The sequence below is a fragment of the Triticum aestivum genome, chromosome 6B, assembly GCF_018294505.1.
Source record: "Triticum aestivum cultivar Chinese Spring chromosome 6B, IWGSC CS RefSeq v2.1, whole genome shotgun sequence".
In the NCBI taxonomy this organism is placed as follows: Eukaryota; Viridiplantae; Streptophyta; class Magnoliopsida; order Poales; family Poaceae; genus Triticum; species Triticum aestivum.
In genome coordinates this window covers 431,308,139-431,380,227 of record NC_057810.1, presented here as the reverse complement: position 1 = coordinate 431,380,227, position 72,089 = coordinate 431,308,139, and the positions used below count along the sequence as shown (strand labels likewise).

General features: G+C 47.3%; 1 protein-coding gene across 49 annotated transcripts; it reads right to left on the bottom strand.

The window, feature by feature from the left end:
• Positions 1-33,929: 33,929 nt before the first annotated feature.
• Positions 33,930-69,586, bottom strand: LOC123137353 (uncharacterized). 49 transcript variants are annotated; one of them, XR_006468128.1, is made up of 17 exons: positions 69,197-69,586; positions 68,090-68,256; positions 67,919-67,989; positions 67,561-67,840; positions 66,295-66,368; positions 66,016-66,209; positions 65,903-65,919; positions 65,770-65,820; positions 39,272-40,340; positions 38,960-39,067; positions 38,837-38,872; positions 38,310-38,536; positions 36,224-37,341; positions 35,340-35,555; positions 34,795-34,927; positions 34,268-34,690; positions 33,930-34,179 (listed from the first exon to the last, which is right to left on the bottom strand). XR_006468128.1 is itself a non-coding variant. In XM_044557069.1 (10 exons), the coding sequence occupies exons 1-9, from the start codon at positions 69,406-69,408 to the stop codon at positions 47,377-47,379; spliced, it is 1,338 nt and encodes a 445-aa protein (XP_044413004.1). In that variant the 5' UTR covers positions 69,409-69,586; the 3' UTR covers positions 46,595-46,959; position 47,376. The 49 variants fall into 49 exon arrangements, 1 of the variants encoding a protein (XP_044413004.1); XR_006468133.1 differs by having other exon boundaries at positions 34,268-34,476; XR_006468130.1 differs by having other exon boundaries at positions 34,795-34,895.
• Positions 69,587-72,089: the final 2,503 nt, after the last annotated feature.

Here is a 72,089-nt window from a genome sequence, read left to right as displayed (position 1 = left end):
TAATGGAGACAAGAGACAATGCTCAAGACAAATCAAGTGAGAGGCACGAACATATATGTCATCAACCCAAGAAAGCTTGTAAGAGTGGAACATGGGTGATGCAACATAGCAAGCAATCACAGCGATCAAGTCAAGCAAGCTAGTAGTGCGAAGATGCAACATACTAGAGGGAATCATGGCAAGCATGTCATGTGTGCAAATAGTGTGCATGAATAATGGACATGACATATCACAAGCATGAAAGCAAGATATGAGAAAAATATCGTCAATGTATTGGCAAGAGGCCATATGTAAATAGCAATGGGGCATCATGACTCTCCCAACACAACACTCAACAATAGCATGAAGCACATGGTAAACATGGCAATAGCAACAAGGATCTCCACCAAGCATGCAAATACACATAGGAGTAGCATAATGGTGAATCATGGGTAGATGCAAGCAAGGGTCACAATTGCATGGCAAAGGCATAGGAGCAAGCATAACATGCAAAGTGAACACAATAGTATGGGCATAAGGTGACAAGTGGTAAATAGCCCATAGCCGTGTGAGAGCCAAGTAGAAGAGATGCGCGTAGTCCTTGCACAAAGGGAACAGTGGTAAGGATAGTCCACGGGATCCCAAAGCGTCGCTGCTCTCAAGAGCTGGTTTCGTCAACTCTTGGGATTGAGAGGTTGACAAGTATATGTGAGTACCTACACAAAACAAAGGCAAAGGAAAAATTGTGTGTGCATGGTATATGTACACATCATCCATCATGATGCGCACGTGCATGTGTCGATGAGCACAAAATATCCAATGCTCAAATAAATGAGATGCGTGATATAGAAACATGTCATCCATCATGAGAGGCTTGTTGTTATGTATGGCATAATGGAGACTCAAAGGATGTAATGCATCATGAGAAATAGCTAGAGCATTGTTATTCATGGAATGCATATGGTGCACGCAATTATGGGAATCATGCAAAGTATGGAATGCATCAAAATCTCCTAATATGTATGAGGAAACTATGGGGATATCCTCATGAGCATTAATGGAAACATCACATCGAGAATATTGACAACATCCAAAACAATGCATATTTGGTTCTATGTGATCATGGCATGACATAGTAGATGAATTGCGCAAATCATGTAAAGGAAGCATGGCAATATCATCACATGAAAAACAAAAGCCAATGACCATCATCTCGTCATCTATGCCATAAGTGCAAATGGGATTGATTTTAATGGGGCATGCATAGTTACTATGTTGAGATTGTAATGATGCAATATGGGAGATCTCACTCATAGCATATGACAAGTTTAAAGAATTATCAAACATGAAGTGACCAATAGAATTTTCACATGATATCCTATGGAGCATAGCATCACAACTAGGTAACTCAACATGCTCATCATCACATTCATCATAAATTGGTAAGTCATGACATGAAGAAGTCTCACTAGCATGAAGCATGGCAATAGGTGTGTCAACATCATGGGAGCAATCGATGTCAAGAGAGTCCACTAGTGGGACAAGAGAAGCACCATCACCTATGTTACCTTTGGAGCGTCGCTCATGTGTTGTAGGTGAGGTGTTGAAGATCCACTCATTGTCATCTTCATCTTGATGGAACCATGTGGGGGGTGCATCATCGTCCACCATGGCCATCGGTTTTCCCATTGGAGGGTTGGACTCGTTGAGGGTAGGCATGTCGTCATGTAGGAGACCTAGCACCAAAGAAGAAAACACACTAGGAGTAGAGGTTAAGTCATTAGAAATCATAGTGGCCTCACATGCCGTGTCAACTACCTCACTCGCTAAGTGTTGTGGCTCACTCACTCCCTCAAGGATGCTCTCACTCATATGGTTGGTGGAGTCACTCAAATGGCGCTCAACCTCACATAGGATGTGTGGCATGCTCTCATGTGTGGGGCTAGTGGTGGTCACACTCATCCTCTCATAGGAAATGCTCTCAATGTCACGTATGGTGGAGTCACTCATGTCACTCATGGGGTGGTGGCTCTCCTCACATGAGAAATGGGGCATCTCGACATATGTGGGTGTTGGAGAGATGTAGGTGCAAATGTCTCCATGCACGGTCGCATAGCTTGACTCGGAGTATGAGTCCAATGTGGGCGCTGTCTTCATGGTGTTGAAGAGGTTCACGCTCATCGCCGTGGTCGAAGGGGATGGCCCTTGCTCGACCGTCTTGTCACCGTCTTGGTGTGGGAGGCCCATATGATGTGGCACCTCGTAGCTCATCTCCATGACCGAAGGGAATTTCCCATGCTCGGCCATCTTCCTTGAGGGGCTTCCGAAGATGAAAGTGTCGTCCTCACTTGTAGGTGGTCGCCTTGGACTTGATGAAGTCGTTGTAGGCGTACTCGTGGGAAGTAGGCGAAGATGCCATACGTCCAAAGGCGAAGATGCCTTGATAGCACTTGGCGAAGATGCCGAAGTGGTGGTGGTAGCCATAGCTCCGTCTTGGTGGTGCTCGTCTCACGGTCTTCTTTTGTGCTCATGAAGCTTCGACTTGGCGTGAAGTAGGGCTTGTTGGGACTTGTGCATTTGTGCTTGTGGAGCATCTTCATGATGATGGTGTCATTGTCGTACTTGAGCTCGATGGCGTTCATCGTCGTCGTGCACATGATGCTTGGAGGTGACTTGCACTTCATGATGATATGGATCACGAACGTGATGGTGGTCGCCATGTAGATGTGGACGAGGACGATTTGCACTTGCATCGTTTTTGCACTCCGAAGACTTGTGGCTTGAATGTCGCCGCCTTGAGGATGATGAAGGGGAAGAAGACTTGATCAAGGCTCTAATCTCCTCCGTCCTTGCATCTTGCTCCTCTTTATGTGCGAAAAGCTTCTTGTCGATGTAGTCCCTTTTCCTTGCTTCGGATTGAAAAATGTCGATGGAGATGTTCTCGATGCGCTCTCGCAATCTTGATTGTGCGCCTTGCATTTGTCATTGTAGATCAAAGATGGACACTTTACTGATGTAGTTGTTCAAGCCGTCGTTGTTGTCGAGGACCGAAGATGAAATGCCTTGCCTATCCATCACAAAACTCGGGCAAATATGAGTGGGAGAAAGAGAATAACTAGACCAAATGTACCTTGACCGATGTTGAAGATGGATCAATGATCACTCAAATGTGTAACAAGGAAATAGCACAATTGGTACCAATTCTTGTCGGTTCTCACACCTACAAAAGTAAGGCTTATGGTGGAGCTCGGTGAGGATAGTGGCACAAAAAATTGATGCAAAATGTTAGCAAGAGTCAATAATGTTGAAAGAGATTCACAAATTTGCAAGCGAAACAAGTGGACCAATAGCAATAAGTGGCACATGGAAACACACACACGGATAGATAAATGGTGTCATGCAACAAAGGAATGAGCACAAAATGTGGAATCCACGGAAAACGCTCGTGTTGCACAACTCAAGAGAGACACTAGCACGATTGCTCTATAGGCGGATACGACACTTGTGCACAACCTATGATATGCAAAATGTAGCAACTTTCTATCCCAAGTATGCTATGTATGTATGGTTCCCGGTGTTGCTCTCAAGATGATCCAAGATGATCGGATACGACAATCTTATGTGCAATTTGGTATGATGCTATGGCACTTGCTTACAAGCTCTTTGCTCTTTCTCTTTTTCTTTAAAGCTTTATTTCTTTTTCTTTTTTTGTATGGCCACTTTGCACAATGCACAAACGAAGATAACAATTGTGTATATGCGGGAATAAACTTGTGACACACGATATGATACCAAGATGATACCAATATGATATGTTATGTATGCAATGGAAAGGACGATCACTAATGTGCACAGGTAACATTGCCGGCAATACCCAAATGGCTAGTCTCAATAGGCAAGTAACGCAAAATGGGCTAGGGGTTATCAATGCAATGGCAAGGGGAATATACAATGGTGTCGTCGAGGTTACCGTCCTTGGCGATGATGAGAGGCGGTGTTGCCAATGTCGACCCATTCCTAATTAGTCGAAACACCTTAGGAAACGGAAAAACCGCAAACTCAAAATCTGCAAAGTCAAATGTCAAATGGTGGTAGCGGAAAAGCGGTGGTGGTTTGCACTCGGCAATGCGGAAGTGGAGTGATGGGCTATACACGTGTCGGAGTTGAAGTTGTCGTCCCTAAGTAGCCGAAACACCTTAGGAGACACAAGCCACAACTCAAACAAGCTCAAACAACAATTGGGTTAAGTTGAGGTTGGTGGAAGCATATGGTGGGCAAGGTTATGCAAAAGTGGTGGTGGTGGTTGATGAAGAAGCAACCGTCCCTAAGTAGCCGTAACACCTTAGGAGACTCGAATCACTACTCAAGCAACCACTAATGCTATGGGGAACAAAATGGGTTAGGTTGCGGAAGTCGGTGGTGGTAATGCGGATGATATGGTGGTGGCCCTAGGCAAAGATGCCAAAATTCACAAAATATAATGGAGTCAAGTGATGGTGGTGGTACTTTTGTGGGATAGGGGATGTCAATAGCTTCAAAACGAGCTAAAAACGTCAAAAACGGACTCTGGATGAATTAGTTATGGCCGAAACAAGATTTCAGCCGAGTCAGTGTCAGGGTTAGCCGGACATCCGGGAGGAGGTCCGGATGATCCGGGCTTGGTCCGGATGATCCGGGAGTACTTCCGGATGATTCGGGTTTGTCAGCTCCGGTATGGGTATTCGGGTGCGTGGGTTATCCGGACGTCCGGGAGAGGGCCCAGCTGATCCGGGAGAAGGTCCGGATGATCCGGGCAGGTCAAATTGCTCGGGATTTCCTCTCGAGGATGAAATTTTGGGCAGAAATTGGAGGATTTTCGGGGCAAAATTTGATGGATTTCGTGGATGGAAGGTGGGGAAACTTGGGGAGATGCTAGATCCACTTGAAACCAAGCAAATCCACGGATCAAAATCAACAAAACATCATCAAACCAACAAATCACAAAAAAATTGGGGCTATTTTTGGTGGGGATTTTCGGGTTTAGGACGAAATCAACAAAATCAAGCTAGAAAACGAAGGGTAGGGGCTCCAAAAATGTGATCAACGTGGCTCCTGATACCAAGATGATGTAGGTCGGAACCCTAGAGGCCCGATCTTTCACGTTTGGAGAGGATCCCTATGAGGAACACGAAGAACGCGAGGAGGGGAATGAGGGAAATCACGGAGAATCACAAGAGAAAACACTCAACCAACACGAATATGATCACACATGTGCTAGATCCAAGAAACACAAAGAGATACATGGTCCAAATCCAACAAAGGACGATACAAGTGGCGGTAGTTCATCTCCGAGAGGAGGTCTTGAATCCACGAGGGATCTTCCCGTAAAGGGGTCTTGAATCCATGGTGGATCTTCTCCGAAGAGGTCGCGGTCTCTCACGAGGAGGAGATCCGTATGGATGAGCAAAGCTCTATCTCAAATGAGCTAATCCTTTGCTAACCCTCAAATGGAGGAGGAAGGGGTCTATATATAGTGCTAAGCCACGAAGGGGTAAGTGAGGGGCGAAGGGGTACACGGGCTTCGGCCCAAGTCACGCACGCAGGCGGGGTCTGGATGATCCAGATGGTGGCCTGGATGATCCGGGTGTGGGGGGTCCGGGTGACCGTCCGGATGATCCGGCTTCGTCGAGCAGCTTCGGGTGTCTTCGGGCAGGTTAGCCGGATCGTCCGGGTGGTCGTCCGGATCGTCTGGGCTCGGTCCGGATCGTCTGGGCCCGGTCCGGATCGTCCGGCTGGGGGTCCGGATGACCCGGGCAAGTCCTGTCTTGCTCCATTCTTCTTCTTTCTTCTCCTCTTCCATGCTTGGCCTTGGTCCTTGGATCCTCCATGGTCATCTCGGTTGTACCTGAGTATATGCAAGGTCCATGCATGAGGTAGTAGCCATGTCTCACATGCGGAAAGTGACGGTTCGAAGAGGAGTAAATTCACCTTGTGTCCAATGGCGTATGTTCGAGGTCTCGTCATATGTCCTCTTGGGGCTTGGACAGTAGTCGGAGTGTACATGGGGATGAACATGGGATGCTCCGCATCACCAACTACACCACTCTACTTTCTTTTGTTGAGCATTCATAGCTCTAGTGCGTCCGTTGCATGGCAATCCCTACTCACTCACATCGATATCTATTGATGGGCATCTCCATATCCCGTTGATACGCCTAGTTGATGTGAGAATTTCTCCTTTTTTGTCTTCTCCACACAATCCCCATCATCATATTCTATTCCACCCATAGTGCTATATCCATGGCTCACGCTCATGTATTGCGTGAAGGTTGAAAAAGTTTGAGATTATTTAAGTATGAAACAATTGCTTGGCTTGTCATCGGGGGTATAGAAGTTGGGAACATCTTTGTGTGACGAAAATGAAGCATAGCCTAACTATATGATTTTGTAGGGATGAACTTTCTTTTGCCATGTTATTTTGGGAAGACATGATTGCTTTGATTAGTATGCTTGAAGTATTATTATTTTTTGTGTCAATATGAACTTTTGTCTTGAATCTTTCGGATCTGAATATTCATGCCACAATTAAGAAGATTTACATTGAAATTATGCCAAAGTATCACTCCGCATCAAAAATTCTTTTTTATCATTTACCTACTCGAGGACGAGCAGGAATTAAGCTTGGGGATGCCTGATACGTCTCCAACGTATCTATAATTTTTGATTGCTCCATGCTACTTTATCTATTGTTTTGGACTATAATGGGCTTTATTTTCCATTTTTATATTATTTTTGGGACTAACCTATTAACCGGAGGCCCAGCCCAGAATTGCTGTTTTTTTGCCTTTTTCAGTATTTCGAAGAAACAGAATATCAAACGGAGTCCAAACGGAATGAAACCTTCGGGAACATGATATTCTCACCAAACGTGATCCGGGAGACTTGGAGTCCATGTCAAGGAAGAAACAAGGAAGGCACGAGGTAGGGGGCGCGCCCACCCCCCTGGGCGCGCCCTCCACCCTCGTGGGGCCCTCGTAGCTCCACCGACGTACCCCCTGCTCCTATATATACCAATATACCCTAAAACTTCTAGAACATAAGATAGATCGGGAGTTCCGCCATGGCAAGCCTCTGTAGCCACCAAAAACCAATCGGGACCCTGTTCCGGCACCCTGCCGGAGGGGGATCCCATCACCGGTGGCCATCTTCATCATCCCGGCGCTATCCATGACGAGGAGGGAGTAGTTCACCCTCGGGGCTGAGGGTATGTACCAGTAGCTATGTGTTTGATCTCTCTCTCTCGTGTTCTTCTATGGCACGATCTTGATGTATCCCGAGCTTTGCTATTGTAGTTGGATCTTATGATGTTTCTCCCCCTCTACTCTCTTGTGATGAATTGAGTTTCCCCTTTTGAAGTTATCTTATTGGATTGAGTCTTTTATGAACACTTGATGTATGTCTTGCATGGGATAACCGTGGTGACAATGGGTTATTCTATTGATCCACTTGATGTATGTTTTGGTGATCAACTTGCGGGTTTCGTGACACTTGGGAACCTATGCATAGGGGTTGGCACACGTTCTTGACTCTTTGGTAGAAACTTTGGGGCACTCTTTGAAGTACTTTTATGTTGGTTGGATGAATCTGAGATTGTGTGATGCATATCGTATAATCATGCCCATGGATACTTGAGGTGACAATGGAGTATCTAGGTGACATTAGGGTTTTGGTTGATTTGTATCTTAAGGTGTTATTCTAGTACGAACTCTTTTATAGACGATCCGAAAGAATAACTTTGTGGTGGTTTCATACCCGACCATAATCTCTACGTTTGTTCTCCGCTATTAGTGTCTTTGGAGTGACTCTTTGTTGCATGTTGAGGGATTGTCATATGTTCTATCTATGTTATTATTGTTGAGAGAACTTACACTAGTGAAAGTATGAACCCTAGGCCTTGTTTCCTATCATTGCAATACCGTTTACGCTCACTTTTATCGCTTGCTACCTTGCTGTTTTTATATTTTCAGATTACAAAAACCTATATCTACTATCTATTTTGCACTTGTATCACCATATCTTCGCTGAACTAGTGCACCTATACAATTTGCCATTGTATTGGGTGTGTTGGGGACACAAGAGACTTTTTGTTATTTGGTTGCAGGGTTGCTTGTGAGAGACCATCTTCATCCTACGCCTCCTACGGATTGATAAACCTTAGGTCATCCACTTGAGGGAAATTTGCTACTGTCCTACAAACATGTGCACTTGCAGGCCCAACAACGTCTACAAGAAGAAGGTTGTGTAGTAGACATCAAGCTCTTTTCTGGCGCCATTGCCGGGGAGGCTAGGTAAGTGAAGGTATATCTTTAGATCTTGCAATTGAATCTTTTTGTTTCTTGTTTTAGCACTAGTCTAGTTTATAAAAGTAAACTACAAAAAAAATGGAGTTGAGTTTGTCTCATACGCTTCACCTTTTTAATATCTTTCGTGAGTATGATGGAAAGGATAATTGTGCTCAAGTGCTAGAAGAAGAAATCTATAGAATGTTTGGAACTAAATATGTGAATGATGAGCATGACTGCAATGTTGTTAGTATGAATTCCTTGAATATCCATGATGCTAATGATATGCAAAGCCACACGCTTGGGGAAGCTATGTTTGATGAAGATGGTATTTTTTGTCCCCCAAGCTTTGATGAGCAAATGTACTATGATGAAAGCATGCCTCCTATCTATGATGATTATTGTGATGACACGTATGCTTTAAAGAATAATGATAACCATGAAACGTGTCATCTTGATCTTAATTTTCAATCACATGATAGTTATTTTGTTGAGTTTGCTCCCACTACTATTCATGAGAAGAAATTTGCTTATGTTGGGAGTAGTAAATTTTCTATGCTTGTAGATCGTGAAAAGAATGCTTTAGGTGTTGGTTATATTGTTGAATTCATTCATGATGCTACTGAAAATTATTATGAGAGAGGAACATATGCTTGTAGGAATTGCGATAATATCAAGTTTCCTCTCTATGTGCTTAAATTCTTGAAGTTATGCTTGTTGTACCATCCTATGCTAGTTGATTATTGTTCCTATAAGTTGTTTGCTCACAAAATCCCTATGCATAGGAAGTGGGTTATACTTAAATGTGCTAGTCATGTTCTTCATGATGCTCCCGTTATGTTTCAATTCTTATCTTTTATGTGAGCATCATTGTCATCATCATGCCTAGCTAAAAGGCATTAAAGAAAAGCGCTTGTTGGGAGACAACCCAATATTTATCCTTACCGTTTTTGTGTGTCCACATGATTATGCTACTGTAGTAATCATGTTTTATAGCTTTTGTTTCAATAAAGTGCCAAGTAGAACCTTTGGGAAGACTTGGGTGAAGTTTATGTGATCTTGCTGTGAAAAACAGAAACTTTAGCGCTCACGAGATTAGCTGCCATTTTTTTACTGGAGAGTGCTTTTAGGTTGATTCTTTTTGCATATGATTAATAGACAAATTTCTCAGGTCCAGCAATTTATTTCATAATTTCTGGGGTTCCATAAGTATATGTTTTATATAGATTACTACAGACTGTTCTGTTTTTGACAGATTCTGTTTTCTATGTGTTGTTTGCTTATTTTGATGAATCTATGAGTAGTATCGGAGGGTATGAACCATAGCTAAGTTGGAGTACAGTAGATATTACACCAATATAAATTTAGAATGAGTTCATTACAGTACCTAAGTGGTGGTTTTATTTTCTTATACTAACTGAGCTTACGAGTTTTGTTTTGAGTTTTGTGTGGTTGAAGTTTTCAAGTTTTGGGTAACGATTCGATGGACAATGGAATAAGGAGTGGAAAGAGCCTAAGCTTGGGGATGCCCAAGGCACCCCAAGGTAATATTCAAGGACAACCAAGCAACTAAGCTTGGGGATGCCCCGGAAGGCATCCCCTCTTTCGTCTTCGTTCATCGGTAACTTTACTTGGAGCTATATTTTTATTCGCCACATGATATGTGTTTTACTTGGAGCATCAATTTATTTTGTTAGTTTTTGCTTGTTGTTAGTTATAATTGTGTTTTGCCTCTTTAGTTTCAATAAAAAAAGTCAAGGATAGCCTTTGCCATGCTTATTTTGCTAGTTTGCATGTTGCTGTTTGAAAACAGAAAGTTTACCGCTGTTGCAAAAATTCCCTAGAAAAGTCAGAGCATGGTCTAACGTTGAATCTTTTAGATATGATAAATTTATTACAGTGGGAATTTTAGTTCATAATTTTTGGAGTCAGGGAAGTATCGATACTCTTGCATTCTTTACATACTGTACTGTTTTGGCAGATTGCTATTATGGTTGCATTGTTCGCGTATGTTTGCTTGTTTAATGATTCTATTTGAGGATAGGAGTATTAAATATACAGAGGCATTTAGTATGCAATGTTAAATAATAATTTAAGTGATTTTCTATAGTATAATATGATAAGGTTTTGCATTGGTTTATACTAACCTATCTCACGAGTTCTTGTTGAGTTTGTTGTGAATGAAGCTTTTGATAAAAAGAGAAACCATGATATGAGAGGAATTAAGGAGACACAAAAGCTCAAGCTTGGGGATGCCCATGGCACCCCAAGATAATATTTCAAGAAGTCTCAAGCATCTAAGCTTGGGGATGCCCCGGTAGGCATCCCACCTTTCTTCTTCAACAACTATCGGTTAGTATCGGTTGAGCCTAAGTTTTTGCTTCTTCACATGAGTTGTGCTATCCTTGCAATGTAGTTTTCTTTAGCTTTGCTTGCTGTTTGAATAAGTATCAAGATCTGAAATTCTTTAATGAGAGAGAGTCTTACACAAATTGGAATTTGCTAGAATACTCTATGTGCTTCACTTATATCTTTTGAGCGTGATAATTTTTGCTCTAGTACTTCACTTATATCTTTTAGAGCACGGTGGTGGATTTGTTTTAAAGAAACTATTGATCTCTCATGCTTCACTTAGATTATTTTGAGAGTCGTTAATAGCATGGTAATTTGCTTAATGTTCATATACTTGGTATTCAAGATATGTGAAACTTTCTTTTGAGTGTGTTGAATACTAAGAAAAGTTTGATGCTTGATAATTGTTTTGAGATATGGAGGTGATAATATCAAAGTCGTGCTAGTTGGGTGATTATGAATTTGAGAAATAATTGTGTTGAAGTTTGCAAATCCCGTAGCATGCACGTATGGTTAAAGTTGTGTAACAAATTTGAAACATGAAGTGTGCCTGGCTTGTGCATCCTTATGAGTGGCGGTCGGGGACGAGCGATGGTATTTTCCTACCAATCTATCCCCCTAGGAGCATGCGCGTAGTACTTGATTTTTGATGACTTCTAAATTTTTGCAATAAGTATATGAGTTCTTTTGACTAATGTTGAGTCCATGGATTATACGCACTCTCACCTTTCTGCCTTTGCTAGCCTCTTCGGTACCGTGCATTGCCCTTTCTCACCTTGAGAGTTGGTGCAAACTTCACCGGTGCATCCAAACCCCGTGATACGATACGCTCTATCACACATAAACCTCCTTATATCTTCCTCAAAACAGCCACCATACCTACCTATCATGGCATTTCCATAGCCATTCCGAGATATATTGCCATGCAACTTCCACCATCATCATCATGGCATACATTACTTTTGTCATATTGCCATTGCATGATCTTGTAGTTGACATCGTATTTGTGGCAAAGCCACCATGCATTATTTTCCATACATGTCACTCTTGATTCATTGCACCATCCCGGTACACCGTCAGAGGCATTCATATAGAGTCATATCTTGTTCTAAGTTTCGAGTTGTAATCCTTATGTTGTAATCAATAGAAGTGTGATGATCATCATTATTAGAGCATTGCCCAAAAAAAAGAGAAAGGCCAAAAAAAAGAGAAAGGCCCAAAAAAAGAGAAAATAAAATAAAAGGGCAATGCTACTATCTCTTTTTCCACACTTGTGCTTCAAAGTAGCGCCTTGTTCCTCATGTAGTGAGTCTCATATATTGTGCTTCAAAGTAGCACCTTGTTCTTCATGTAGTGAGTCTCATAAGTTGTCTTTTCATACTAGTGGGAATTTTTCATTATAGAACTTGGCTTGTATATTCCTACGATGGGCTTCCTCAAATGCCCTAGGTCTTCGTGAGCAAGCGAGTTGGATGCACACCCACTAGTTTTCTTTCGTTGAGCATTCATAGCTCTAGTGCGTCCGTTGCATGGCAATCCCTACTCACTCACATCGATATCTATTGATGGGCATCTCCATAGCCCATTGATACGCCTAGTTGATGTGAGAATTTCTCCTTTTTTGTCTTCTCCACACAATCCCCATCATCATATTCTATTTCACCCATAGTGCTATATCCATGGCTCACGCTCATGTATTGCGTGAAGGTTGAAAAAGTTTGAGATTATTTAAGTATGAAACAATTGCTTGGCTTGTCATCGGGGGTATAGAAGTTGGGAACATCTTTGTGTGACGAAAATGAAGCATAGCCTAACTATATGATTTTGTAGGGATGAACTTTCTTTTGTCATGTTATTTTGAGAAGACATGATTGCTTTGATTAGTATGCTTGAAGTATTATTATTTTTGTGTCAATATGAACTTTTGTCTTGAATCTTTCGGATCTGAATATTCATGCCACAATTAAGAAGATTTACATTGAAATTATGCCAAAGTATCACTCCGCATCAAAAATTCTTTTTTATCATTTACCTAATCGAGGACGAGTAGGAATTAAGCTTGGGGATGCCTGATACGTCTCCAACGTTTCTATAATTTTTGATTGCTCCATGCTACTTTATCTATTGTTTTGGACTATAATGGCTTTATTTTCCACTTTTATATTATTTTTGGGACTAACCTATTAACCGGAGGCCCAGCCCAGAATTGTTGTTTCTAGCCTTTTTCAGTATTTCGAAGAAACAGAATATCAAATGGAGTCCAAACGGAATGAAACCTTCGGGAACGTGATCTTCTCACCAAACGTGATCCGAGAGACTTGGAGTCCACGTCAAGGAAGAAACGAGGAAGGCACGAGGTAGGGGGCGCACCCACCCCCCTGGGCGCGCCCTCCACCCTCGTGGGGCCCTCGTAGCTCCACCGACGTACACCCTGCTCCTATACATACCAATATACCCTAAAACTTCCAGAACAGAAGATAAATCGGGAGTTCCGCTGCCGCAAGCCTCTGTAGCCACCAAAAACCAATCGGGACCCTGTTCCGGCACCCTGCCGGAGGGGGATCCCATCACCGGTGGCCATCTTCATCATCCCGGCGCTATCCATGACGAGGAGGGAGTAGTTCACCCTCGGGGCTGAGGGTATGTACCAGTAGCTATGTGTTTGATCTCTCTCTCTCGTGTTCTTCTATGGCACGATCTTGATGTATCCCGAGCTTTGCTATTGTAGTTGGATCTTATGATGTTTCTCCCCCTCTACTCTCTTGTGATGAATTGAGTTTCCCCTTTTGAAGTTATCTTATTGGATTGAGTCTTTTATGAACACTTGATGTATGTCTTGCATGGGATAACCGTAGTGACAATGGGTTATTCTATTGATCCACTTGATGTATGTTTTGGTGATCAACTTGCAGGTTTCGTGACACTTGGGAACCTATGCATAGGGGTTGGCACACGTTCTTGACTCTTTGGTAGAAACTTTGGGGCACTCTTTGAAGTACTTTTATGTTGGTTGGATGAATCTGAGATTGTGTGATGCATATCGTATAATCATGCCCACGGATACTTGAGGTGACAATGGAGTATCTAGGTGACATTAGGGTTTTGGTTGATTTGTATCTTAAGGTGTTATTCTAGTACGAACTCTTTTATAGATCGATCCGAAAGAATAACTTTGTGGTGGTTTCGTACCCCGACCATAATCTCTACGTTTGTTCTCCGCTATTAGTGTCTTTGGAGTGACTCTTTGTTGCATGTTGAGGGATTGTCATATGTTCTATCTATGTTATTATTGTTGAGAGAACTTACACTAGTGAAAGTATGAACCCTAGGCCTTGTTTCCTATCATTGCAATACCGTTTACGCTCACTTTTATCGTCTGCTACCTTGCTGTTTTTATATTTTCAGATTACAAAAACCTATATCTACTATCTATTTTGCACTTGTATCACCATCTCTTCGCCGAACTAGTGCACCTATACAATTTGCCATTGTATTGGGTGTGTTGGGGACACAAGAGACTTTTTGTTATTTGGTTGCAGGGTTGCTTGAGAGAGACCATCTTCGTCCTATGCCTCCTACGGATTGATAAACCTTAGGTCATCCACTTGAGGGAAATTTGCTACTGTCCTACAAACCTATGCACTTGCAGGCCCAACAACGTCTACAAGAAGAAGGTTGTGTAGTAGACATCAGGCACCTTTGCATCCTGAGTCGGCACCAAACTAGCAGAACTTGGCAGTCCTGCAGAGTTAGCTGTGGCACGTTGTTCTGTCTCGTGTCTGGACCCCACACCTTCCCTGCCTTGTTCCTCCTTTGTGCACTTGGCAAACTTGACAATCTTTTGCTGCTTAGCTGGTTTAGGTGGGGCTGTTGGCAGAGGAATCTTCCCCTTGATCTGTTGAACTCCTATGATGGTTGTAGGCTCAACGGGTATTGCTGACACATCTTCAGTGGTGGTTGGCTCTCTGATCACTACAGTTGTCACAACAGTTTGCGCCACAGCTTCCTTGTCCACATTTATTTCTGCATCTGCTCTCGGCATATGTTGCTTGGTTTGAGGCAACTTCAGATTCTTCTTCATTGTAACTCCTTTGCTCTTCTGGACCACATGAGGGTTTGCCAAAGATGCTGCCTTGCTCTTGCTGGAGCTGATATCTGGAAGTTGTTTCAATTATTCCTTGTATTTCTCCTTCGAATGAACCCAATCAAGACCCTTCCCTGCTTCCTCCATGTCAACTGGATTCTTTTTAGCCTCACTCAAGAAGAACAGATTGTGGTCAACAGCAAAATCAATCTTGTCACACAACTCTCACTCGTGGAAATCTGGCACAGGGAAGGTGGTTGGCAAAGCTGGTTTCATGTTGCACAGCTTGAACATGTCAATGCTGCCCTGAGACTCCGCTTCATCATTTTTCTTTGACTTTGGCAGATTCTTGTCTTTCCAGCAAGTTTTGTCAATCAACATGTGTAGTGTGCTCCTGCTGCTCATTGAGTTGCTGTTGCTGGCAGGGTTGGCAGATCTGGTTGTGTTGCCGCCTGTACCACCAGAACCAGAGGCATTGTCATCATCATCATCTGAACTGTCACTGCCTCCATTGGATCCCTCTTGATCATCAGGATCGGCATCCTCGTCTTCTTCCTCGTCCTCTCCTTCCCCTCACTACCATCGATTGTTGCAGCTTTGTTTTCGTCTCCTTCTTTGGCCTCATTTTCTTGTTCCTCCTCCTCTGCCTCACTATCTTCTTCCTTGCCCTCCTCCTCTCATTTGTCCTCTTTTCCTTTGTCCTCCTCCTCCTCCTCCTCTGCCCCCTCCTCCTCCTCCTCATCATCATCCTCTTCTTCTTTGTCCTCCTCCTCTTTCTCCTCCTCCTCTGATTCATCCTCATCTGTCTCCCCGTCGTCTTCAACATCTTGTGGTACTTCCGTTCCACCATCTTCGTCTGACTCCTCCTCGGCGAACTCTTCTTCTTCTGGTATAGGTGAAACCCGTCTCTTCCTTTTTGGAGCACGGCGTGACGGAGCGGTTCCCGTTGATGTTTGTTGTACATATGGATCAACATCCGGTTCCTCATCATCGATCTTGGCAACTGCTTCAATGAAGGTGCCAACCTGTTCAGTTACTGCCTTGCACAAGTCATTGACCACTTTGGCAATCTTTGCCTTTTTCTGCTTCAAAAAATTGAGTACTCATTCAATTATAAACAGTTAAAAAAAGAAATGTTGGTAAATGATCAAAACTGATTTATGCAAAAGACTTACCTGGGGATTATACGTTAGTGGTAATTTGGATGCAACGAATGCTTGAGCTTGCAAAAGACCACCAAACAGCGGTGTCTGCTCTGTGCCCCTATACTCCTCTTTAAGCTGATGTGAAAAGGAGAAAAAGAAAAGGACAAGGTTATCAAAGCAGATATTGTGTTGAAGGAAAAATAGAATGTTATAACTTGTGCAACTACAACAAAATGGTGGGCAGACAGGATTCTACATGAATTCAACTGCACAAAACCAAAAAAAAGTGCACCCCAAGAGGTCACCTGAAAAAAATGTTTCTGCCAACTGTTGTCACACATATGTGCAACAAGATAAGTAAAAGTGTGCAACTTGAAACAAATGATGTCTCATACAAAAATGAACATGTGACCACATGCCAAAAACTAGAGCTACAAGATGTGCAACTACAGACATTATTGTGCCATCTAATTACATTTTTTGCGCAACTACCAAAAAGTGTCTACCTAAATTTCTACCAACTTGTGCAACTGAACAACATATGCAAACAACTGCAGAGCATAAGGACAGCCAACCCCCAACTAAGTAGACTAATAGACAACCAACCTAGTACAAACGGGAAGACAACTAATGCAAAGTGCAGAACATGTGAACAGCCAACTAAAAAAAGGGATGCAACCAACTGGATAGAATTTTGTGCAACTAAACCAAAAACTAGTTCAATCAGTAATTGAATTTTCTGCCAACTGTTGTCACACATCTGTGCAACAAGATAAGTAAAACTATGCAACTTTAAACATGTGACCACATGCCAAACTAGAGCTACAAGCTGTGCAACTATAGGCATTATTGTGCCAACTGATTACAGTTTTTGCGCAACTACCAAGAAGTGTTGAAAAGCTGGTCTCAAAATAATATATGCACCTACCAAGGAATTAAAACTGGGCAGAAATGAATAGAACATAAAAATAGCCACCATTGAAAAAAACAAAAGGGAATTCACTTGTAATTTGCCGAACACACCAGGAGAGATCGTGTCCTTCTTGATCACCTTGGCAATTAGGTTACTATCCCATGCATTCGATCGTATAGCACAGTTGCTTACTGGGATGTCATGAACGAGCGCGTCAAGGTACAGGATCTGCCGTAGAACCAAAAAAGAAAAACCAAATTTCAGTTATTATGAGGGGTATTTTTCAGAAACTATGACTACACAAAAAGAAGAAAACACATTGAAGTGCTAGTTTCCACTCACCATCAAGTGATACAAGCAGCAGCAAACAGTTTGTTTCGCCTGGTCCATGTTCCGAAAAGCTTCATTGATTTGTTCTGCTACAAAAAGGTAGATGTTCATGTTCTTGAGGTTTCCATGATCTAGCACGAGTCTGTAGCACTTTGGGCTCAGCCTCAGGGCCGTGGTTGGTGCTAGGAAAGTGTTGAATGCAACCGCAAGCCAAGCCATAAAGAATGTGTCATCCGTTCTCCCCCCCATATCCTTAATCATGTTGGTCCATGTACTGATCTGGGGATGAGAACTTCCAGTTATGTTGAAAGTCTCTCTGAATCTCCTAGTTGTATCCTTGTCAACTTTATAACTGACTTTTAGACCCCTGTTAGAAAGATCAAATACCCTTTGAACAATGTCAGCATCGACACAGATACTTCCCTTGCATAGGAACACCATTTCAGATGTCTCTGGCTAGTAGGACTGCACCAGGAATTTACCGAAGTCCCCTGGAAGTGTATCTAATAAGTTCAAGAGGCCCCAAACAACCTTGAAACTAGCTCTGACTTCCGTGGAGGGGATAGCGATCTGTTGAACTTCGCAAACCGCCCTGGTGATGCCCTTAACCTGCCAGACTAATATATGTGATGGTCGCTCCACATCTTCCCGGGCGGCCACCTCAACTCCTTCAACGCTGGCCTGATGATGAAAAAATAAAAAAAATAAACACATGATAGAAAACTAAACTGTGAAAAAACTAGCAATGATCATGTGGATCAGTATTGCAAAAACTATATAAACATAAAATGGATCATGCCAACTGATATGGTGTTTTTGTGCAACTAAGAAAGCTCATCATGGAAACTAAAGACTACCAATGTGCAAACAACAAGAAAACTAGGAAAACATACTAGACCTGACAACTACAGAAAGTTCTAGGGGATGTGCAACGATAAAGCATGATGTTGGAAAGAAGATTACAACAACTAAAAAAAGGTTTGCAAGAAACAGTTCAATAGCTCATAAACACACGCAAAAAAACACATACCTCAGCATCTGCTGCGGAAGATGAGGCAGCTCCTCCACCAACTGCTGCCTGCACAAAAATGGTGACAAATGATGTCAACTACAAAGATGTCAACTTCTGTGAAAACTATATGTACATCAAGATGACCAGTGATGTCAACTACAAGATGGTAATTGAGCAACTAGAACAAAAATAGTTGTGCCAACAGCATCATAAATTCATCAGCCCCTAAAAACCCGAGAAACATTGATATTCAAGGATTTACTTGCCCTAGTAGATGATTCAGCTCGCCCTGCTGCTGCTGCACGTTTAGTCCGCTTTACAACCCGAAACCCATCAACATCCTAAGAAAATAAAAAAACATGGGTGTGGGGAAAAAATTATTATATGACCCAAAATAAGGTGAATGTGTAATCAGCATGTCCTTACCTCAACTTCCTCTCCCTGCTCAACACTATGTTTTGGGCGTGGCTGGCAATTAGCAGCACGCTTTGTCCTCCGGTGAAGGGACTGACTTCCAGAACCCTAATTAAGCAACCAAAAATACATGAAAAAAGGACAGAAGCATACATGGATAAGTTGAAAACAACTCAAATACGCAGAAAAAATGAGAAAAATACATCTCCTTCATTGCCATCAGCTTCTCCTCCTATTATAACCATTTTTAGCCTGTGGGGAAAATACAAGAAAAGAAAACATAGTTAGAAGATGCGCAAAATGAAGTACAATACCAACTAGTACATGGATGCAGCTAACTAAACAGGCAACTTGTGCAACTGAATGACGTGTAGACAGACAACCTAGCACAAAACAGCAAGCAAACTAAGCAGGGCAACTAGTGTCCATTGTAAAACACATGGACAGCCAACTAGTATAGTGATGCAGCCAAATCAGTAGGCAACTTGTGCAACTGAACAGCATGTAGACAACCAACTAGTACAAATAATTAGGAACAGTAAACTAACTAATCAAGACAACTAGTGCAACTGCAGAGCATATGGACAACCAACTAATATATGGATGCAACCAACTGGGGAGAATTTTGTGCAACTACAAACATATACAACAAGTTCAATCAGCCATTGCATTGCACACAGCATGCACACATCTAACAAACAACAACATGAACTCAACATAAAACTTGAAGAAGGACTAGGAGAAATCATATAAACCAACTAAAGTTTAACTATGGCAAAGTAATAACTAGGCAGAAAATACTTAACTAAAGGCAACAAGCTCATTATGATAACTTGTGCAACTGGGACAAAACAGAACTTGTGCAACAAGAATAAATAATATTGGAAAATTAGCAGGCATTGTAACTAATTTGCACAAATAACGGACCCTGGTTGCACACAGCAGGGGAAACACACATGAACAACCACATACACAACAAGACTGACAGATTGGGTAGACCATATTAGCAACTTAAACACGAAAGCAGAGCAACTTGTGCAACTCAAAAACAGCATATATACAGCCAACTAGTATATGGATGCAGCCAAATAATTGTGCAAATGAACAACATATAGACGGTCAACCTAGTGCAAAACAGCGAACCAACTAAGCGGGACAACTAGTGCAGGTGTAGAACATATGGACAGCCAACTAGTAAAAGTGATGCAGCCAATTGAGCAGGCAACTTGTGCAACTGAACAGTGTGTAGACACCCAACTAGCACAAACTGGTGCAAATGCAGAACATAGGGACAGCCAACTACTATATGAATGAAGCCAACTGGATAGAATTTTGTGCAACTAATAGAAAATCCTTTCTACCTAAATCTTTGTATAACAACTTCAAATCAGCAATACATTGCACACAACATTACGCACATCTAACAATATCTGTACAACAACTTCAAAATCAGCCAACTGGGTACATCAACTTGTGCAACCGGACTAAAAATGAATACCAACTAGTTCAAACATATATCCAACTAAGAACGAATAACCTGTGCAACTGGAACACAAGTGTCTACCAACTACACGGCAACTTCTGCAAACTCGAACACAACTAAGAGACAGCAAGTTCACAGAACCACAAATGCATAGCCAACCAGTTCATAAACTTCCCGCAGCGGCCATGAACAACGAATCAAGGACGAATCGCGGGACAAAAACCACCACCACCACTACCGCACAAAAACGAAGCAAAACACAACAAGGGCTCCCCCTCTATGCAGCCCGCCACATCCGCCACCCGTCGACCTAGAGACCACCTCGCCACCAGCGACGAGACAGAGAGAGGGAGGATAGCAGAGGGCAGTCGCGGACGTCTGCCTCGAGCGCAAATCTAACAACCACCTACACCAACAACAAACGCATTCCCCCCACGAATCCCCACCATTATTGTCCCTTGCTGCCGCACAGATCCAATGACATAAGAGTCGAACGGAAGCACACCCATCCCACCCGAAAAGTGTCTACACCAAAACGACTGTGCGAGGAAGTTGATGCCACAGAACCGCAGAAACCCTAGGAATCCCAGCCTGCCATTTCCGCCGACGACGACCTCGAGACGACCTAGACCCCCGGCGACGAGATAGAGAAAGGAGAGATGCACTGGATACCTGCAACGCCGGTGAGGGCCAGCAGTGAATCCCCCCGCGGTCCATCGGAGATTTGAAGAGCCGCGGCGCGATTTCGCCGCGGAGCGAGAGCAAGGGCGGAGGAGAGGAGCGGAGAATGGGGGAGGAACAGGAGAGAAAGGGGGAGAAAGGGCGAGAATGGCTCGCGTTTCAAAAACGGCCGCCCACGATCTACGCCACGCCCGCTTACATGTGGGTCCACGCTCGTCCGGATGCGGACAAACCGCCCACGATCGCGCGGTTGGACGAAACCGACCAAGCGACACCTGGTGCTCGCTCGAGGCCGATCGCAAGCGATCGTGTGGTCGCGGGCCGGCCGCCCGGTTCATCTAGTTGGTGCGCGGCCACTTTTTAGATTTTAGTTATTTTTTCAGGGGAATTGGGGACGCTGGTTCAGAGTGTTACTAGGCTATACTTTTTTTTGAGAGTACGCCAAAGGCGTACCTTAATTTTATAGAAGAAGAAAGCAGGCGTCACAATACAAGAATGAAAGCAGAGCTTCCAAAACAGAAACGCACACCCTAGCCCACCCGACGATCTAGCCTATGCCTACACTCTCACAAAACGATCCAAACCCTCCTCCTCCTAATCCTGCTAGCCTCCAATCCTTGAGCTCTATGAAAATGGCATGCGCCAATTCCAAAGCGGTCTTCTGCTGGTTGAGCCGATGAAAGACTCTGGCGTTACGCTGCTTCCAAAGAGCCCAGATGGTCACAATGATCACCGTGTCGAAACCACGCTTATGGCCTTTCCTGAAGTTTGCTCTAGTGGTCAACCACCAATCTAATAAGGTGTCTGCCTGAGTAGGGATGGATCCCCTCAAGCTCAGCTCCTCAAACATATAGTGCCACACCTCCCTGGCATAGACGCACTGGATGAGAATATGCTCTGCGTTGTCTTCGTCTTGCAAACACGTGAAGCAAGCGGATGGGTCACTTTGGAGTCCATGCCTCGCTCTTCTATCAGATGTCCAAATCCGGTGTTGCACGGCCAACCATGCAAAGATTTTACACTTAAGGATAGCCCAGCTTCTCCAAATGCAGGTGGCATAGGGGACCCTCTCAATGCCCTGACACAGCCGGTTATATGTGGATTTCACCGTATACATTCCTGAGGGATCAGGAGGCCAAGAGAAACTGTCTTCACTGGTGGGGTCACGGTTGATCGTGCTAATCGCAAGGTTGAGGTGCAAAAGTTGCATGTGGCCGACGAAGTTCACATCTCCGTTGATGTCAAGTAGCCAACGCCCATCTAATAGGCCTTCCTCCACCGTGCATCGGTTGATCGTGCGTGTGTCCACTTGAGCATGGATGAGTGGTGCAATGTCCTTCACCGCAAAACCGTGAATCCATCTGTCTCTCCAAAACAGGACCATACTGCCTCTGCCCACAGAAATCTGCACCAGACTATCGAAGACCTGCCGGGCCTCTCTATCCACCGACATCGGCAAACCTTGCCATGGCCTGTCTGGGTCAGTCCTGCGTAGCCACTCCCACCGGACCCGCAAGGCAAGCCCCTGAAGCTGGAGATTACGAACGCCCAGCCCACCAAACAAAGTGGGTTTACACACCGTGCTCCAAGCCACGAGGCATTGACCACCGTTCACTTTCTCTTTGCCGGCCCAAAAGAACGATCGCATCCATTGTTCAATCTCTTCCAAAACCCATACCGGAGCTTCAGTGACCATGAAGTGATGAATGGGTTTGGCCGCGATCACAGCCTTAATGAGCACCAAACGTCCCGGTCGGTGAATCAAACCCCTTTGCCAAGCGGGGGTGAAACTTTTGGCGTGGTCAAGCATGGGCTGCCAGTCAGCTCTTGAAAGCCGCTTAATGCCCAATTGGAGGCCGAGGTATTTGCAAGGGAAAGTGCCCGACCGACATTGCAAAGTGGATTCAACCCGGGCACTGTCACTGTCATCCCCATGAATCATGATGGCCATGGATTTATTGTAATTGATCCTCAGGACGGAAGCCTCGCCAAACATCTGAAGCGTCATCCTGACGAAAGCTAGGTCCAGCGGCGAGGGTTTAAGGAACAACACCACATCGTCAGCGTAGATAGACACCGATTGGTGGGCTTGGATGCCCGGGAGGTTGCTGATAACGCCAACGCCAAGGTTAGCGGCCTTGATCATGATGTGCGACAGCACGTCCATAACAATGACAAATAACAATGGTGAGACAGGATCCCCCTGCCTGAGTCCCTTGGCGTGAGTGAAGCTTCTACCAGGAACCCCATTGACTATCACCTTAGTGGAGGCAGTCCGCAGCAGGATGGCGATCCACCCACACCACTTTGTTCCGAAACCTTTGCGCCTCATCACATCCAGCAGGAACGACCAATTGAGGGAGTCAAACGCCCTAGAGATGTCCAGTTTCAGGAAGACGCTGGTATCCTTGCGAGAATGCAGCTTCCTGGCCACTTGCCTCACCAGAAGGAAGTTGTCGTGCAAGTGCCTCCCACAGATGAATGCGGATTGATTGATAGTTACAATTTCTTTCATCCTACGTCTAGCTCTGTTGGCAAGCAATTTGGCAAAGATCTTGGCCACGCTATGGGGTAGGCTAATGGGCCGAAAGTCACCCACCTCCTCCGCGTCCGGCTTCTTCGGGATGAGAACGATGTGGGCTCGGTTGAGCTTGCCAAAACCACGACCATCTCCAATGTAAAGCTTATGGAACACCTCCATGATCTCGTGCTTAATAATCGGCCATGCCTTTTGATAGAATGCTGCCGTAAACCCGTCCGGTCCGGGGGCCCTCTCCGGGTGCATCTCCTTTATCGTGCTCCAAACTTCCTCTTCGGTGAAAATAGCATCAAGCTCAGAGAGGTCGAGCTCAACCAAGTCAAGAAAATCAAGATCAATGTCGGCCTCTCTGGCGTGAGCGTGCCCCAGCAGCTGCTCGAAAGCCTCCGTGAAGATCTCCTCCTTCCTCTCTTGTTGTGAGACCAACTCGCCGTTATGCTTGATGTGGGGGATGAAGTTTTTAGTTCTCCTGCCATTGGCCACAGCTTGGAACAGTTTGGTGTTCGTGTCCCCTTCGCGGATCCATCTCAAACGCGAACGCTGCCTTTCGATGGTGCGTTGTAGAGAGGCTAGACCCAAGAGGGCATGTTTCAGCGTCCTCCTCAACCACCTCTCCCTCCAATCCAGGCGCCGTGTCTCCATTGCTTTGTCCAACTTCAAAATGACATAGTTGGCAATCGCCATCTGAATTTTGATGTTACCGGTCTTTCGCTGGCCCCAAGCTTGGAGGCCAGTGGCTGTACTCCTGAGCAACGTGTTGAGCCTCTTGAAAGGATCAACAGAATCTTCCTCACAAACCCAAGCATCTTTGACCGCTTGCTCGAAACCGTCCAACCGAGCCCAAAAGATTTCAAACCAGAATCTGCGCTTAGGGCAGAAAGGAGCAGAAGTGGACAAGTGAAGCGGTGCATGGTCCGAGATGTTCGAAGATAAGGCTTGCAGCAACACATCCGGGAAGTTGAGCTCCCAATCCACCGAGACAAGGACCCGGTCAATCTTAGTCAACACAACGTGATCCCTTTCGTTAGACCACGTGAAACGCCTGCCATGCATGTATAACTCCTTAAGCTCATTGTTGTCCACAAACGTTTTGAACTTTCTCATCATACTCCTGTTAAGGTTAGGGTTATTCTTCTCATTGGCGCGAAGGATCATGTTGAAGTCACCAAGGACCATCCAAGGCCCCGGTGACATGTCCCTGCGGTGCTGAAGCTCGACCAGGAACTATGTCTTTAGCTCATCCCCTTGAGGACCGTACACCACCGAGAGCCACCACTCCGAGCCATCTCTACTATGCACCAAGCCGGAGAGGAAATTGGTGTCACAGATGATGTTGCTAATAGTTAGGCATGCACTACTCCAACCCAAAAGGATTCCACCCCTAGTATCCAACGCGGGCAAATAGGCAAAACCATCGAACGATGGTCCAATACATTGCATCACTAAGAATGGGTCGAATACATCAATCTTCGTCTCTTGAAGACAAACAAGATTCACCTTGGACTCGACAACGAACTCCCGTACAACATTTCTCTTGGCAGGGTTGTTAAGTCCCCTCACGTTCCAACACAGCACTTGAGGGTTCCAATCCATGAAAGCGATGGGAACACCCCAACACCCCAGCAGCCGGGGTGGATCAAGCCGCACTCATCACCTCCACGCCACCCGAACTCGCAGCCGAAGCTGTCGGCACCTCTTTGCCAAAGAGCGCGGCTATCACCTTCACGTGTTGTTCCCTCATGGGTGAGTCAAAGATCTCTGCTAACTCGGCGATAGTGTCTTCATTTCCCTCTAGATCCTCCGGAACCAGACCGAGAGCTCGCATGAGGACGTTCTCAGCCTGCGTGGCTTTGGACTTGGTAGCCGGTGCTCTTTTGGCGCTCCTCGTTGCCCTACGCGATGTGAATGGCTCTGCATCCGACCGAAGGGAGGATTGGACCTCCAAGAGGATAGGTGGTGCAAGTTTCCTGGCCAACGATTTGCAAAACCACTTCAGTTTGCCATAAGCAATCACTTCCTGTGGAGTCATTCCCCCCTCGCCGCCCTGAATCCGTTGTTGCATGCCCTCATGCACGTTGGAAGTGACCAGCGCGAGCGCGCGTACCTCTGGAGCCGCCACGTGTGCCTGCACGTCCTCACAAGCCGGGGGAACACCACCAATCATTTGCGGGCCCGTCTCCTGCAGTGGAATCTCCACAGTGGCATGCAGCGCGTTGCATTGGCCAATCGGCGTGGCTGTGCGTGGCGGCACGGATTCCGGAACAACGGACGGTCCCTCCTCAACCATCGCCTGCGCCTGTCCAGCCCCCGAATCAGCCAATGGGCCAGCCTCCTCCGCGACAGGGCCCCCCCAGGGCGCATCCACCGGAGGCGTGGTAGTTGGCACCAGGCCTGTCGCAACGCACGCCTCGGGCGTCACCAAGGGGCAAACTGACTGAGCAGCCTCCGACCGTGCAGCCACGCAGGGCCCACCCGCTTGCTGCGCACCAATGGACACCTGATCCTGATTCGCGACCGGCACCGCACTCCTCGAATCTACCACCAACGACCTCGGAACAGATGTGTGGCCACCAGCTGGCAGATCAGGGGAGGCCACAACACTTTCGGGATCGCCAACCACCTGCCGCTGGGCCGGGGATTGGCCTTTGGCGCCCGGCTGATTTGAAATCCCGTCGCCCGAGCCAACCGCTGCCACCAAACGGCCAGCCGCGCCCCCGAGGCGGTCAAAAGCGGATTGGCGTGAGGTCAGCCTATCCTGAACCGGGAGTGTAGGCCCGCCCGGCCCCGCCAGCTGCACCGGATCCAATGGAGGTAGTTGCCAGGCCGCCGAAGCCCGGCCGTCCGCCACCACGGCGGCGAAAGTGCGGCCACCCACGCGCCCAGGAAGATTGTCTCCACGGTGATCACGCACTCCAAACTGCCAATCACATCTGCGCGTCGTCCCGCCTCTTCCCATGTCCAGATCTGACTCAGGCACACCGCTCTGGCCACTTCCCGACGAAGCGCCAGTGAGAAACCAAGGCTCCTCCGCCTCAGGGAACGTGGTGACCGCGGCCAGATGGATCAGCACACGATACTGCAGAGTCTTAGGCATGAAAACCTCCCACTGCTCCTCCGGCTCCGGCACCGCCAGCCACCTGCGTGTGGGAATCGACTCAGGATCGGCCGTCCAAGCAAACAGCTTGAAGGAAGCCAGATCCGATCGCGACGACGTCTCTGGAGCGATGGACTCGACGAAACACGAACCACCCAGGAGGCTCTCCACCACCTCGAGCTCCCAGGCATGGTGAGGAATCCCCTCCAACTCCAAGCTGACCCTGGTCCTCAATGCCGCGAACACTGCCTGGTTCTGCCTGATCCAGCGCCTGAATGCAAACCTGAAGCCTCCGAACTCCAACACCGGCTGAAGACCCACACTAGTCATGTCTTCTTGCCGAGCGAAGACAACCAAGAAGTCCTCCGGCGAAAACCTGTGCACGGAAACCCTGTCAGGCGAGATGCCCCTCTTCTCTTGCAGCGCCCGAAGCAACAACTCCGGCGAGAGCTCAGACTTGTCACCGCGCGCAAAGACCACCATGGCGTTGTGAAGCCTGCCCTCGAGCTCCGCCATGGCCCTAGATCTTCGGATGACGCAAAGCTCGGTCGGCCCCGATTCCATGTCCCTCGACACCACCAGCTGCGGCGGCGCAGGGCGGGGCCACGACACCAGAGCGGGCGCGACAACGGCCGGTGAGGGAGGCGTTCGAGCGCGCGGCGCCTGCATCGGCATCCTGGAGGGGCCAGAGCACGGGTCCACGCGCGCCCGCCGAGAATCTGGCGGCTTTGGCGACGGCGTCGCGCCGGAGGTCGTCAAGCGGCGACGGGCTGCGTGGCCTTTTGCACTGGCTGGCGATGTGACCAGGTAAGCCGCAGCGGAGACACACCACCTTGTTCGTACAGTCCTTGAGGAAGTGACCCTTTTCAAGGCACTTGAAACAGCGATCTCGCATCTCCGGCGAGATGTCGGCACGGCCGGGCGACAGGCACCGAGGGGCCTCAGCCGCGGGACGATCCTCGCGCCTACGCTTCCAGAGGGTCCGCTTGGACGCAGGCGCCGGCTGCCACGACGAGATCCGACGAGACGGACCGCCCTCGAGGCCCTCCAGCAGCCCCACCGGCGGGCCCCCGACGCCGACCGCACCCGAGTTCTCCGACGGAGACGCGGACGGTTAAAAAAAGGACGTTCCAGTGGCTGACGTGTGGGCCCGGCGTCGGTGGTCGTCATAAATAAGATGTCGCGCGGTGGTTGGGTGGCCTACAGGTGGGACCGCGGCGGACGCCGAGGGGACGCGCGCCGCGTCCGCGCCGACGCATTTCAGGCACAATTTTGGGCCGAAAATGGGTCCGCGCGGACGTGATGCGGACAGATTTTGGGAATGGGTCGGCACGTTGGGTCGACGTTTTTGTCCGCGGCGACCTAAACGGACGCCCGCGGATGAAATGGGTCGCCCCCTCCCCCTTGGAGTTGCTCTAAACTAACATCTATTAGAATATGTGCCTCCCATTCACCACAAAGCAGTTTCCATATTTTCAAACAGACCAAGGAAAGCATGGATTGCACTGACATAATATGAGAGATGGAAGGGAAGATAATAAATCAAAGCATGGCCGAATGCTGAATTGGGGCGGAGGCAGCTGAATGTATACCATCATAAGAAATGTGTGCCCGGACCATCGCCGCTAAGGGCATGCCCAACGCTACAGGCTGGACGGATGCCTCAGCTCTCCACGTCGACTCGGGTGGTCCTCGATTGCTGTTCATGCTGCTTGCAGGCTAAAGAGGGATCTTGCAGAGGAGGCAGTCTCCTCCCTGCCAAAAGTACAGCGAGGCAAAAAAAGACGAGAGGAAGCTGAAGGAAGAGTGGGGTTAAGATCTGGTAAAGCAGGAGAGAGAAATATGAATAGTAAAAAAGTTGGCCTGCTGAGGCTAGTGCTGCGTTGGGCAGTGGATTTTTGGACGGTGGTTTCCCTGCTATTTTGACAATGATGAGGCATTAGGTAGGTAGTGCTTTCATTGTACATGGCCTAAGCGGAGCAAAAGGCGATGCGCCGGGGAGCATGAAGAGAACAGTCATGGGGAGAGGAAAACAATCAGGATGCAAGTGGGGCGGGTCATCCCGTATTCTAGCCCATGAACAACTCGAAACGACTATGTGGGAGAAGTGGGTTACTGCATACGGGTGACGCGGGTGACGGGTCGCTACGCCGCTAGGCTGCGCGCAAGTAGCAAGGATACCATACAATGTACGTGCTATAAAGAGTTAGTACGTCACGAATGAATCTGGGATGGGTTAATTTTAGGAGATAGAATGTGGATGACTAGGCTATACTGGCCCATCTCCATATCTATAGATGATATATAGACCTATACAAAATTCCAGGCCGCGGCCCACCCTAGACACCATGTAGCTCCGCCCCTGCTCCGGACTGAGATGCGGCGAGGTCGTCGGGTGACAAGCAGGAGTCCATCGGCTGATTCGATATTTCGTATTTGTTTTCCTTTCTTGTTTGTTTCTCACTTGGACTACTTCGTTTGTTTTCCGGTTGTTTTCTCAGGTTGCAAGTGGCGTGGCTGTCCGCGAGTCCGCCCGTCCCGCTGAACTTGATAAAAGTGGGCACCGGCGGGAGACCGCCTAAATTAAGTGGGATTTCGCGTCTGCCCCGTGAATCCCGTAATGTGCCCGCATCGGTGAGTATATGCAATTATGCATGTGTCCTCTCAAATCATATTCAGCGACATTACTCCTGTGGATGCAGACGAACTGACTGTTCAAACCGAACGTCAGGCATGCCCGTGAGCACCTCTCTGAAATCATGCTACATGCTTCCAGTCATCCACATTCTATCTCCTAAAATTAACCCATCCCAGATTCATTCGTGACGTACTAACTCTTTATAGCACGTACATTGTATGGTATCCTTGCTACTTGCGCGCAGCCTAGCGGCGTAGCGACCCGTCACCCGCGTCACCCGTATGCAGCAACCCACTTCTCCCACATAGTCGTTTCGAGTTGTTCATGGGCTAGAATACGGGATGACCCGCCCCACTTGCATCCTGATTGTTTTCCTCTCCCCATGACTGTTCTCTTCATGCTCCCCGGCGCACCGCCTCTTGCTCCACTTAGGGCATATACAATGAAAGCACTACCTACCTAATGCCTCACCATTGTCACATAGAAAAATAGCAGGGAAACCACCGTCCAAAAATCCACTGCCCAACGCAGCACTAGCCTCAGCAGGCCAACTTTTTTACTATTCATATTTCTCTCTCCTGCTTTACCAGATCTTAACCCCACTCTTCCTTCAGCTTCCTCTCGTCTTTTTTTGCCTCGCTGTACTTTTGGCAGGGAGGAGACTGCCTCCTCTGCAAGATCCCTCTTTAGCTTGCAAGCAGCATGAACAGCAATCGAAGACCACCCGAGTCGACGTGGAGAGCTGAGGCATCCGTCCAGCCTGTAGCGTTGGGCATGCCCTTAGCGTCGATGGTCCAGGCACACATTTCTTATGATGGTATACATTCAGCTGCCTCCGCCCCAATTCAGCATTCGGCCATGCTTTGATTTATTATCTTCCCTTCCATCTCTCATATTATGTCAGTGCAATCCATGCTTTGATTTCTCCTTGGTCTGTTTGAAAATATGGAAACTGCTTTGTAGTGAATGGGTGGCACATATTCTAATAGATGTTAGTTTAGAGCAACTCCAAGGGGGAGGGGGCGACCCATTTCATCCGCGGGCGTCCGCTTAGGTCGCCGCGGACAAAAACGTCGACCCAACGTGCCGACCCATTCCCAAAATCTGTCTGCATCACGTCCGCGCGGACCCATTTTTGGTCCAAAATTGTGCCTGAAATGCGTCGGCGCGGACGCGGCGCGCGTCCCCTCGGCGTCCGCCGCGGTCCCACCTGTAGACCACCCAACCACCGCGCGCCATCTTATTTATGACGACCACCGACGCCGGGCCCACACGTCAGCCACTGGAACGTCCTTTTTTTTAACCCCATGTGTGCGGGGGTAGTGGCTCATTCGCTTCCCGTCCACATCTGCCCCCCACCTCCTCCGTGCTTCCTCGCCGGCGACAAGCAACCCTAGCCATGGGGCTCTTTGGCAGCAGCAAGGGCAAGGGCGCCGGCGCGTCATCTTCTCATGCCCCTCTCCCCCCTCCTCCGCCGCCGCCGGCGCGTGATCGCTCAGGACGGCAGCGCCTGAACATCCCGGTGCACCAAGCTCGGTGGCACTGGGAGTTCAGGCAGCCGCTGCCCTACCCAGATGTCACGCTGCCACACCACTGGCACCTAGATCCGGATCGGATCCCTGTGCCGGCGGTGTCGCAGTCACAGCGGGCGCACGGCGAGGAGGTGCGCAGGCGCCGGGCGCAGCTCACGCCAGCACAACGGCGCATGCCAGAGTACGAAGCGGACTCCCCCAACTGGGAGGCCTGGTTTGCCCTCGAACACGAGGAGCAATGGCGGAGAGGCGTGCTCCACCACCACGCCAACCCCGTGCCTCCCCCCATCGTCAAGCCTGAGGATGAGGAAGACGAGGCGGCGTACCAGGAGGCACTGGCGGAGGCCACTCCATCGAGTTGGAGAGGCGTAAGGCCGCCGCAGCAGCTGAGGAGACCGCATTCGAGGTGAAGATGGCGGAGGCCATGGCCCTCTCCGTAGCAGGCGACTGCGTGGTGCCGCCATCTCCACCACCGCTCACCCTGACGGCGCCTGCGCCCGAGCCGGTCGAGAGGTACGCCTAGACCAGCCAGGTGTAGGAGTTCGTCAACGCCACCCCCCCCCTATTTGGCTTGGTGCCACGCCAGAGCAGGAGGCCATGTACCTCCAGCATTGGCGGCAGCGCCGGCCGGCGGAGGAGCGCGCCCACGCGGAGCAGCTCATGTAGAGGGAGCGGGAGGCAGAGGAGGAGGAGCGCGCCCGCGCCACCGCATTGCCTCGGCCGTAGCAGACGCCGAAGGAGGCAGCCCTGGCGGCCTACCAAGTTGCCTTTGGTTGGGCCGGCCCGCCTTCCGTCTTCATCGACCTCACCGGCGACGATGACGCCGGCAAGGGCAAGGGCAAAGGTCTAGGGCTGCGTGGATGCGTCAACTTTTTTTAATTAATGTTTATTAAGTTTAAGTGGATTTTGGCTGGCGGTTGACCGGCGAGTTATTGTTAATTAAACTTTATTTTCTGTGCCACGTGTTGTTTTTTTTCACACGCAAATTTGCGCCTGCCACCCGTTGGACGGTCAAGCCGACCCATATGGAAAAGCGAACGCGGACGTCCGCATGGCCGACCCAAACGGACGAAAAACGGTCAAAGCGCGCGTCCGTCTGGGTCGCCCCTTTGGAGTTGCTCTTACTGATCAGAACTATGTACATGATTGTTGCGGCGGACAATGTTAATTTGAAGTCATAGATGCTTATCTAGGTTGTCTCAATTTTCAATGTACCAGCCACCATAATACTTCTTCTGCTACTACTTTGATGTTGCCTAAAAAGGAAACCTCTTAGAGCAAGTACAATAGGGTGACATAATCAGGCTATAAGAAATGGAATAATATATCTTTGCTTAGTTGGAGGAGAGAAAAGGAGAGAGAAGAGAAGCGGGCTCTTGGTTATAGCCAGTTGCAACCCGAGACCCAAGACGCTTTGTGAGGATGTAAGGTGGGCCAACTATTGATAAACTAGTGTATATTTAAAACTTGCTATTGTACATGCCGGCTAAGAAGTTGACTGTAGATGACATGACAATTTCTTATAGCCGACCGTTGGTTGTATTATTAACCATGCTCTAAGTGAACCAACATATATAGCTTTAAATACAGTTATTAATGAGGTTTCTTTCGTGCAGTCAAACAATTGTTTTCTGAAACCTTGGGGGCTCCAGGACATGATTAGTTCTCTTATAGGCAATTGTAATCTTATAAAAGTTGGAACGAAGCTAGAACTCTAGAAAGTATACGAGGAGCAAAGCATGAGGAGAAGAGTACTTCTTTGGTCTTATGCAGTGTAACAAAAATGACTAATATAGTTAACCACTATTTTCTTCCTTTTGTTTTCTGCCTAGTTGTGATAGTAGTTATTACTTCATTTAACATGAGAAACTGTTCATCCAACTTTTTTTCTCGGGGTCAGTGGGTCACTCATCTAAATGAGTGTCATTTTGTCTATTAGAAGTTATCACCTTCAGATTTGGTTGTTCTTGTTTTCAGTCTACTTTCTCGCCACATCTCAAATATCACATAAGGTAATTTCTGGAGCTTCTCTTCATCTTTGTCGCTTTGTGCTTTTGCCTTTGGTGCATGTAAGTGGATCAACAATTGACAAAGACCATCTCAAAATGTTTTAAGCTTCATACAATTGGATTTCATATTATTATATCAGCCATCATGATTAAAAAAAGACAAGAATCCAGAGACCTTTAGTAGATTGGCAAATATTGGTACCAATTTGCCATTTTATGCCATGCAACCTATGAAAATGGGAAGATGTGGCTGTTAACTGACACTAACAACAACTCACTCATAAAAGTAGTAAACTACCAAGTAATTTTGGTCTGGTGGGAATAATATATTTCAACCAGGCCATAAAATGTTGTGTGATAATTTCTCTGTACATGCTAAAAGAAAGAAAAGAATATAAGATGATGTCTTAATGTTTGTTTTCACATACCACTCATTACACAACTTATTTAACATTTATTTGAATTTGTAACATAACTATATAATCTCTTTTACAGTTGGAAATTGGAGGGCAGGTATCGTCGAAAGCTTCATCGCAACTAGAACTGGAGAGTGGTGGTTGTTCACCGGTCACTATCTTTAGAATATATTCCATTCACTTCTGCTATCTTTTCTAGTTGCCCAGAGAAGACGAAAGTTTGTACTACAGTTGTAGTAAGTGACTTGTGTTTCATAATGTGATGTCTTAATAAAGATTGTCATGTGGTAGTGTTTATTTCATTACAATTGAACCAATGTTTTAGTTGCTGCATGCACATCTCCATATGTTGATGCTTTGTTTGTACTAGATGACCAGTTGCGCCAATGGTGCAAAGGCCAAGAGTAAGCCATGTATTGAAACATTAATATTATTCGGGCACATATTGAAACATATGAGAAAAAAATTCACTTACTATAAGTACACGCGATGCAATACGCATATAATTTTCAAAGACATATCAGTATTAACAGAACCATTAATTAGTCAGACACAAATCCACACCCGAGAAGCACATTGCACAGGGTTGAAATTTGTAAGTCACATTCCCAAGAAATCTTGAAGAGGGCCAACCGAATTGAAATCACTGATGCAAAATATCAGCAGTTAGTAATATTTATACACACAACTTCTTTATTGTAGTCATATGATGATGAAATCAGTACTTTAATCAGCATCAAGGATAGCCGATCAGACGAACAAAAATTCTGCATCCCACTGAACAACACTATTATACAGGACTCATTTTAAAAGGCCCTCGGTTCTAATTTCTACTAGATGACTCGTTGCGCCAATGGCGCAAAGGTCAAGAGGGAGCCAAGTATTGTGAGAATATTTAGACACCCAAGTCGAAAACCAAATGTGGCCAACACTCCCGAATCCTCTGCTTTGAAGCCGCCTTTCCTCACCGAATGTAACATAGATACATGATTCTTCAAGAGCAAATTTCAGAGAAAATATAGAGCATGAAAGGCTTTAAGTTGTACAAATGAAACCATACCACCATATCTTCATTTAGTTTCTTTGGAAATCTAAAGGTCTAAGCGGATGGTACATGTGAGAAGATGTGAATCCACAACAAAAAACTAAACTAACTTCCAAACAAACATTTCAAGTTTGGAAGCCACAAAGAAGCAGCCCAGATCTCTCGTTGTAGTGCAGGTACATGTCCTTAATCCTGCATCCACAACCCATAATTTTTCAACACCTAAATCCATTAAATCCAGACGAAGGAAATCATGGCAGAAATATGCGCCGTGGCTTACGTCTCCAAGGACTTCTTGGCATTCTTGTGCAGGTTGGACACAGCGAGGACGTCTCCAAGGACTTCTTGGCATTCTTGTGCAGGTTGGACACAGCAATCCTCGCTGCGAGCTGCAGAAGAACCACACAGGCACCTTCCTTCACCTTGCCTTTGATGCTTGGCCCTACTTTCATATTTGATGTACACCGTCTAATGCTAACAACACCAAATCTAAATGAAAATTATATGAAGCTTTAGTAGTATATAACCAAAGTGAGAGCAACAAAGAGAACATCAAACAGTAGCCTGGCATCACATAAAAGAAACATGAGCCAGTAATCATGTGAACACAAACATACTGGGGGCATTTTATTTATCTTGAAATGTTGATTTTCCATATATCATTTACCATCAGTAGACTAAGAATGGAATAAAACAATAAGCTCTGTCCAGATAGCACAAAAGAACAACAAAATCAACTCAATCTATTTTGTGAGCCCCAACTGACAATATTTGAAAGTTGAAAGGGTTAGTGAAAGAGGATTTTACCTTGTGTAATCCAGAAGTATATTATATCTTCTCTAGAATCATAGGTTCAGATACGTAAGGCATAATGGACTCATGAGATTTATGTAGAAAAAATCCATGTACTGCTGCGAAGGAGGAGCTCGTAATGTCGTGTCTAACAAAGAATTCACCATATCACAATCTACCTAATACTCCACAGCCAGTTCCACCAAATACAATGATTAAATGTTAGCTAAAGAGAATGATTCTCCTTATACAGATGTTAGCTTTTTCTATATAATACTATCATAAAGAGAATTGTTTTTATGAATGATACTCTTCATGAATGGTTTTTATGAAGTGATATCATTCTCTTTAGGTAACCTTGATTAAATGTTAGCTAAAGAGGATCATTCGTAAAAAACTATTCCATGGTATCGATAGTATTATACAAAAAAAGAATTTTTCTTTTCATACACATAGACTAATCTAGGACGGGGAACTGAGCAGAAAGCATTTTTCATTAATCAACCAAGAAGTACACTGGAGGGACGATATCTAAACTTGTGAATCAGCACAAAACTGACCTTTCATCACTTGAATTTGGCTGGAGTTCAAATCCATTCAAGATAAAGGAAGTTCATATCACCTAAACAATTGCAGGCTTTAACCAAATATTATGCGACATCATAGCAATACTCTGAATTTATGCTTCTTCATGCCACCATGCCTGACACGGATACAGTAATGGTGGCACTGGCCTCTTCCTGCCACCACATCACGGATACGGTAGGCCACATACACTGAACACAATACCATATTGGTAAGCAAGTGTATCATGGAGAAAATAGTAAGATTACAAATAGAAGCAAGAAATATTAAGAATGCAGACATATATTGGTTATTTGAGAAAAACCACAGTGGAAACCATAAGCTCTGTTGACGCATTTATGTCTCAGAACTACAATTATTTTAGTCTCTCCCTCCCTTCACTCTGCCACAATTGGCATAACAAGCTGTAACCAGGGCGGCAGGGACGCAAGAAAAACACCAGTCGTAACTAACTCTACCATTCCCGCAAAAAAAACTAACTCTACCATTGAAACAACACGTCAATGCGGAAACAGAAAGAAAAACTTGATCCATGAAACACAATAACATTAGCAGCTGTAACATTTAATCAGTCATGAAGCTTCGTAGATGGTTGAATGCACACTATGGTATGTACATGAAAAATATATGGAACATTAAAAAGCGGAGAAACCAGACCTATAGTGTTTCCATTAACCATTCAAAAATTCAATCACGAATGTGTTAGTTACTTTTACAAATGGTAAAGGATGAAAGCTTAAAAAGGATCCATCAAAAGATATTCAATGAAATTAGCAGCAAACCGAAATATAACGACCATGATATTTTCATAAATCAATCTTGCAAGCAAATCAGGAGAATTGCTAATGGTCCTACCTACCTAGTCCGAGCAAACGCCAAAAGTTGGTGATCCCAGAATGTAATAAGTTATTCTCTTAAAGTTTAGACCAGCCCTCACTCAATATCCCTGCAAAAATTAGAAAACTGAAGTGGCACTGGAGTCCGGACAATTCCATCTCTCTGCATAATTGCAATACATCCTTTCAGCTGAACAGGGCATATTCCAGAGAGCCAGGATATCTTGAAAGTAAACAGAAGAACACATGCAGAATGGATATCTAGAAGGCATTGCAAATAATAGAGAAACCTGAACATCCATCGGCTATGTCAGACCACAGTATCATGAATGAGCAGGAAAACGATTTTAGTTGCACTCAAAAAATATTTATTTGGTGGAAGAATATCATATATGGTGAGTATTGGTCCGTCTTATAAACAACATGTTTCTCTCAACAGAAGTGAAAAGGTAAAAGATGCAAAAATTGCAAGAAAAATATTACCTTGCATCACACAGAACAACTAAAGCAACATACTGGAATTGATGTTGCAGAGAGTCCTTCCATTGGACAAATAATTTTAAGACGGTGCGCAAAATATGGCAAACAAGCAGAGTTTGCTTGCAAATAATTTTATCTTCCATATATTTAACACATTCCTCTTTGTATCCGGCTTGCAAAGAAAAGTGTGTTCTAACAGTTTCTGTAAAAATTTGAACAAATCAAAGCAAGTGCTTAATTTATTTTTCATCATCTGTTCATTGGATCCTACTCCAGCTGTAAGGAGTTTGTAAAGTATGTATCATATTTAGCCAATAACATGTAACGTATATAATAACATCTTAGGCCAACAATTCCTTTTAGTAGAGCAATATATCAGCATATCCATGATAGATAAGAAATGCAGATAGTTTTCTCATACATCAGAGCTAAAAAGTTAAATCTACAATTAATGATAAAACCGAATTCCAATAAGTATGCAAATATGCAATGGCCAGGAGCTAATTTCATTAATATTGTAATCGATTTCTGTAAAGAAAGAACCTCATCAATATTGTATTTTGATTCCCGCAGTCGTTCACTCCAGAAGTTAAGGTCCCAGTGCCAGATCATTGGCTTCCGCAGAACCAAAATCTTTCAGAGGATTTTAGATCTTCCATATCTGCATTAAGAAAAGCAAAAGCTAAAACATCTGTGTATTTCAGCCTAGTTCCTAGCCTTCATAATAAGAAATATGAGAAAACTAATTGATGAAGGAGATATAATGTTGATCGATAGACCAAGCGACCACATCATGCAAGTTGCTTGTATCAGCCGAGGGCTGCCGATCCAGCGCACACGCCAATGACCGTGAATGTGTCTGATCTAGCGTCGTGCTTACGTCACAGGTCCGCCAGGCTGACCGGCGCTCCCCGCGCCACAGGTTCCATGGCTATCCACTTCTATTCCCATGCTTATTGCTGCATGTGTCCGCTCATGCTTGTTTTATGCATTTATGTTGGATTGCTGCTGCTGGGCTGCTTATGGTCTCCATGGTGACCATCTGGCTCGTGACGCCGCCATTTCACATCAGCAATCCCCAACTCCAGTTCAGGATTCCCACAACTATACCTCATATGGGTGAGCAACAAGAATTACTGTTTGCATATGTATACAGCAAGTGGTGCTCTGCCAATTCTGAAGCACATATATTACAGCAGCATGCGTTGGTTTGGGCATATATAAAAAATGATCACCTAGTCTACTGGATCCTAGAACCAAGAATTGGTAAGAAGCTAAGAAAGCTGGGCACGCCCTACAACACATCAGAGACAAACTAACATGCATATATCTGTCCCAAAGCAGTAGGCAGGAAGCAACACAAGCATAAGCAAACAAGGAGAATCTTTATTAGGACGCAGCAAGCCTTCTTTTGCTTGGCAGCTTTTAGAGAGTTAAATTAGAGGTACTCGTACAGAAACAAGAAGAACATGCTCAAACATAAATAATAGGATAGGGGTTCTAACTTGAAAATGAATCTCCGGCTACTACAACTCTAAAAGATTGTAATAGAATAGAACTTTGCTAGGAACATGATTTATATTAATCTAATGCAAAGAACATCAAAGAGAACAACTTGGCTGGTTTTACCTTGAATAACGTGATTCCAGGAAGCACCACAGATTTTCTAGCTCCCTCAAAACGAGTCAGCATATCCAACACAGTACACTGTATCTACTCTCGCAGGAACATGAGAAGAGATTGAATTGTATTGTTCTGGTACCTCTAGGCTCATCCGTCTTAGGAAACATTGCAAAAGGTGCGATGAAATCGGACACCCTTCCAAACATCGTCTCAGACATGGACTGGTTCTGGACCTGCACAACACAAGCATGATTTCAGGTTGTCTAAAGAAGAAGCATTTTTTCAGAGCACGCAGAAACAGAAGCAAACAGGACAACAAATCCATGAATACTGGTCTAAAATGAGTGATGCGACGGCTATAAAGATGCAGACAAAATTGTATGATCGCAATCTCTGTGGGTCTGGTACTGCTGATTGCTGAAATCAATGAGGGACCAGTTTGCCAAGTTGCGCAAATAAAATCTCAAGATTCCCCAATCAACACAATAAAAGAGGCTGAACAAGCACACAAAGTAGGCATGATGTTTACTCACGATGGCCTTACTGGAGCTCTCATACTTGCTCTGGATCTGCAAAACAACATTCAGAAACAAGGAAAAAGTTCAGAATCACAGCATGAGGAACAACAGAGCAAAGGTAAATAAGCAGTTACAGACTTGATCTCTTGCTGCTGACCCACAGCGAGAAGTCGGTGATGTCGAGGAGCAGCAGTTGGGCCTTGTGGTAGTGCGACAGAGCCTTGCTCAGGGACTGCAAGTAAGCCTCTGCAAACATGCATGAAACAACAGTTAATCAGTAATGAAGCAGAGCAGAGGTGGAAATCATGTTCGTGATGGTGGCCGGATGGAGGACTGATAGATAAGGTAGATCAGACTGCAGCAAGAAAGAAAAGAGAGAATGAACAACATAACAGCACGTAGACATTTCATCAAACACGTCAGGAGCATCGGAACGGAAGAACACCTCACCTTGAGCAGGAGTAGAGCGAAAGGAACAATGACAAACTGAACGAACGAGAGCAGCCCCGACGATCCTGCAAGAGGAAAAGAAAGAGAAGAATCAAATCGCACAAGATAGCAAGAACGGGAGAATGAGGTCGGTTTCATGAAAAAGAAGAACCTGCACCGAGCGCACCAACGATGTCCCCTGGCCGGCGGCGCCGCCTCCATGACGAACCACGACGGACTCCTCCGTCTTCCCAGCACCTCAAGCCCATCGCGACCAGCCTGCTGCTTCTTGTCCTCGTCGCCTATCTCCCCTGCTCCTTGCAACAGTGGCGGCATGGGAGAGAGAGAGGAGGAGAGGTGGTGCCGGCTGGATCGAGGACCGGCGCCCCTGCTGCTACACCTCGAGCACCGGGGAGAGAAGGCGGCGGTGCGAGCGCGAGGGAGGCGAGATGGGAACGGCGAGATGGCGTGCAGGGAGGAGAAGAGGGGCTCGAGGACGAAGAGGATTGGCCCCGAGTGCGCTAGGTTTTCGGGAGGGGATTGGTCCTGGCTGTCGTCGAGGATTGGTCCTGGCCAATCGGGAACAACCCACCTTCAGCCAATCATTGACCTGGGCTCCAGGAAACCCTCCCTCTGCTGGATGGCCCCCATTGGCTCATGACCCCACCCGTCATTCTCTCCTGACACAGTCTTAAACGTGAAAAACAGTGGACGGTTGACCAGCCGCCAGCAGCCAAAAAATCACTGTTGTAATTCAATCAAGCGGTCAAAAACGTTGGGCGCAAGCGATGCCTCCAGTTACGCGGGTACTCTAGCGAGGTTTATAGGTTAGATAAGAGCTTGTAGCTTTGGAGCCAAGGCTACAAATCTTCAAATCCGACCAAACATCTTACCATGCAAACACGGTAAAATGAGAAAGAAAGACTCTAAATGTGACGCACCAAAAGCGGAAGAAAATGTTGAACGACCTAGGCGTGAGGAGTTGTGCCGGTGACCTGGTGACGCCGAGCAGCGCGTGGATGTGGACCAGCCTGATGACGGTGGTGGCGGCGCCCTCTCTTTTTTAGTTTCCTATGATCCAAAGTAGGCGCTGGAACAAAGTAAATCTGTAAACACCTATGTAAGTAGATTCAAAACAATAAGTCAGTTAATTGATGGAATGTAGTATTATGAAAAATATATAGCAAAGTGATTTTGCGTATGCTAGTTGCAGCATCGGCACAACACATATTCTAGCAAACAGACCTATGTTTGACACATTCTACCACAAAGTGCCTGTCCAAAGGCTTCGGCACTGTGGCTCATGTAGAAAACTGAAAAATGGCTAAACTGTAGTAGCATGCATATCTAACATCTTTTGTCCATTCATAAAGCAATGAAAGTTCAGAACATACCATCTTAAACTGGTGAGTGACTTGGTTTACATCATCTCCTAGTTGACCTAAGCTACAAATTTATTGTTTCCATAAATTAGGTAAATAATGTTTGTACAATGAATTTTAAATGTAAAAGCAGCCTAGTAGAAATTAAGGCATAATATCATGACGTGTGAAAAAGCTCAATAAATTACATCAACACAAGCAAAATGACAGACAAAATACATGATAATATTTTTTCGCCCATGGATATGTTCTTCCAAATAGCTTTATATTCACATCATATGCACGCGCTGAAGGAAAATCTTAATTAGATCAACCAAGGCAAAAATATATTGTGTAAGATCTCATCTCTTGTAAAAAGAAACTGGCGCAAATAGAAAGCAGAAATCTAAGACCATTTAGGAAAAGAGTTAACCAGTTAATCGGTAAAAGACAACAATGTAAGATGTCATCAGTTATAAAAAGCCAGATCAAGGAGCACATAAATCACTTCCCGTAGGGCGCCCTTCCCTGCCTCCATCCCGTGAGCACTCAAGCCCTGGATCCATAGTCTCGAGCTCGCCCGAGCTCCGCCATCTCTGCCTCGAGCTCTGAAATCACCGCCACTAATCAGACTCTTACTTGGATACTTAACAAAAAAGAATCAGAAAGGAAATTTATTTACCGAAATAACATAATGAAATATGATATATATCGTTCCTTACAATGAGAAGCTACAAAATAGAAGAGGCATATGTTTATATGGAAGTATTCATATATCCTAGGCCGGGTTATTACAGAGCAATCACGGGCATGCCGTTATACATCTATACAAAATGATCTGCACAAGAAGGCTGCTTTAGAAGTAGCAAGGATTAAAGTAAAAAAATGCATCACAACAATTCATTACTAAATAAGGAAAAGAAAACTAATGAGTGACAACTTCTAAGATATTGATCAGTTAAGGAAAAAATTGTTGATGACATTATTAACCTATCACTTTGTAGAAAAGCATGAGAAACTAACAGAAACTACCACATATACTTGCGGAACTAATATGGATCAGAGGGACTACTTTATTTTGACTACCTTATGTGGAGCAAAAGCCACAGAGTCCTTTATTTCAATCAAAGGAAATATATACAAACAGAGAATATACAGTCCCAAGAGAAAAGAAAGAAATAGAAAAAAGAACCCTGAAGTTCTTACCATTTGAGTTGCTGAACTACTTGCGGAACTAAAGGTGCGAAGGCCAGAGGTAGGAACCACTATCTCAGGCGTTGGCAACTTCGCCTCTTATTTATCGAATTAGTGTGTACTCCTATACCATCACGAGGAAGAGGCGGAATGGCAGTAAACTGTTTAACAAATGATTAATGTGATCACATTTGTATCCTAAACTGCAGTTAAAGTATTAACAAGTATCATGCATACACAGATTGATTTTCTTTCATAGGAAAAGTGATTTGAACTTCATGAGCCAAAACAAAAATAACAATGGCACCCCACCTTGTAGTACAGTCAGCCTGCCTTCGCCGTCGATAAATCAGATCTACCAAAATATACAGAAAATTTATAGTTTAGAGAGGGATGATCTTGCACACACCTCAACCAAAATGACATGTGCGAACACCAGACAGGTTGATATGGTCGTTGACGAGAAACATTCTAATGGAGAAAGCCACTGAAAATCTGAAAGAAACGAAATCAACCACCAACTTAGCAGTTTGTAAAATTGGGAACAGAGCAATAGGAGGAAAATAGAGAAACCATACACATCATAGCAAGGATGTACTTCGACAGCAGTGCATAGAGCAACACATCCTCGGCAGCTTTCTCTTTGCCGATGCCAAACAGGAGCCAGTGATGAGGCGCCGGCTTCCCACTCCGCCGCAAATCTGTTAGCAATGCCTGACCTCTGCCCACCCTCGTATCCCCTCTCCTCTGCAATGGCTCGCTCTCTCCTTGGTCTCAACCAATACATCAGGAAATATAAGGAATTAGTCCCTAAGCATCAACTGTACTGCTGTAGCAGGCACAACTTCATATTATGGATTTTAAGTTCATCATAGTTTGTTTGAAAAAACATTACAATTTCGTCAAAGGAAACAGTTTAAACTTAATTTATTTGCTTGTCGAATTCAATTATCTCTGTGGGATTGGCAAAAATCTTTACCACTGAAACCAAGATATGGCTGCAAATGTTAATATCCTAGAATCCGCACTGCATCCAGTTAGTTTCTCAATGGTATATATTTTGGAAAACTGAAACCACGTGCATATTAGGTGAAACTTGAAGTATTACATGTCTAAGTATATTTGTGTTTCCCTTTTTGGTAGATATATAATGGTCATCCAGTAGTGCAAATACGGAAGAAAGGTTTAAAAGAAAAACAGTCAGGCAAAGCAACATAAGGAGGTGATTTCTTACATGCAAGGCACGGGGAGGTGCTTGCTTGCTTCACCTCAACTGAACGACCCCATCGAAGGGGAAAAGGAAAACAGGTGCACGAGCCTGCACTGTAACAAAAGGAGAGCATGCTTCAGGCATAGAGAAGAGAAGCAGAATTATATGGATTTGTGTCAAACCTGCTAGCCATCTGTACAAAAAATGTCAGACGCAAGCAGTACTAATTATACATGTTCCCGAAGGAAGAGTTGGGTCTATATTCAACGAAAAGAATTGAGCAATTTTTTAATAATATAAGAACAAAGATATTAGCATGTTTGCAATAAGAAAGTAGAACATGTAGTCACATTACATGGGAAAACTATGAATCCGGTTTCTTGAAAAGATTGTGATATAGAACATCACTGCGACAACCTTGCTCATATGTTTCAGACAGTACAGAGTATGTACCTGAAATCTATTTCCTTTTGATCATGTCATTTTTCTCCAATGATGTGCTACCGGACAGATGAACCCCTGTCCCCTAAGCTAAAGTAAGTGCATGCAGTTAAATATAACCTCAGTTATAAAAGAATCTGCATTTGAATAAGCAGGTGGTTATATTCTACTTAAACTGGGAACTGTGTGCATGATAATTTTGTAGGAATCACTGTGAGAGAGAACTGAAGAATTATATTAGCAAATTGGGTGGCGTCTCTTAACTACAATAGTGTACAAACAAGGGACAACCAACGAAGGAAGCGGACACTGAGAGAAATGAAAAACCCAAGTAATTTATAAAGAAGCCAAGCTCATCTCTAAAACAAAGGAGGGAAGACATGCTGGCATCTGGACATCCTAAATAGTAAGCATCGCTAATATTTCAGACCATGAAAAAATTCTCTGTCTGTAATTCATATCAAAGAGACAAAAAACTAACAATGTGTGCAAACAGAAGCAACATATGCACACCAATTCCAGACATTTGGATGGACAATACGTTTCTAAGGCTGTAGCATTACCTGTTTTGTTTCCGACAAAAAGAAACATGCACCCATCCTGAAGCTTAACACCTAATAATAAGATTTCAGAATAATCAATAGTTTTTACAAAGAAACCTGTAGCTGCAGCAAGAGGTTTATGAGTAAATTAACATGCAATTAAATGAGAAGCACACAAAAATAATAGTTTGAGGTGAGTACATCTACCTAGTTGCTGGTAGATCATAAAAATTCTCAGATATGTCAGTAGAATACTTTCAGATATGTCAATACAATAATCTTAATCCCCATCAACAACATATCAGATAGATTTACATCCTCGAACCTGCACCAATCCAGAAGTTAAATGAACATTGTTTAAAGAAGAAAACATATGTAAGACCTGAAGACAGACAGAGAGAGAGAGAGAGGCAGAGAATGTCACTGTGTTAGGAGATCACCTTGTTCTTCACCAAGCTCTTCCTCAAGATTCATCCTTTTCTCTTTTTTCTCAGATCTGCACATTATGTGTTCAGAAAAAATATAAATCAAGAAATCAAAATAAGATTATCAGTGAACTCTGATAGGAAGGATGACAAGATTTACCTGGCAGAGGAAGATTAATCCTCTTCTCTCTTTTCTCATACGGGCAACCTAAACTCGGGACAGAGGACGAGCGGCCAACACCCTGCTCATACATGGCTTACGACGGGCCTGTCCGCCACGCCGCTGGTCTTCTCGCCGGCCACGGACTCCATCTCGAGCAGCTGGTGGACGATGGAGGTGCGCAAGATCACCTCCATCGCACTCGCGTCCCGCGTCGTCCGCCTCGAGGCGGAGGCCGTGGGGCTCCGCGCGCAGTTCGCTCCGGGCGCCTGAGGGGGAGCCGGCCAGGGCCGACGACGACCCCGCCACCGCCGCCACGGCGGGAGGGGACCGGACCAGGGACCCCTTGGCGGCCCCGGGGCTCCCATGCTGCGACGAGGGCCTCCGCTTCTTGGCCGCGAAGAATTGGGGAGGGGCGGATCCGGCAGGGGCTTAGGGCTTGGAGGCAGGAGGGCGGCGGCGGCGGGACGAGAGTCGCGGGGGCTAGGTCGCGGGTCGAGGGGGAGAGAGAGGCGAGGCAGGAGGGCGGCGCGAGTGCGGGAGGAGCAGCGGCTAGGTCTTCTTCACGGGAGCGGCTCCCTTTTATACGCCGGATGCGAAATGACGAAAATGCCCTCGGCGGGGCATGAAAATAACAGGCAGTGGCACGAGCGATTTAAAGGCGACGTGGCTAGCTTCGTCGTGACTACCACTTTAGGAGGCTTTATAGTTTGGCACTACCACAATGGTTAACGTAGGTTTGAGGTGATGATATATCAACAGTAAGAGTTATTTCCTTATGTAGGTTTATTATAGACCAGTTCTAGCCCTCAGTGAGCTATGTGTAGAATTTGGGTTGATTAATGTCTTGTGGTATCTACTTCAGAGTTTCTAACACATGTCAAACCTACATATGTATGTTCCTGGGATCGGCAAAGCGAGCCTAATCATCTATAGTACAATGAAGAGGCCTCCCGTGGTAAGCCACCTGGAACCCTACTTTTATAGGCCAGAAATTAGGTCAACTGGAACCTCAGGGGGCCCACAATCTCAGGTGGCGCGGCCAGCCCCTGATCGCGCGACCTGAGCTTGTGGGCCCCTGAAGTACCTTCTCGACGACTCCCAAAGCTTCCAGGGTTCCTTTGGTCTGAAAAAAATCGTCAAAAAATTCGCCTTGTTTGGACCTTGTAGGTATGATTATTCTGCGAAACAAAAAACAAGCAAAAAAACCAGAAACTGACACTAGCCACAAAATTAATAGTTAGTTTGGAAAAATAATATAAAAAGCATATAAAGCTGATAATATAATACTCCCTCTGTTCACTTTTATAAGACCTTGAAGACATTTCAGACAATGTGCAAAACAAGTCATTTTGAGTTGTCTAAAACGACCTACAAAAGTGAACGGAGGAAGTAGCATTTAACAATAAAAAATTATAAATATGTTCAAGACGTATCAATGTGTGGTGATGGATCTACGATCACAGCTTCATCTGAAAGGCGGGAACAGGCAATGGAGCCTATCTTTAGTGTTCAACAGTTCAAGAGCCTGACAGAGGTCAAGCACCGGTTCTTCACCACCAGCCAGGCAAGGAACTTCAAGTGCAGTGGCACCCTAGAGCTCCAGATTTCAGTAGCACCAGACATAATGGCGAGGCCAAAGAAGAAAGCTCTGTACGCCGTCCTCGGTGAGTAGCAGACACTATCAAACCAAATCCAGATTTATCCCTACTTGTTGCTACGTAGTGTGTTCTTTAATGGATCAATTCAGCGATTACAGGCTTTGACTTTCATCCGTACATCTTCAAATTGTATAGGCAGCCAGTTCGCATAACTGGCCGAGCCCTTGAGTATGCTCTGCTTGTGGTTGGTTAGTTGGCTGCTGAGTGCGCTTCTATGTATGCTAATTATTATGTTTAGTCCATATTGAAATCTCTAAAAGGGCTTATATTTAGAAACGGAGGGAGTACAATACTCCCTCTGATTCAAATTAATTGTCGCAGGAAGTACTAAATTTTGCTTCAACAGCGAATGTGTTTTGCACATGCAATTCTCACTAAATTAGAATAAACATCAAGTTTCTCCCGTTACAAAAGCACATGCATATGTGCAGTCAGGATTAAAGTAAACTAATCCCTCTCAAAAAAATAATGTAAGCTAGTCAGCTATAGTAGTTTCTGGTGGTATGGACTTTGTCATGGTGCCGTCAGTCAAAACCCATGTGCTTTGTTCAGCACAGCCACCCCGGGATTTGTTCAGAATATGACAGGTTTTGTGGCTGTTTCGTCTTTCTTGTAGTTGGACGGCGCAACACTCGACTACTAATAAGAAAAATAACAATAAAAAGATTACTACTCCGGTGGACTTTGTCAGTCAAACCATGCAACCATGCAAAACCTGGAGAGAGAAAAGGATAAATGAAGCATCAAATGGCAGGTTGCACCAACAAACAAAAAAGCCTATATACCCTCAAGAATCAATGTAGAGAAATAATTTGGCAAGCCAACAATATTACGATTGTAATACAGAAACTAAAGAATAATATAATTAACTACTTTGAACAAACTGGTTAAGCAAAAGAAACCGGTAGAGCTTCTACTGTGAGTGGAAGTAGGACACAGTAAAACCATAAGGGTAGGCAAGGCTAACATATTACCCGAGAGTGAACATAATGACATCGTTAAGCCAGCAGCATAACAAAAATCTAACGAATTGATGAAATCAAACCTCAAAACAAACAGATATACACTTGATATCAAAATCATCAATCGAAAACCAGATAAAATTCTACTGGACATGACTTTTTAACTTACCTCAATCCCGCTGGAGGCCGTTGAAGACAGTGGACAGAGAGATTACTGGAGCAGGTATTGGCGACACCTCACGCTGTTTGATAGCTTGCTTGCTTGCTGTGCCACCTTTTCTTTTCGCAGCCACTGCTTGAGCCCGCCGGAGCAACTTGAAGGACTCTGAGAAAACTGGAGCACGTAGTGGCAACACCTCACCCTGTTTGATAGACGGAATGCTGGCTGTGCCACCGTTTCTTTTCGCAAGCACTGCTCGGTAAGCTAAGTATTCATCATCCACTGCATTAACAACAAAAGATAACCAGGCATCATATTATCATGTATAAAGCAATGAAATTTCACCAACAAAATTACCAAATGAAAAAGGCACATGACAGATTGTTTGAACTTGAATTTTGCTTCCTTTTTTTCAGAAAGAAAATTGATTTTCAATGCACTAAAAAGAAGAGTATGAGGCAACGTCTCTACTTTAGATGTGAACTAGGATATCCTGCTATCCTGACAGCTCTGTTTCTCGTCTACTTAATCGAGACATCTTTACTTTAGATGTGAACTAGGAGTTCCTGCTATCCTGACAGCTCTGTTTCTCCTGTCCTTAATCGAGACATCTCAAGGTAGCAACTCCACTTTTCTTAAATATTCAACTGTTGTGGGTTTCTCAGTCACTAGCAGTGAGACCACACTAACCTCTCTTAAATGTGAGTCTGCATTAGCTTAACCTTAACCATGGTTTGGGAAAGGACCAACCAGATCTACATGGTTAAGAACACGAAGTGGAGAAACAGCTGACTTTCTGATTATTTTCCTTTTTTTTCTTTTTTTGCTGTAGTGAATGAGCCGTGCATGGGCGTGTTAAAAAAAGGCAATGTATTGCCACTTCAAGTAGATGAAAGCCATTATGTCTTAGCTTCAATGGAAAGAATGCACAACATTAGCAGCAGCAACAACAACAACAACAACAACAAAGCCTTTAGTCCCAAACAAGTTGGGGTAGGCTAGAGATGAAACCCATAAGATCTCGCGACCAACTCATGGCTCTAGCACAATGGATAGCAAGCTTCCACGCACCCCTGTCCATAGCTAGTTCTTTGGTGATACTCCAATCCTTCAGGTCTCTTTTAATGGACTCCTCCCATGTCAAATTCGGTCTACCCCGACCTCTCTTGACATTCTCCGCACGCTTTAGCCGTCCGCTATGCAGTGGAGCTTCTGGAGGCCTGCGCTGAATATGCCCAAACCATCTCAGACGATGTTGGACAAGCTTCTCCTCAATTGGTGCTACCCCAACTCTATCTCGTATATCATCATTCCGGACTCTACCCTTCCTCGTGTGGCCACACATCCATCTCAACATACCCATCTCCGCCACACCTAACTGTTGAACATGTCACCTTTTAGTCGGCCAACACTCAGCGCCATACAACATTGCGGGTCGAACAGCCGTCCTGTAGAACTTGCCTTTTAGCTTTTGTGGTACTCTCTTGTCACAGAGAATGCCAGAAGCTTGGCGCCACTTCATCCATCCGGCTTTGATTCGATGGTTCACATCTTCATCAATACCCCCATCCTCCTGCAGCATTGACCCCAAATATCGAAAGGTGTCCTTCTGAGGTACCACCTTCCCATCAAGGCTAACCTCCTCCTCCTCACACCTAGTAGTACTGAAACCGCACATCATGTACTCGGTTTTAGTTCTAAACCCTTTCGATTCCAAGGTTTGTCTCCATAACTCTAACTTCCTATTTACCCCCGCCCGACTATCGTCAACTAGCACCACATCATCCGCAAAGAGCATACACCATGGGATATCTCCTTGTATATCCCTTGTGACCTCATCCATCACCAAGGGCAAAAGATAAGGGCTCAAAGCTGACCCCTGATGTAGTCCTATCTTAATCGGGAAGTCCTCAATGTCGACATCACTTGTTCGAACACTTGTCACAACATTATTGTATGTCCTTGATGAGGGTAATGTACTTTGCTGGGACTTTGTGTTTCTCCAAGGCCCACCATATGACATTCTTCGGTATCTTATCATAGGCCTTCTTCAAGTCAATGAACACCATATGCAAGTCTTTCTTTTGCTCCCTGTATCTCTCCATAAGTTGTCGTACCAAGAAAATGGCTTCCATGGTCAACCTCCCAGGCATGAAACCAAACTGATTTTTGGTCACGCTTGTCATTCTTCTTAAGCAGTGCTCAATGACTCTCTCCCATAGCTTCATTGTATGGCTCATCAGCTTAATTCCACGGTAATTAATACAACTCTGAACATCCCCCTTGTTCTTGAAGATTGGTACTAATATACTCCGTCTCCATTCTTCTGGCATCTTGTTTGCTCGAAAAATGAGGTTGAAAAGCTTGGTTAGTGGTAGAAACTAGGGTTCTACCGGGTCTAGGCCGAAGGTTGTAGGGGAAGGAGGGAGCTGGTCGTGGACGAACACGCGACCGTCGGCGGCTGGGCGCCGTCGTGCGCGAGGAGGCGGCTGCTAAGAGGCAGATGGCGCAGGGGAGGAGGCGGCTAGGGTTAGGTCTCCCGGCTCCCTAAGGAAGCCGAGCAAATATGATTGCTTCTTGCTTAATTCCAAAATGGATCCTTACACGAGTTTATATAATCCTCCTAATGAGATAATTGGGCTAAGCCCCTAATAACGATAAGATAGACTGGGCCACAACTAACTAGGCTAAACCCCTAATATGCCGGTCATAACATTTCTCCCCGCTTGCACAAACAGCTCGTCCTCGAGCTGGAAGGCGGGGAAGCGCTTGCGGAACTCCTCGAGGTGATCAACCGTCGCCAAACACCTCCGCGGCAGCTGGGGCGGGCAGGTCGCCGAGCCCGGCGGCGGCGGCGTCCTCCTCAATGTAGTCCACAGCCTCCATGTAGAAGAGTCGCGGGCAGACGTGGCCGGGCACGTAGGGCTCGTCGCAGTTGAAGCACAACCCTTGGCGGCGACGCTCGAGTTGCTCGGCCGGGGTGAGCCGGCGGAACGGGCGCGCCGCGGTCGCTGCGAGGGGTGCCGCGGAAGCCTGAGCAGGCCGACCCTGTGCGGGAACGTCCGGCCAGGGTGGTGGCCCAGCGGCCCGGGACGGTGATGCCTGCTGGATGGCCACCGCGCGGCGCTCGAACGCGCGGGCGTAGTACATGGCCGTCTGGAGGTCTGGGGTCCCCGCAGCTCCACGTCCACGCGGATATGATCCGGCAAACCGCCGACGAAGAGCTTGGCCCGCTGGCAAGCCGCCACGCCGGGCGCGTGGCACGTCAGGGCCTGAAAGCGGTCAGTGAAGTCCTGCACCATAGAGGTGAAGGGGAGACGGCCCAACTCCGCCAGCCGGCTCCCGCGTATCAGCGGCCCTAAGCGAAGGAGGCAGAGCTCGCGAAAACGCTCCCATGGAAGCATGCCGCATTCCCCCTGCTCGAGAGCGTAATACCAAGTCTGTGCGGCGCCTCGGAGGTGATATGAAGCGAGCCAGGTGCGGTCCGACGCGAGCGTGCGTTGCCACCGGAAGAACTGGTCACACTGATTAAGCCAGTTGAGGGGGTCCTCGGTGCCATCGTAGGTGGCGAAGGCGAACTTGGCGAAGTGCGGCGCCGTCTGGGTATGACCGCCGTGGGGGTACGTCGCGGTGGTGCAGAGCAGCGGCGTCGGGTCGGTGATCACAGGGGGCACCCCATGGAACGGCGGCGCGTCGAGGCCAACGTAGGGGCCCGCGGAGCTGGAGGACCCGCCGTACTGCGCCTGCTGTGACGGCACGTGCGGCGGTCCCGAGGCCATCGTGTAGATTGGCTGAGACGACACGACGACTCGGTCAACCAAACCAGTAGCAGGGACGACGAGGGCGGGAACCGGACCTGGTGGATCGGGACTCCCGCCGGCGCGGTCGATGCCGTGCTGGAGCTGACCGGCGGTGGCTGCTGCAGCTGCAGCGGCTGCTGCGGTGTCGCGCCAGGCACGGCGGAGGCCGCCAGGAGCGGCGGCTGCCACTGCATCCAGGGCGGGGCGGTGGTGGCGGTGGAGGGCAGCTGCAGCGGCTCAGCCTGTGTGTTCAGTTTTTTCGGTTTGATTCGGTTCGGTTTATACGGTTTTTATACTTCAGTTTATATGGTTTTATACATAGATACGGTTCGGTTTCGGTAATAACCATTTATTTTCGGTTTGGTTTCGGTAATAACCAAAAAAAACAAAGTTTACGCGAATTTTTGAATGACACATGGTTTTTTTGTACATGATTTGGTCTGCGTATATATATTTCTTGTGATGTATGAGAACAGTGTATGTATATAAGACTATTAGAATTTAGATGGCAGAAGAGATGATTTGGTCTATGGCATATGTATGTACGTACGGCCGGTGGTGCACTAGCATTGTGTTTTTTTTTCTTTGAAGGGTAAGTACTAGTAGTCTAGTACTAAGTAGGAGTACCATCCTAGTGTTGGTTTTTTTAGACAACGTAGCTTTTTTTTTTTTGAGCAACACGTAGCTTTGGTTTGGTGGCGTAGTAGCAGTAGCGAACAGAACAACCGCATAGGCCAGGAGGTCAACCGCTAGGCCCAACAGAATTGAACGAGACCGGTGTGGGCTGGAAAAATGGAGGCCCAAACACTGAAACAAGCACCGCGTGGTGGGAATGCTGTCGCTAGGAGAGAAGGAAGCGTGCTTTAGTCCCACATCGGTGAGCGGAGGCAAGGAGCGGTGGGCGGAGAGCTATAAAATGAAGGGTGATGGATAAGTCTGTGTACTAGGGTCCTTGTGGGGCTGCAGCACATGGTCCTTGTGGCAGTTAGGAGGATAAAGTCCTGGACCATCAAGGACTGGCTGTTAGGATAGAGTTCTGTTCTTGACCATCAAGGACTGTCAGTTAGCATCTTAGACTGGCATCTTAGCAGCATCTTAGCATATGCCTTGGCTGGCTAGCAGCCTATAAATATGTATCCCCAACCCCTCAGGTTGGTATGGCATTGTGTGAGAAATAAACCAACGAAAATTGTCCCAACTCTCCTAGTGTCATCCACAACTATCAATGCTCAGGCTGAAAGGTCTAACAAGTGGTATCAGAGCCTCGTTAACCTGCACCCTGAGCATTTCCTGTGAGCAGCCCAAGTCGGTAGCAGCAACTGCTTTGTCTGCCTCTGGTTACCTTCCTCCCTCCGGACTGTCAGCAGTAGCTCGTCTTCATCAGCCTCCTCTTCACGCAACAGCCCCCCTGCAGAGAGCCATGTCTGCAGGTCGCTCTCAGCACACGGCTACCTCGAGCATGCGGCGCCGGCAGGATGCCGAGCGCGCCGTGGCAGAGGAGCGTGAGCGAGCAGCTGCGGCGGCGGCAAGGGTGTCGAGGCTGGCTGCAGCGGAGCTGGCAGCAGCCAGAGCGGAGGTAGAAGCAGCCAGGGCGGAGGTAGAAGCAACAGCAGCAGCAGAAGCAGCCTGTGAGGCTACGGCGGATGCCAAGGCACTCCGCGGCAGCCCCGGCAGCTCCGTCAGCTCCGCGCCTGCGGACGACGGCGCCGACGCAGATCGTGCCAAAGTGGCGCAGGAGCGGACGGCGCAGTGGGCAGCCGAGCACGCCCGCGCTCCAGGTGGAGGCGCGCACCGCGACGGCGGCTGCAACGACCAGGACCGCGGCCTCTACGAGGTCCGGACTGTGGTCAGGGATGTTGGTTCCAGTGTTGGGTGGCCTACCCTCACTAAAACCAACTACGTCGAGTGGGCCGGGATCATGAAGGTCAGGCTCCAGGTGCGGCGCATGTGGGAGGCAGTCCAGGACAGCAACGTCGACCACCTAGAGGATCGACGGGCGCTGGACGCCCTCATCGCCGCAGTCCCGCCCGAGATGCAGTTCTCGCTTTCCAACAAGCGGACTGCCAAGGAGGCTTGGGACGCCATCGCCGCAGCACGCATCGGCAGCGACCGTGCTCGCAAGTCCACCCTGCAGGCACTTCGTAAGGAGTGGGAGAACCTGGGCTTCAAGCCAGGTGAGGACGTTGATGACTTTGCTCTCCGTCTCAACACTCTGCTGCAGAAGATGGTGAAGTTTGGCGATGCCACCTACACCGAGGAGAGAGCTGTCGAGAAGCTTTTTCGGTGCATTCCCGAGAAGTACAAGCAGATGGCTCGCTCAATCGAGTCGTTGCTGGACCTCTCCACGATGACGATCGAGGAGGCGATAGGCCGTCTCAAGGTCATCGACACCGACGAGCCACGGCCCCCCTCGGGGCCCATCACCACCAGCGGGAAGCTGCTCCTAACTCGGGAGCAGTGGGATCCCAGCCTTGGTGACAGGAAGAAGGGGGAGCCTTCCTCCTCGACGGGCGGCCGCAAGCGTGGCAAGCAGCGTAAGGCGCGAAGAGGCCCCCCGGGCAGGGCACAAGGACGTGCCGAAGGTGACGCCCGCGGAGGCGCCAAGGACGGCGCCGCTGGCAAGCCCAAGCCGGCACAAGACAACAGTTGCCACAACTATGGCCGGTTTGGCCATTGGGCCAATGAGTGTCGGCAACCACGACAAGGCCAGGTTCACGTCGCACAGGCGAAGGAGGAGGAGACGGCTCTGTTCATGGCGCATGCAAGCATTGAGCTACCCTCGGCGACTCCGGTCGCAAAGGCTTTCATCCACCTCGATGAGCCAAAAGCACACGCTCTTCTCGGCGATGGCTCCGGGAAGGACAAGACTACGGGGTGGTGCCTCGACACAGGCGCCACCCACCACATGACCAGTTGAAGGGAATTCTTCGCCGAGCTCGACTCCGATGCGCGAGGCTCCGTCAAGTTCGGGGATGCCTCCTCTGTGGAGATAAAGGGCGTTGGCTCCGTCATCTTCACCACCAAGATGGGAGAGCACCGGCTGCTCACCGGTGTCTACTACATCCCCGCGCTAAGGAACTCCATCAGCTTGGGACAGCTGGATGAGAACGGCTCACGCGTGCTGATTGAGCATGGGGTCCTACGCATCTGGGATCGCCAGCGTCGCCTTCTCGCCAAGGTGCCCAGAGGTGAAAATCGACTCTACGTCCTTGATGTGCAGGTGGCACAACCGGTCTGTCTCGCTGTCCGTCGGGACGATGAGGCGTGGCAGTGGCATGAGCGCTTTGGGCACCTTCACTTTGAGGCCCTGAAGCGTCTAAGTGCCAAGGAGATGGTGCGAGGCCTGCCATGCCTCGACCATGTGGAGCAGTTCTGCGACATCTGCGTGCTGACGAAGCAGAGACGACTCCCCTTTCCCCAACAGGCGAGTTTTCGGGCCAAGGAGAAGCTGGAGCTCGTGCACGGAGACCTGTGCGGCCCGGTGACGCCAGCCACACCAGGAGGTCGACGCTACTTCCTGCTGCTCGTCGACGATCTCTCCCGCTACATGTGGGTGATGATCCTCGGCAGTAAGGGAGAAGCGGCGGACGCCATCAGGCGCGCGCAGGTTGGTGTGGAGGCGGAGAGCGGCCGCAAATTGCGCGTGTTGCGCACTGACAACGGCGGCGAGTTCACGGCAGCTGAATTCGCGTCGTACTGCGCCGATGAGGGCATCCAGCGCCACTACTCCGCGTCGTACAGCCCGCAACAAAACGGCGTCGTCGAGCGGCGCAACCAGACGGTTGTGGGGATGGCTCGGGCTCTCCTCAAGCAGAGAGGGATGCCGGCTGTCTTCTGGGGAGAGGCGGTGCTAACGGCCGTCTACATCCTCAACCGCTCTCCTACTAAGGCACTCGACGGCAGAACTCCGTACGAGGCCTGGCATGGGCGGAAGCCGGCGGTCTCTCATTTGCGGGTCTTTGGCTGCCTTGGGTTCGCCAAGGAGCTCGGCCACATCAGCAAGCTCGACGACAGGAGCACTCCGGGAGTCTTCATCGGCTACGCGGAGGGCTCAAAGGCCTACCGCATCCTCGACCCAAAGACACAACGTGTGCGCACAGCGCGAGACGTCGTGTTCAACGAAGGGCGAGGGTGGCAATGGGACAAGGCGGTGGACGACGGCTCGACGCCGACGTATGACGACTTCATTGTCGAGTACGCCCACTTCAAGGAAGCTGGGGGAGCAAGCAACTCCTCTTCACCGGGCACGTCTACCCCGGCCCCCAAAACTACATCGACTCCGGCGCCTGCTACGTCGACGACACCACAACCGGCGACGCCGCATACTCCAGCCCCGGCGGTCGCCACTCCGGGCTCGTCTTCATCAGCACCAGCTCACGCAGAGCACAACCCGATGAAGTTCGCTTCCCCGCTCACTCACGACGAGGAGCGTATCGACGCGTGGCATGACGGCGAACCGCTGCGGTACCGTACGATGGATAATCTGCTCGGCGACCAGCCGGTGCCAAGACTGGTGCCACGTGACCTGGAGGCGCAGCTACAGCTCGCGTGTGAAGACGGCGAACCACGGTCCTTTGCAGAGGCCGAGAGAGACGCGGCATGGCGCGCCGCGATGCAGTTGGAGATGGATGCGGTCGAGCAAAACCGCACCTGGGAGCTCGCTGATCTCCCTCGAGGTCACCGCGCAATCACCCTTAAGTGGGTGTTCAAGCTGAAGAGGGATGGAGCCGGCGCCATCATCAAGCACAACGCTCGCTTGGTGGCCCGAGGCTTCTTGCAGCAGGAAGGAGTCGACTTCGACGGCGCTTTCGCTCCCGTGGCACGGATGGAGTCCGTGCGACTTCTCCTTGCGCTGGCTGCCCAGGAGGGCTGGCGCGTCCACCACATGGACGTTAAGTCGGCATTCCTCAACGGCGACTTGAAGGAGGAAGTCTACGTGCATCAGCCACCGGGGTTTACGATTCCCGGCCAGGAGGGCAAGGTGCTCTGCCTGCGCAAGGCTCTCTATGGCCTGCGGCAGGCACCCAGTGCGTGAAACGCCAAGCTGGACTCCACGCTGAAGAAGATGGGTTTCGAGCGGAGCCCGCGTGAGGCTGCCATCTACCGACGGGGGAGTGGAGGAAATGTCCTGCTGGTGGGCATCTACGTTGACGACCTGGTGATCACCGGCACCAAAGATGCAGAGGTGGCGGCGTTCAAGGAAGACATGAAGGCCACGTTCCAGATGAGTGACCTGGGGCTCCTCTCCTTCTATCTAGGGATTGAGGTGCACCAGGACCACTCCGGGATCGCGCTTCGACAGTCCGCCTACGCCAAGCGCATCGTTGAGCTAGCTGGGCTCACCGACTGCCATCCAGCTCTCACTCCGATGGAGGAGAGGCTGAAACTAAGCCGCGACAGCACAACGGAGGAAGTGGATGCTACGCAGTACCGACGCCTTGTGGGGAGCCTTCGCTACCTCACTCACACACGGCCGGACTTGGCATTCTCCGTCGGCTATGTCAGTCGGTTCATGGAGCGACCAACGTCGGAACACCAGCAGGCAGTGAAGAGGATCGTCCGCTACATAGCAGGGACCCTCGACCACAGCCTCCACTACCCTAGGTGTCCTGGGGCGGCACACTTCGTCGGGTACAGCGACAGCGACCACGCCGGTGACATCGACACCAGCAAGAGCACGAGCGAGATCCTCCTCTTCCTCGGCAAGTGTCTCGTGAGCTGGCAATCAGTCAAGCAGCAGGTGGTGGCCCTGTCCAGCTGTGAGGCTGAGTACATAGCGGCCTCCACCGCCTGCACTCAGGCGCTCTGGCTTGCTCGACTGCTTGGTGATCTTCTCGTTCAAGACACCAGAACGGTGCAGCTCCTGGTGGACAGCAAGTCCGCCCTGGCCCTGGCAAAGAACCCCGTGTTCCACGAACGGAGCAAGCACATCCGACTGAGGAATCACTTCATCCGCAGCTGTGTGGAAGAAGGGAGCATCGAGGCGAGCTACATCAACACCAAGGATCAGCTCGCAGACCTGCTCACCAAGCCCCTTGGGAGGGTCAAGTTCCTCGAACTTTGCTCCAGGATTGGGATGATTCAACTCTCCCACAAGACGACGTACAAGACTTAGGGGGAGAATGATGGATAAGTCTGTGTACTAGGGTCCTTGTGGGGCTGCAGCACATGGTCCTTGTGGCAGTTAGGAGGATAAAGTCCTGGACCGTCAAGGACTGGCTGTTAGGATAGAGTTCTGTTCTTGACCATCAAGGACTGTCAGTTAGCATCTTAGAGTAGCATCTTAGACTAGCATCTTAGACTGGCATCTTAGCAGCATCTTAGCATATGCCTTGGCTGGCTAGCAGCCTATAAATATGTATCCCCAACCCCTCAGGTTGGTATGGCATTGTGTGAGAAATAAACCAACGAAAATTGTCCCAACTCTCCTAGTGTCATCCACAACTATCAATGCTCAGGCTGAAAGGTCTAACAAAGGGCGGGTGAAGTGTTCTACTCAAAGCTTTGGCTATTTTTCTGCACACTAAAGGTACTTTCAGTTTTTTCGGTTTAACCGAAAACCCTTCGCTTTCTAACCGAAAAAACCGAAGTTCAAATGGTTTCAAAATTTGGGAACTGAAACTGAAACCGAAAACTGAATAAACCGAATTTTTTGTTCGGTTTGGATTTTTTTGGTTTGGTTTATGGTTTCAGTTCGGTTTTGCACAGGCTGAGCAGTGGCCCGGCGGAGGCCGCCTGGTGCGGCAGCAGCCACGGCGGCGCGGTGGCGGCAATGGGCGGCGCAGCCGGGTACGGCCCGTAGGACCCGACGAAGAACAGGCGAATCTCTTGGACCGCCTGGGTTAGGTCTCGCAGCGCCCCGGACACCTCCTCCAGGGTGAGGACGGAGGGGGCGGGCGCGACGAAGGAGCCCGACGCGGGCAGGAGCGGGGCGACGGTCATGGTGGTCGCCGGAGGCGACGAGGTGACGGGCAGCGGGAGAGACGGGTTGGGTGGCGGTGAAGACATGATCAAACCGAAGCTAGCTGATACCAAACTGGTAGAAACTAGGGTTCTACCCGGTCTAGGCCGGAGGTTGTAGGGAAAGGAGGGAGCTGGTCATGGACGAACACGCAGCCGCTGGCGGCTGGGCGCCGTCGTGCGCGAGGAGGCGGCGGCTGAGAGGGAGATGGCGCAGGGGAGGAGGCGGCTAGGGTTAGGTCTCCCGGCTCCCTAAGGAAGCCGAGCAAATATGATTGCTTCTTGCTTAATTCCAAAACGGATCCTTACACGAGTTTATATAATCCTCCTAATGAGATAATTGGGCTAAGCCCCTAATAACAATAAGATAGACTGGCTGGGCTAAGCCCCTAATATGTCGGTCATAACAGTTAGCCGTACTATCGCTATGTCCCCGAGGCCTTTCCATACCTCAATGGGGATACAGTCAGGGCCCATCGCCTTGCCTCCTTTCATCCTTTTTAAAGCCTCCTTGACCTCAGACTCCTGGATTCTCCGCACAAAACGCATGCTGGTCTCAAAGGAGTCGTCCAGTTTAATGGTAGAACTCTCATTCTCCCCATTGAACAGCTTGTTGAAGTACTCCCGCCATCTATGCTTAATCTCCTCGTCCTTCACCAAGAGTTGGCCTGCTCCGTCCTTGATGCATTTGACTTGGCCAATATCCCTCGTCTTCCTCTCTCGGATCTTGGCCATCTTATAGATGTCCCTTTCGCCTTCCTTCGTGCCTAACCGTTGGTATGCCCGACCCCTTGCTTCACTGACAGCTCGCTTTGCGGCCTTCTTTGCCATCTTGTATTTCTCTATGTTGTTTGCACTCCTATCCAGGTATAGGCGCCTGAAGCAATCTTTCTTCTCTTTAATCGCCTTCTGGACATCATCATTCCACCACCAGGTATCCTTATCTTCGCTTCTCCTTCCCTTGGACACTCCAAACTCCTCCAAGGCCACCTTACAAATGCAAGTCGCCATCTTCATCTACACATTGTCCGCATCCCCTCCTTCCTCCCAAGGGCCCTCCTTAATGACCCTCTCCTTGAACGCCCGAGCTACCTCCACCTTGAGCTTCCACCATTTCGTTCTAGCGACTTTGGCACGCTTATCTCGCTGGACACGGATCCGAAAGCGGAAGTCAGCAACCACCAGCTTATGCTGAGGTACAACACTCTCTCCAGGTATCACCTTACAGTCTAGGCATGCACGCCTATCTTCTCTTCTCAAGAGGATGAAATCAATCTGGCTAGAGTGTTGGAAAGGATTCACAACATTCTCAAGAGAAAAAACATATCCATCTCTGGAATGGCATTCCAAACATAAATTTGAAGCACAAAAAATGGCATAAGAAACCATGGGGCAGAGTATAACTGAACTGTAAGTGCAATACAATGCAGCACCTATAGTAAAAATGTTGAGTTAATTACACCCGCAGTACATAAACTTGCAGCAAGATAACAAAATCATACATAATCGTGAAAACCCCATAAAAGTGGTACACTAACTCTGGTTCGGGTAACAAACACATACAAATATGTCCACACGCCCACACGTGTCATTGTTTATTTTACCCCAACTCCCTTGAAAATAATGGACTTTGTACGATGAGATCTTCGGCCTAAAATCCCTAAATATATTGCTGTGTTGGTCGCATATGAGGGCGGCAGTGGTGGCCTGGCCTACTCTGTGGATGTAGCGGTGGCTGTGCTTGCGCCCCTGCACCATGTCGCCCATGCAGCAGCGGCAGTAGGCGCAGTCATAGATGAGGCAGCGGTGCCGGAAGATATGCATGTACCGGATGCATGCCTCACACGGGTTCGAGTGCGGGATGCCAGCATGCCTTCCATGGCTTAGTGCTTACATGAATATGGGAAGCACGGTGATGCGCCCTCTAGCCTTGTGCAGGCTACTTTGCTGCGAGGTTAGAACTTAGGTTCCTCTACGGGGGGATTAGAACCCTATGAGTCAGCTAATTAAACTAACTAACCTATGGTGTGGTGTTATGATCGTTCGTTCATAGGTCATAGCCAAGCCATAACGAGGAGATAGCTTTTCTTTTGGCTCTGTGCTGATGTTTGTTTACTTGCTTGTCTCTCAAGCGTGATATGAACACTCGTGTCAGTACACCTCACTATGCACCAAGTCCACTTCTCATCGCCCACTGGTCACCGCCACCTTGAACTGCAGTGACCCCGACAACACCTGGCTCGTGCTCCACGCCCCGAGTACCTCGACGACGTGCCCTCCATGCATACTACCCGCCCCTGTGCTCACCGATGTGCTCACTGATGCCGCATGGATCACCTACACTCGCCATTGCTACGCCATCGGAGGGCTCCTGCATGGAGGCCTTCTTATACTGCTCCTATGGAAGCTACAACTTCTTATCGTTACTGCACATCCTGGTTGCGGCATCATCGGTCCAGCAGTGGCGCACTGCTGCTAGTGAGTTTGCTCGACCAAAAATGCTACACTTATGGAAGCTTAGTACAGATTGATTTCCCGGAAGATGACTCCACCAATCTCTGTCCCCCCTGATTTCGGCTGGTGCCCCCCCTTTCCCTCCTAATCTCTAACTATAAAGTACACTTCAATTTGTAAAAGTAATTACGTAGCACATGTCCATAAGTGTAGCATCCCTGTTGCTCGACCGCTCTTGGGCTCCAGTTGTGCACCCGCCCTCTATTGCGACCAACACGACGGTTGATCTCGGATTTTAGTCCGAGGCTCTCATCGTACAAATTCCATGAGTTTCAAGGGATTCTGGTAAAGAAACTACGACATGTGTCAGACTCATGGACAAATTTGTATGAATTTGTTAGGCATGAAGGAAGGCGAAAGGGACATCTATAAGATGGCCAAGATCCAAGAGAGGAAGACGAGGGATATTGGTCAAGTCAAATGCATCAAGGACGGAGCAGGCCAGCTCTTGGTGAAGGACGAGGAGATTAAGCATAGATGGCGGGAGTACTTCGACAAGCTGTTCAATGGGGAGAATGAGAGTTCTACCGTTGAACTGGATGACTCCTTTGATGAGACCAACATGCATTTTGTGCGGAGAATCCAGGAGTTTGAGGTCAAGGAGGCTTTAAAAAGGATGAAAGGAGGCAAGGCGATGGGCCCTGATTGTATCCCCATTGAGGTGTGGAAAGGCCTCGGGGGCATAGCGATAGTATGGCTAACCAAGCTTTTCAACCTTATTTTTCGGGCAAACAAGATGCCACAAGAATGGAGACGGAGTATATTAGTACCAATCTTCAAGAACAAGGGGGATGTTCAGAGTTGTACTAATTACCGTGGAATTAAGCTGATGAGCCATACAATGAAGCTATGGGAGAGAGTCATTGAGCACCGCTTAAGAAGAATGACAAGCGTGAAAATCGGTTTGGTTTCATGCCTGGGAGGTCGACCATGGAAGCCATTTTCTTGGTACGACAACTTATGGAGAGATACAGGGAGCAAAAGGAGGACTTGCATATGGTGTTCATTGACTTGAAGAAGGCCTATGATAAGACACCGAGGAATGTCATGTGGTGGGTCTTGGAGAAACACAAAGTCCCAGCAAAGTACATTACCCTCATCAAGGACATGTATGATAATGTTGTGACAAGTGTTCGAACAAGTGATGTCGACATTGAGGACTTCCCAATTGAGATAGGACCACATCAGGGGTCAGCTTTGAGCCCTTATCTTTTTGCCTTAGTGATGGATGAGGTTACAAGGGATATACAAGGAGATATCCCATGGTGTATGCTCTTTGCGAATGATGTGGTGCTAGTTGACGATAGTCGGACGGGGGTAAATAGGAAGTTAGAGTTATGAAGACAAACCTTGGAATCGAAAGGGTTTAGGCTTAGTAGAACTAAAACCGAGTACATGATGTGCGGTTTCAGTACTACTAGGTGTGAGGAGGAGGAGGTTAGCCTTGATGGGAAGGTGGTACCTCAGAAGGACACCTTTCGATATTTGGGGTCAATGCTGCAGGAGGATGGGGGTATTGATGAAGATGTGAACCATCAAATCAAAGCCGGATGGATGAAGTGGCGCCAAGCTTCTGGCATTCTCTGTGACAAGAGAGTACCACAAAAGCTAAAAGGCAAGTTCTACAGGACGGCTGTTCGACCCGCAATGTTGTATGGCGCTGAGTGTTGGCCGACTAAAAGGCGACATGTTCAACAGTTAGGTGTGGCGGAGATGGGTATGTTGAGATGGATGTGTGGCCACACGAGGAAGGGTAGAGTCCGGAATGATGATATACGAGATAGAGTTGGGGTAGCACCAATTGAGGAGAAGCTTGTCCAACATCGTCTGAGATGGTTTGGGCATATTCAGCGCAGGCCTTCAGAAGCTCCACTGCATAGCGGGCGGCTAAAGCGTGCGGAGAATGTCAAGAAAGGTCGGGGTAGACCGAATTTGACATGGGAGGAGTCCGTTAAGAGAGACCTAAGAGCATCTCCAACAGCCGCGCTAAACTAGCACCGCGCCGCAAATTAGTCTGTTTTAGCGCGCGCGCAACACGGCGGGTCGCTCCAGCGGGCGCGCAAAAACGGCGCGCGCACTATAACGAGTTGGGCGCGCGGTCGAAAACACTGTCCCGCGCGGTGTATTTTGGGCGCCCGCTACAGCGCGCGGCACACTCGAGCGCTCGCGCTGCACTCTCTCCTCTCCTCCTACGCCCCGCACGCGCCGGCGCCGGCGCCCTGCCACCCACCCATGGACGCGCACACCGGCACCCCGCTCACCCCGTTGTACAGCCGCGACCCCCCCGCCGCCGCAGCCGCCGCCGTCGCCGGAAACCCTAGCGCGGGGAGCGTTGGCGTCGCCAGCGCCGGAGCTCCGCCGAGCGTCGGCCTCGCGCGCAGCCTCTTCTTGCCGCTGCGGATGACCACGGCGCCGGGTGGCGTCACGCCGGCGCCGTCCCGTGCCGCCGCCGCACCGTCGAAGGTCCCCAACGCGACGCGGCCGAAGAAGGGCAAAACATCCGCGAAGAAGAACCAAGGCGGCAGACGGCTCCGGCAGCACGAAGGCGAGGGGAAAGAAGCTTGCAGGGCGTTCGACGGCCGCGGCGGCTACCGAAGCGCCGGCGAGCTCACTCGTTGAGCCGGCCGCCGACGCGCACCACGTGTTCGACGAAATGCCCCCAAGGTGAAAAAAATTCCAACATTTCTTTTCTTGTTATTTTTTCAATGCATCATCACATATAGATAGCTTATTTGCATTGTTCAAAAAACTTTGTAGTCCCAACGATGATGCATACATGTCAACTATGGGTGTTGGGTCCAACAATTCGCATTGGTCTCAAACCAATGACATCCATTTCGAAGACCATGAGTTTGAGGTGGACGAGGAGGGTGAGGGCATTGTCGAGGCGCCGAAAGGAAGAGCGGGCAATTACACCACCAACGATGACAAGTTACTATGCTATACTTATTTGCAAGTGTCGAGGGATCCATCCATTGGAGGTGATCAAAGTAGAGACGCGTATTGGGGGCGAATGAAAGAACATTTTGATGCTCACAACGTGAGTGGAATTGACCGCTCCGAGAGATCACTTCGGTCCCGATGGTCGACAATCAACTCGGATTGTCAAAAGTGGGCGGCCGCACAAAAGGCAATTGACAAGATTAACCCAAGTGGCACAAATGAGGATGATCGAGTAAGTGGCATCTCATATATGTTCATCATACTTGTTTTTGGTGACCGAAGTGCTAACTTGTTTTTTTTTCTTGTAGTACAACATTGCACAAAACTTGTTCAAAGAAGAGACGAGGACAACCAAGAAGGGGAAGATCAAGAAAGGTAGGATCTTTACCTTGCCTCATTGCTATGAAGTGTTAAAGGATGATGAGAAATGGAAGAAGCGTGATGGTTTGGATGATTTGCATTTGAGCAACAAACGCAAGCGAGCAATTGAGTTGAATGATGATGAGGAGGAGGATGCATCAAGTGATGACGGCAAGAGAAGCCCCACACCCAACTCGGTTTCATACTCGAAGCCAAAACGACCGGATGGATGCAAGAAAGACAAAACCGAAAAGAAGAAGAGGAAAGGAGATGATGAGCTCAAAAATGGTATGGAAGCAATTGTCAACGCAAGAAGAGAAGCCAACGAGGTGAGGAAAATGGTAAGGAACCAAGATGCCGCGGTCGAGGAGAGAAGGGTGTCGGCCGAGGAGAGGAAGGTGGCTTTGGAGGAGAGGAAGGTGAGCAATGAGGAGCGAACTAGATTGTTGGAATGGGAGAAGCACTTGTTCTTCTTGGACACATCCAACCTCAATGAAGCGCAAAAGGAATATGTCAATCTTGCCCGTGAAGAAGTGTTGATCCAAAAAAGAGCCATGGTCCGCATGAGTGGCGGTGGCCTTGGCGGCATGAGTGGCGATGGCCTCGACGGCATGGGTGGCGGTGGCCTCGGCGGCATGGGTGGCGGTGGCTTCGGCGGCATGGGTGGCGGTGGCCTTGGCGCCATGGGTGGCGGTGGCCTTGGCGCCATGGGAGGCATGGGTGGCTTCGGAGCCATGGGAGGCATGGGTGCACCTCCGGCCGCCATGGGAGGCATGGGTGGCTTTGGAGCACCCTCCGACGCTATGGCCGCCATGGGAGGCATGAGTTTTGCTTCTCTCATGGGAGGCATGGGTGCGCCTCCGGCCGCCATGGGTGGAATGTCTTTCGATGTGCCTTCTCACACACATTCCCATGAAGATGTCGTTGAAGATCTTGCCAACACCGTCGGAGCTTCACGTGATGCGGTGCGTGATGAGGAGAGGGAGGAAGATTCATCTTCGGAGGCGGAAGAATCGTCTTCGGAAGATGATGACGAAGACGAGGAAGATGATTGATGTGTCTTTCATTTATGTCTTGAACTTTAGTTTGCATTTGAACTTGGTTGGATGAACTTGTGGGCATGATTTTGAACTTGTGGGCATGAACTTTTATTCATCAACTTGTTTGTGTCAAATTTCACATGTTCATTGCGTTTTGATGAATGTTTCAAACTCATTTTGTGTCCAAAATATCATATATGTTAAATGCCCGGCGAGTCGCGCGCGCTGTATTTTTGCGCGCTGCTGGAGCGGCGCGCGCGCTGCATTATAGCGCGGCTGCTGGAGCCAGCGCTGGCGGCCGCGCTAAACATGCCAAAGCGCGCGCGGCAAACGGGTTTTTTGCGCGCGGCGCTTAGCGCGGCTGTTGGAGATGCTCTAAGGGATTGGAGTATCACCAAAGAACTAGCAATGGACAGGGGTGCGTGGAAGCTTGCTATCCATGTGCCAGAGCCATGAGTTGGTCGCGAGATCCTATGGGTTTCACCTCTAGCCTACCCCAACTTGTTTGGGACTAAAGGTTTTGTTGTTGTTGTTGTTGTTGTTGTTGTTGTTATCCGAACCAGAGTTAGTGGAGTAGGTTTCTGGGGTTTTCAAGATTATGTATGGTTTTGTTATCTCCCTGCAAGTTTATGTACTGCGGATGTAATTAACTCAAAAATGTTTGGCTGTGGTTCATGCTAGTCTAGTAGATAAATTCAGCATGGATTAGCAGAAAATTTTAGTTCTTTGGTGACTTTAGTTAAAAATATATGTAGCAAGCTTAAATAACTAGCGCAAGAATTATACCAACTTCCTTTGGTGGCTTCAGCATAAAGACATCCGAATTACTGGCTAGATCTAATAAACACAGAAGTTAGAAATTATACAATACAAAAATACAAGTATATAAGTATGGAAAGTAGAAAATAAAACAATATACCTTCAAGCTCAAAAGATGTAAACAAACTGTAAGAATTAAGGAAAACATAGATATGATTTAATAAACATCAGTAATAGTAGTTTTTTAGAACAAAAGAAGAAGAAAAAGGATATTGATTGCACGCTACAGTGTAGCCCGAGAAGGTAACACTGGCAGTTTTTGAATTATGGGACAACCGGAAAGTGTCATCAAATTCAAACACACAATCCACCATTGACATGTCATCTGAGATAGTGCCCAGTTCTCTTTTAACACCTTTGTATTCAGCATATAGTGTGATGTCGGGAGAAGGTTTTGTTTTATAAACCTACAAACACAACACAAGAAGCGTAAAATTAGACAATATTTATAGTTCTCAAGCAAATAAAAGAGAAATATGAAAAATATTAAACCTTCAAAAGGTGATACTTCTTTCCTTCCACATTGGGATGAAACTCAGGACTTTGAGATGCCTTAAGCTTTGCAACTACAAAATATGGTACAACTTAATTAAAACAACATACTGTGATTGTTGAAACTTTTAACTATGCACCATATGCTGAATAAAAACACGACATTAATGTATAATTGTACAATTAAAGATTTGAAAGGCATGAATCAGCTTCAGAAATACACTTTCGATTACTATATCACTAACAAGACTAATAAGCTCAACAATAACCTTATGTGCATTGTACATTATGTATATCACAACCAATTGCTATGTTTTATGAAAGGAGTGGGAAAAGGGGAAGCGTATGTCAGGAGGCAGGACAAGCTACAGGGCTACTATAGCTGTAGAAGTCTGACTTGGTTGAAGTCCCCACATAATTAGAGAGTTGAGAAGGCTGAAAAGTAACGTTGAAAGTTCAAAGAATAAAGACCAAGAGACCACAACTACAAGTGCCAATCTGCATGTTTTGCTCATTCAGAAACAGGTATATCAAATCAAGCTCTTGCTTCTATACAAAACCCCATTCAAATTGGATTTAGACAAGGGAGCATCCATGCATGTAACGGGCAATTCAAATGAGTTTACAACTTTACATCTTATACCATACCAATCTACATATGGAGAAACGTTTCAGACTGCTGATGAAACTGAACAACTAGTAAAGGGTGTGGGTGTGGTTCAATGCACTGCATCCATTACATCGCGATATGTCAAATCAAGCTCTTGCTTCTATACAAAACCCCATTCAAATTGGATTTAGACAAGGGAGCATCCATGCATGTAACGGGCAATTCAAATGAGTTTACAACTTTACATCTTATACCATACCCATCTACATATGGAGAAACGTTTCAGACTGCTGATGAAACTGAACAACTAGTAAAGGGTGTGGGTGTGGTTCAATGCACTACATCCATTACATCGCGATATGTCTAGATTCACACGCAAAAACATAAGCCTACACTAGATTTTGCATTGAAGCAACTGCATATGCTGCCTATCATGTCTCACAACTACAACCTACAAAACTTGGGTCTCACAACAATAAATATGTTAGAACTGAAACTATAGTAAATTTTGAGACATTCAATAAGACGAACAATAGGAAAAAAAATATGATAATATGAAAAATAAATAAATAGCAGAAAATATAGCAAATTTAAGACATTCAAGCAACTCAGAATCAGAAGAAAATAAGTATGATATATGATAATGAAATAAGTACCCCATATAAGTTTATCTGTCTCAATTTGAGATATGTATTGGGATTGGGAAATGCGCTTTGATCTTTTCTTCACTTCATAGGCATTGAAATGTACGATTTTCCTAGATGCGCTATGTGACAGCTCAAACTCATCTGGTAGAACAAGTCCAAGCCGCACATTTGGTTGTGCCTTAGATAGCGTGCAAACCACTGTTCTATCTTTATGTTTACCCACAAGTGATCTCACGTAGATAGATATATTGTCCTGAAGTGTATCAGCATGGATTTCTGGGAGACCAACCTACAATGATGCCCACTACATTATAGAACGATTTGACAAAACATATTAAAGATAGTAAAGGAAATGGAAAGAATGAACCTCAAAGATGTAAATCGCATGCTTCTCTTTTGGTTTGTATGTAAAAATTTCAGCATGATACACACTTATAGCTACAAAACAAAGGTTGCACTGGTTAGGATTGGCACATATGGTGCAACAAGAGAGCCCTGCTCTATTTACAGTTATTCAAAAGAGAAGGAAAGTTGAAACCTTTTTTGTCCAGAGGGTTGCTCTTGAAACGCAGGAACGCCCAAGCATTCATGTCGATGTACAGCTTGTTGTCCTTGATGGCGCCGATCTCAAGATGATGAGGATTCATCACTGATTTCTTTACATCAGAATCTATCCCCTGATTATTGGCCATGGAGTTATCTCCCCTGTAACTCATGTGTTAAAAGTTAGAAGTTGAAGGTAATACGGAATCAACAGTAAATAGTCAAAGCATTAATGATCCACTCAACTCAAAATACAATTCTTATAGGGCCACAAGTCACTTATATCAATCATATCCAATGACCAAACTAAATTGCCCTAGATTAATGCTCCCAACAGTTGCATCCAGGAATGCGAAAGAAAGTGAGAGGTTGCAATTGGATAGCAAGGAGCTATGCAGCTCACAACCAAATTTGTGAACACCCACCGTTTAGAGGTGGATGTACAATATACAGAGAACATTAGCAGTCTATAAATCTACAGTCAAATTTCAGTTTAAGACAAGTTAACAGCAGAAAAGCTTCGACGTCTAGTCACCTCAGTCCAGAGAAGGCAATACAATCTATATTGGGTAATGGGTAATGTACTCTCTATATTACATCAAAACTTCTAAATGGTGGATGATCGCCAATTCGGTTCTTTTTATTTTGAGGGGGGGCGCCAATTCGGTTCTGAGCTAACATGCTTCCCGGGCATCCGATTGAAGCAGCACGAGATGGCAATGACGATTCAGTTCATCACAGAGCCTGGTGCCACCTCATACTCCCTCATTCCCCTGCATTTGCACTTCAAACCCCGCTCCAATGCTGTAAGTCCTACTGTACTTCTGTGAGGATGTTTGGACCGCCGCTCTTCACCAGCAGTTGCAAGAGCTTGAAATCCACAGCTCTTCAGTCCACAGGTGAAATTAACACCCCCCCACCCCACCCCACCCCCCCAAATCAATTGAAACCAGATCTAGTAGTTTGAATATGTTTAAACTGAAACAAAATTAACTGGGGATAGAAGAACGTGTTGCAATACGTCAAATTATTGCATACTACACCACTTATCCTCCAAAGTAGACACAGAAAAATTGCACCATACAGGATATAAACAGGAGACCTGTCGGAGTCGGTGATGGTCGACACGACGGTAACAGACGACGGTTGGGGGGCAATCGGAAGAGGGGATGCCGCCGATATCTCCTTATTCCTCTGGCCAGACGCGACTACCGTGACCCGTTTCCTCGGCACCGGCGGCGGGAGGTCGGACGCCCCGGCCTGGCGACGCTTGGTCAGCCGTCTTCGCGCGTTAGTTTCCCCGCGGCGCTTCATGCCGACGAGTGGGCAGCGGGGGTGGTCGGACGGGGCGGCGCGAGCCCGACGGCGGAGGCGGCCGCGCGGGAGCGGGAAGGTCGACGAGCGCCAGGCCCGGGCTGGTTTTGGGTATGCGGCGGTTTGGGAGGCTGGTTTTCCAGTTTATTTACTCTTTTCGAACCGGGCTTTCCCCCTTCCATTACAATGTCTGAAGCTAAAAGGACTAGGGAAAAAGGAAAAGCGAGTTCGGAGCAACACCTAAAAATCCACTGTCTGCCCCTGTCATCAGGAACGTCAAATTATGGGGCGAAAACTTGGTGTCACCCAAAACCGCACTACAAGCACCTAATCAAGTATCGCACATATTACATACGACATCAACAGGCCAAGGCCTAACGCCTGCAGTCCACAAAAGGACTATCGACATGAGTCCGAAGACTAAAACAGGAACGAAGGGCAATGCACGCTTGTTGTCATTCGGCAAGATCTTCAAATCACAGCGACGTCCTGGTAGCAAAAACGAGATATACGAGACCTAGAGCAGCTTTTACTTCAGTTACCGCCGTGCCCGCCTATGGTTGGGGCCGGTGGACCGTATAGCATCATCATCTGGGAGGTATTCTCCTTCAGCATCCCCGCGCCCCTCTTCACCATCTCACCCATCTCAGGTTTCTGCAAAACCGCCCAATAAATCAAAAAGGCACAAGTTGTAAATACAATCTCAAATGGAGTGTTAATCCATTTGTGTTCAAAAGTGGCTTGGTTCCGAGCCAGCCAAATGGCCTAGCATATAGCAGCCAAGCCAACAATGTACAATCTATCAAAGCCAGGCATAAAGCTAAATGCCCAAGTATAGTACTGCCAAACAGAATTGGGACAACATTCGGTTCCTAGTAGAGAACCAATAGTTCTCCACACCACTCTAGAGACATGATACAGAAATAACAAGTGTTGAGATGTTTCCAATTGGTCACAAAAAGAACAGCAAGGGTCCTGTTGGGGATATAGCTACTGAGTGTAAACCGGCCAGGAGGGACCGGTTCACCCTCGACTATGCTGAAGCCCATGAAGATCCAGAAGATGGTGCTTTACTAAATGAAGTTTAGAGGCCCGAAGCCCAAAGGCGGATTAGGACCCATAGTGGTAAACCGACATGACTATGTAACTTGTAATATAAGTTAGGAAAGGAGAGACCGAGCCGGACACTTTGTATGAGTCGGCCTCGGGGCTCTGTAGACCGGCCGGGCGTCAACCTGTGTATATAAAGGGACGACCCGGCGGCGATTCAGGAACAACAGACAACAACTCGAGACTCAGGCAAGCATATTTCGCTCCCTGGTCATCGAAACCCAAACAATTCCATCATAACTAGACGTAGGCTTTTACCTTCATCGTAGGGGCCGAACTAGTATAAACTCTCGTGTCCCTTGTCCGGTTTAACCCCTTCAAGCTAACCCGTTGCGATGGCTCCACGACTAAGTCCTTTCATGAGGACATCTGACGTGTTAATTCCACGACAGTTGACGCCCACCGTGGGGCTATCGCGCGATGGTGTCGAGTTCTTGAAGGGCTGCTCTGAAGGACTAAAAGGGTACGTGATCGGCCGGATGACCAAGAGTCGTCGTGGCAAGATCTACATTGACGACGAAGGATGGGGCCCCGAGGCCGACTCAATCGAGTACGGGTACCGGGTCCCCTTCGGCGGAATTCATGTCTTCATCGGCAAGGTCGGCGAACCGGGCACTGAGCCGGACATCTGCACCGACCTCGTCGAGACGGCTCGGCGTGTGAGTCCAGCCTGGGTTAAGCCCGCCGTGAAGCGTGCGTTCGTAGGATGTGTCCATGGAATCGGATCTGAACCAGTGTCTGAAGGCGAGACGGCCGTATATTCCGACGGCGAGTCATCCACTGGCGAAACTGAGTCCTTGTACCAGATTCATAGCGGTGTGTTCGAAGGATATTCCGATGTGAAAGTGCTAGTTATCGACTAGAGGGGGGGGTGAATAGGCGATTTTTACGAAAGTCTTCAAAACATGGAAGTTTCGAAGACAAACAATAGAAACAACCTAATTGATATGCAGCGGAAGATAAACTACAACAAGCAAGCCATAATCAAATATGCAATAGCATTAACGTTCGAAGATTAATAGCAGCTAGGTAGTAGGATCAGGATGGAGGATAGTATGAAGCCAATCAACAGTAGTAGTCAAGCAATGAAGTCAATCAGATAAGACGACAAGCAATGACTTCACGAAGACAAACTCAAAGTAAGGGAGGGAAGAGATAGAACCAGTTGCTTGTTGAAGACACAGGATTTGTTGGACCAGTTCCAGTTGTTGTGACAACTGTACGTCTGGTTAGGGAGGCTGAGATTCAACTCAGAAGACCGTGTCTTCACCTTATTCCCCTTGAGCTAAGGTCACTTAGTCCTCGCCCAATCACTCTGGTAAGTCTTCAAGGTAGACTTCCAAACCTTCACAGACTCCGTTCACCCGGCAATCCACAATGACTCTTGGATGCTCAGAACGAGACGCCTGACCGGCTGGAGGATACACAGTCCTCAAGTGTAATAAGTCTTCAGGTCACACAGACAGAAAGACTTCAGTGATGCCTAACACTCTTTGGCTCTGGGTGTTTGGGCTTTGTCCTCGCAAGGATTTCTCTCTCTCAAATGCTTCGAGGTGGGTTGCTCTCAAACA

Excerpts from the sequence above, each read along its gene's own strand:
- LOC123137353 (XM_044557069.1), bottom strand. The coding sequence starts at position 69,408 with ATGAAGCGCCGCGGGGAAACTAACGCGCGAAGACGGCTGACCAAGCGT. Across the intron at positions 66,210-66,294 it reads AGAAGTATCACCTTTTGAAG|GTTTATAAAACAAAACCTTC; the intron begins GTTTAATATTTT and ends TTGTGTTTGTAG. Across the intron at positions 47,649-65,769 it reads GAAGCCACCAAAGGAAGTTG|TGGATGATGAATACTTAGCT; the intron begins GTATAATTCTTG and ends TTGTTAATGCAG.